The sequence below is a fragment of the Monodelphis domestica genome, chromosome 5 (assembly GCF_027887165.1).
Source record: "Monodelphis domestica isolate mMonDom1 chromosome 5, mMonDom1.pri, whole genome shotgun sequence".
Lineage (NCBI taxonomy): Eukaryota > Metazoa > Chordata > Mammalia > Didelphimorphia > Didelphidae > Monodelphis > Monodelphis domestica.
Window position 1 is genome coordinate 227523124 of NC_077231.1, and position 72089 is coordinate 227595212.

At 39.6% G+C, this 72089-nt stretch overlaps 1 protein-coding gene, 1 long non-coding RNA gene and 1 pseudogene across 2 annotated transcripts; 2 read left to right on the plus strand and 1 right to left on the minus strand.

The window, feature by feature from the left end:
- The first annotated feature begins 13825 nt into the window (after positions 1-13825).
- Positions 13826-23911, plus strand: GIMAP4 (GTPase, IMAP family member 4). The gene is made up of 3 exons (XM_007504599.3): positions 13826-13979; positions 18036-18108; positions 21631-23911. The coding sequence occupies exons 2-3, from the start codon at positions 18051-18053 to the stop codon at positions 22563-22565; spliced, it is 993 nt and encodes a 330-aa protein (XP_007504661.1). The 5' UTR covers positions 13826-13979; positions 18036-18050; the 3' UTR covers positions 22566-23911.
- A 10330-nt stretch (positions 23912-34241) lies between these two features.
- Positions 34242-38340, minus strand: LOC130454732 (GTPase IMAP family member 4-like; annotated as a pseudogene).
- A 17387-nt stretch (positions 38341-55727) lies between these two features.
- Positions 55728-61533, plus strand: LOC100017720 (uncharacterized). The gene is made up of 3 exons (XR_008911922.1): positions 55728-55884; positions 60335-60383; positions 61322-61533. It is a non-coding gene; the product is annotated as an uncharacterized LOC100017720 (long non-coding RNA).
- Positions 61534-72089: the final 10556 nt, after the last annotated feature.

Consider the following 72089-nt stretch of genomic DNA (forward strand, 5'->3'; position numbering starts at 1 on the left):
GTGTCTCACCTCCTCAGCCTGGCTAAGAACGCTATACTAGACCATAAGAAACAACTTGAGGAAAAAGAGTCACCGCAGAAAGAGACCAATCTTCCTTCCTCTCTCCAAGACGAGCCAATTAAACCAACTCACCCCCTCAGAGAACCCCTTGCACCTTCCTAACAGACAACACAGCCTTCTCCCCTCCTCTACCCCATCCTATACAAAGGCTCTGACCTTGAGGATACGCTTAACCCCACCTATCAAGCAGAGTTAAAAGAGGAGGCTGCCCGCTATCAGGATAATGATCTCCTTGAAGGCAAACCTCCTCCGTGTAACACCGCTCCTCTTGCATTTCCTGTGCTTCCTGGCTCGACTAACCTTAGAGAAGCCACGGCACAACTTAGTAAACAAGTTACTGATCTTAAACATTTTTTAGGTCTCTAAAAAGAAGTGCATGCCCTAACCAATCAATTACATGATTTACAAATAGACATCTTCCGGCCCCTAACCTCCAAGCACAAGCAATCCCAACCAAAAAACAAAACAGCCCTTGCCTTCCCGGTCATCACAAGGCAGCAGCAGGCCACAGAAGTTCCCCCCGAGGATGTCTCCCTCCCCCCTTCTTCTGATTCTGAAGGGGCGGAAGAAGACGCGGATGAGGATGAGGATAATGAGAGGTTTAGGGACGCCCACTCTACGCGCTCGGCCTCGTGCCCCAATCTATAAGAAACTCAAATTCAAACATATTAAAGACCTCCATTCGGCAGTTAAAAATTATGGCCTCAACGCCCCTTTTACGCTTTCTATTCTAGAGGGACTCAGAGGAGAGGGACATATACTCCCTTCAGAATGGGCCAAGGTAGTGCAATCCATCCTCTCCAGGGGACAATTCTTAATCTGGAAGGCAGAATTCCTTGAGAGGGCAGAGAATCAGGCTAAATTAAACTCAAAAAATGCCCAGACAGCCGCCTGGACGACTGACAAAATCGTCGGCCGCGGCCGCTTTGCGTTAGAAAACCAGCAAATGAGACTGCCCCCTGGCTTGCTCATGCAAACTGTGCATGCCGCTATGGCTGCTTGGCGGGCAGTTCCTGCCGCTGGGTCAGTCACGGCACCCTTCTCAAAAATTCTCCAGGGACCCAACGAGCCATATGCTCAATTTGTTGCGGAACTCCTGGAGACCGCCGAAAGAGTCTTGGGCCAGGATGGATCTGACAACCCGGTGGTGAGACATTTGGCAATTGAAAATGCTAATGCCGCCTGTAAGGCCACCCTAAGAGGAAAAGCAAGGGACCTTGATCTAGACGGGATGATCCGCCTATGCAATGATATTGATGCTTATGACCACAAAATAAACAAGTCCATCTCTTTAGCCATCAGGGCAGCCATTCAGGCCTCTCGCCCCAACACACCTTGAAATTGCTTTAAATGCGGGCAACCTGGCCATTTTGCACGTGAATGCCCTTCCGGGCTGAATCCTAGGCAGGCCCCCGTACCAATAGTAGCCCCCCCTAAACCACCACCTAGCATCTGCCTGAAGTGCTGGAAGGGCCGGCACTGGGCCCGGGATTGTCGATCCAGAACCACTTTTGACGGGCAAATTCTTCCCCTGGTACAGGGAAACAGGATGCGGGGCTCCTTCGGGAGCCCCTGTCCAGCTCCCTTACTCAAGCCACAACAGGCAGTGCAGGCCTGGACCTCTGTGCCGCCACCACCCGAATATTAACACCTGAGGAAGGCCCGATAATCCTCCCTACTGGCAAATTCGGACCATCGCCTCCTGGCATGTTTTTCTTGGTCATCGGTAGAGCGCTCACCACTTTGCAAGGTGTCGTAGTGCATCCCACCCTTGTCGATAATGATTACACAGGAGAAATAAAAATTATCATAGAATCCCCACATGGCCCTGTCACCATCCCTGCCGGCAGACGCTTAGCTCAAGCCCTCCCCCTCCCTATGATCGGTAATTTCCCTGTGATAGCCCACACACGGGGCCCTTCTTCTCCAGGCTCCTCCAATATTTATTGGGTGCAGCAACTTACTGAGTCCCGGCCCACTCTCCAGTTGAAGTTCGAGGAGAAAACTTTCACCAGGCTGCTGGACACAGGAGCGGACTCTACCATTATCTCTCAAACTCACTGGCCCTGCTCCTGGCCTCTTCAACCCTCATCCACCCATCTATCAGGAATAGGCCAAGTCCAAGACACCCTTCAGAGCTCTAAGGTCCTTAATTGGCAAGATACTGAGGGCAATAGTGGCACCACCCGCCCATATGTAGTCGCAGGGCTCCCTGTTAATCTCTGGGGCAGAGACATCCTAGCCCAGATGCGGCTTCTCATGGTTAGCCCTAGCGATCCTGTCACCACCATGATGCTGAAGTCTGGATACCTCCCAGGCAAAGGCCTTGGTAAGAACGAACAAGGCATTTTACACCCTATATCCCTCCCTGCCCACAAGGACAAGGAAGGTCTTGGATTACAAAATTTTTCATAAAGGCCGCTGGTCCCCCTGCACTCCAGGCTGATAAAATCACGTGGAAATCTGACTCCCCTGTCTGGATTGATCAGTGGCCTTTGACATCTGAGAAGGTTCAGGTTGCCATAACGCTGGTGCAGGAGCAACTTTCCTTGGGTCACCTCGAACCTTCTACCTCCCCTTGGAATACGCCCATTTTTGTCATTAAAAAGAAGTTGGGGAAATGGAGACTTTTGCAAGATCTACACGAGGTCAATAAGACCATGCTTCCCATGGGAGCCTTACAGCCAGGCCTCCCATCCCCGACCGCCATCCCAAGAAGGTTTAGCAAAATTGTCATTGACATCAAAGACTGTTTCTTCTCAATCCCTCTCGATCCCTCAGATAGCCCTCGCTTCGCATTTTCCATTCCCATAGTTAATCACATAGGGCCTAACCCTCGATTCCAATGGCGTGTACTTCCTCAAGGGATGGCCAACTCCCCTACATTATGTCAAAAATTCGTTGCCCAATCTATTGACCCTGTTAGGACTCGATACCCTTCAGCTTACATCATCCATTACATGGATGATCTTCTCATTGCTGCCCCCTCCCCCTCCTTAGTGCAGACCATAGCCCAGACTATCATCCGCGCACTCCAGGCCCGCGGCTTTACTATTGCCCCAGATAAAATTCAAACCCAGTACCCCTTCACCTTCCTGGGATTCCGCCTCGAGCTTGACTTCTTATTTTCGCATAAGGTTTCACTCACACGCTCCACTCTCAAAACCCTTAATGATTCCCAGGAACTCTTAGGGGACATTAATTGGCTCCGCCCTTATTTGCAACTCGCTAAGGTGGACCTTCGCCCTCTGGAAGATATCCTTCGAGGGGATGCTGACCCCTCCTCTCCTCGCTCCCTGACCCCAGCAGGCGAAGCTTCCCTTAAGAAAGTAGAGCAAGCTATAGCTGCACAGAACATTGGGTACTTTTCTCCCCACCTTCCTCTTTACCTTCTCATCTTTCCCACTGAATTTTCCCCCACGGGACTTCTATGGCAAGATCCCTCTCCCCTCATTTGGGTCCACCTCCCTATGTATAACCGGAAGATCCTCGCCCCTTATCCTGACCTGATTGCCCGAATAGCTATGATGGGTATCCGCCTCTCCACCCGGCATTTCGGCCACCCCCCTGACCATGTGGTCTCCCCCTATAACAGGGAGCAGCTTGACTGGCTCAGATCTCAAAATGACAATTGGGCTGTACTCATATCTACCTACCAGGGCATCTTGGACAACGACATGCCCAATAATAAATTATTGCAGTTTTTCACTCTTACCCCCTTCATACTCACACGCCAAACCCGATCTTCACCTATTCCGGGGGCACCCACGGTCTTCGTGGATGGCTCTAAAACCGGCCTTGCCGCCATAGTTATGGATAACCGCCCCCATTCTATCAAAACCCCCTATGAGTCCGCGCAGTTAGTGGAGCTTTATGCTGCTCTGTCTTCCACTCCCTGCCTGCCACCCCATTCAACCTCTACTCAGATAGCAGATACGTTGTTCAATCCCTGCTCCGACTCGAGATGGTTCCCGCTGTTCAGCCAACAACTGCTACCTTTTCCCTTTTCTCCCAGCTTCAACAAGCCATTAGACGGTGGTCCTGCCCCTTTTTCGCGGGTCACATACGTGCCCACTCCGGCCTCCAGGGCCCCTTATCTTTCGGGAACGATCTTGCGGACCAACACAGTCGCTTAGCTGCCTTAGTTACCACGACTACCCCCTCTCCCCATCCCTCAACCGACCCCGTTTCCCTCGCTACGGAGGCACACAGGCTTCACCACCTTAACTCTCAATCCCTTCGCCTGGCCTACAAAATTACCAGAGAACAGGCCAGGTCAATTGTTAAAAGTTGTAAGAACTGTGTTACTCTTTTGCCTGAACCCCATCTAGGGATCAACCCCCGCGGCCTTCTCCCCGGCCACCTATGGCAAATGGATGTCACCCACGTCCCTTCTTTCGCTAAACTCAAGTATATCCATGTTTCCATCGACACATATAGCGGTTTTCTTTTTGCATCTGCGCAGCCCGGTGAAGCCACCAGGCATGTTATCAAGCATATGTTCCTCGCTATGTCCATGATGGGAAAACCCCTTTCCCTCAAGACAGACAATGGTACCGGCTATACCAGCCAGGCCTTTAAACAATTCTGTTCTCAACTGGGCATAAAGCATGTTACAGGCATCCCCTACAATCCACAAGGACAAGGTATTGTTGAACGGGCAAATCAAACCCTTAAAAATACCCTTTTTAAACTCAAATCCCAGGAAACCCTTTACCCATTGTGTGGTAATCAGACCCTGCTCCTCGCACATGCCCTTTTTGTTCTCAACTTCCTAACACTGGATGCGGAAGGGCGTTCCGCTGCCGATCGCCACTGGCACCTGCACACCACATCCAATCTGGCAAAGGTCCTTTGGCGTGACCCCCTAACTGGCCGTTGGCATGGTCCTGACCCAGTCCTTACTTGGGGCAAAGGCTCCGCCTGTATTTTTGATTCCTCCGAGAACAACGCCCGCTGGGTCCCGTCTCGATTGGTCAAAACCGCAAATGTCCCCTGCGCGCTCAGCCCCTCCCTTTAACCACTTTCCAGGGCCCATCCCTGAGAAGTCTTCTGTTCTCTTTCAGCTACCTCACAACTGAACAGCAGATGGCGACTGTTCTGGCAGTATCCCTCATCTGCATCCTGCTACCAGCCCCGGGATAAGGAAGCCCACACCTCCTCGTTCATCAATATGGGAGATTGTCAATCCAGTTAATCAAGCCGTTCTTGCCTCTGTCTCCAGTTCCCAGTGGCCGCGCCTTACATGGTTCCCCCAACTGACCATCGACCTTTGTGTCCTCGGTATCCCGTACCAGTCATCAATGCACTACTGCGCCCCGAATGTGCCCGGCCTCCCGATTCAGGACCACTGGGCCCAATATACCCAGTTCCCTCCATACGGCTGCCCTGGCTTCGGCCAGCCAGACCACTGCGGGGGCCAGTCAGATGGATTCTGTGCCACCTGGGGCTGTGAGACCTTTGGTACTGCTTATTGGATCACCAACAAAGATTTGATTACCATTGCCCGGAATTCCTCCCGCCCTCAGACCTGCTCCTTGGATCCCCCCAATTGTAACCCCCTTATTATCGGGTTTACCAACAAAGGAAAAGCAGATACTCACTGGACAGACGGACTCACCTGGGGTTTGCGCCTCTATAAGACCGGCACTGACGACGTCCTTCTCTTTACTATCCGCTTACGGGTGGCCCCTATAACCACTCCCGTGGGTCCTAACCTTGTTCTCACCGACCAGCGTCTCCCCTCTGTCCAACGCCCTCAGCCGCTACCCCCCAGGCTTCCACCCCACCACATCCCTTCTCTACAAATTCCTATTCCCGTTTCCCTGTTACCCCACGTCCCCGAGGCCCCTGGCCCCACTGATAGACTCCTCGACCTTGTTGCCAGCTCCTATTTAGCTCTGAATGCTACCGCCCCGAACCTTACGATCAGCTGTTGGCTGTGTCTCCACCCGCAGCCCCCTGACTATGAAGGAATCGCCTTTACTGATTACCCTCACAACACTTCTGCCCCTTCCCCTCGCTGCGCCCTGTCCCCCCACCGCCTCACCCTTGCCGAAGTTTCCGGCAAAGGCCTCTGCCTAGGTCACCCCCCTTCCTCTCACTCCCATCTTTGTAATGTTACCTTTCCCATCTCCCAATCCCCTCATTATTTGGAAGCTCCCAATAATACCTTTTGGGCCTGCAACACCGGACTCACCCCCTGCATCTCCCTCCAGGTTTTCAATACTTCTTCTGAAATCTGTATTCTTGTACAACTGTGGCCCAGAATTACCTATCGCTCTGACGCCACCATAGTCCCCCTTTTTTCACAATCTCCCCGGCTTAGCCGAGAACCCTTCGCCACTCTTGCTATACTCTTGGGGGTTGGGGGACTCGCCGCTGGCATTGGTACTGGCACCACCGCTCTCCTACAGGCTCAACACCCGCAGCCCTGCACTCTGCTATGGCCTCTGACCTCGAAGCCCTAGAAAAATCTGCCCTTGAGCAATCCCTGACCTCCCTCTCCGAGGTAGTACTGCAGAATAGACGCAGCCTCGACTTGCTCTTTTTAAAGGAGGGAGGACTGTGCGCGGCCCTCAAAGAGGAATGCTGCTTTTACGCTGACCGTACTGGCATTGTAAGAGAATCCATGGCAAAACTTCGAGAACGCCTTGCACTGAGAAAAAGAGAGGCCGAGGCCAAGGAGGGATGGTTTAACCACCTCCTCAAAAATTCTCCTTGGCTTTCCACCCTGATTCCCACAATCTCAGCCCCTTTTATTGTCCTTCTTTTAATCCTCACGTTTGGCCCTTGGGCTTTCCAACGCCTGACTGGACTTATCAAATCAAATATTGACTCAGCCCTTATCAAGTTCCTTAAGGTCCAATACCATCGTATTGAAATAGCAGACTTTGAACAACCACACACCCCGTTTGATACCAATCGTCTCCAATTTAATAGCAGGGCGGTTACCCAATGACGGGAATAGCACAGGTCCTTGACCCCTGATGGTCGAGTAATTCCCCCTGTGTAGCCTAAGACAGGGGCCGTCACTGCAGTCCTGACTTAAGAATTGCCCTCTAAATAAAAAAGAAAGGGGGAATTGTCAGAGACCATATATGGAGAAAACTCATGACCCGGAACAAGATAAGGGTTTCTGAGAATCAGAATAAACAAGATACTATCTGGAGATAGGAATTTTCGGTCCCAGTGCCAGAAAATATTCTAAATTAACTAATTAATTTAAAAAAGAAATGGTTACCAATGAGTATTTCAACTCATTCTGAATGAATTGGGGAGGGAAATCTCAGAGAAAGAACAGATAGTACTGGAAAAGAAGGTGTTCTCCTGGGGAAGCCAGTTGTCAATGAGAGTAGAAAATGGAAGAAACATTTGAAAACTATGAGAAACTGTTAAATGAAGTAAATGATCAACAAATCCAAAGAGAAATGCTATTCTGCCTCACTAATAAGTAAGATAAGAAATAGATGGAGGGTATCAAAAGCCTTTCAATACATCTTCTATTTCATACCACCTCCTACCCAATCTAAATATTGTATTCCTACCTCCTTGACCCTGCATTCACCATATTTTGCCCATTTCTGTTATGCCATGCCACTCCTTGACCATGTCCTTGTGATGCCCCTTCAGCACAGCCCTATTTGACTATTCTTTATTCGTTTCTCTTGTAGGATCTTCATCTAGACACTCTGAGGCTTTGTCCTAGACTGTCTTTTCTATAATCTGAGGGCTATATAATCCTGAAATCACACAGTAAGAATGGTTGAAAATGGTTTTGTCAATGAAGAGGCGGTGTTGTAAGAATATCCAATTTCTCCATATTACATGTTATCATCAAGGCATGATGAACTATGTCCTTTTGATGTGTGTGTGTGTGTGTGTGTGTGTGTGTGTGTGTGTGTGAAGTTTACTACAAAGGCTGATAGAGAGGCTATACTGTTATAACTGAGCAAGGGCATGATATTCCTCCAAGAACGGAGGGTGCATTTAATTTGTATCGATTTAAATGGGGAAAAACTCATTTAGGAATAGTTGTTACAAATATACAAATATAAGAGGGTTTGAGAATGAATTAAGATCTGCAAAGAGCGATCCAACTTAGTAAAATATAATCTAAACTAGTTCCAAGACAGCTTCTTATACATAGGCCACGAGATACTTTTTCACTTAGTGATTTCATGACCTTCCATAGATGTAATGATCATCTCTATGTTGATAATTCTCAAATCTACTTAATTAGCCCTAACCTTTTTCCTAATCTAAGGATTCTTCTGTTGGACATCTTAAGCTGGCTGTCCTTAAGATAACTTAAACTCATCATATCCACAATTTTCCATCTTCCACTCAGCTATCAAATTATCTTCCTGAAGTACCTGTTACTTCTTTATTCAATGAACTCCAGTGGCTCCCTATTATCTCTAGGATCAAATATAAAATCCTATCTTTGATGTTTAAAGTCCTTCAAATACTGGCCTCTTCCAATTTTTCCTGCCTTCTTATTACTTTACGCCCTTCCACATGTTCTGTAATCTGGTCACATTGACTTCTTTTCTATTCCTTGCATAAGACACTTTATTGTATTGCCAGAGTCTGGGTATTTTTCGGGGCTGTTCTCTGTGCTTGGAATTCTCTTACTCCTCATCTTAAACTGCTAGCTTCTCTGGTTTCCTTCAAATCTCAGTTAAATTCTTAACTGCTCCAACATGCCTTTCATAGTCCTCCTTAATCTTAGTGACTTTCTCTGAGGTTATCTCCAATGCTCCTCTCTGTCTCTCTCTCAGAGAGCAACATAGATATATTTAGTGTATATGTACATGTATATGTAGTTTGTACATAGTAGTTCTCTGCCCCCCCCCCCCATTAGACTGTGAGCTTCTTAAAAACAGAGACTACAGACAGGTGGCACAGTGAAGCACTGAGCCTGGAGTCAGGAAGACCAGAGTTCAAATTTGACTACCGGAATTTACTAGATATGTTGACCCTGGGCAAGTTACATAATCTCTGCTGACCTCAGTTTCCTCAACAGTAGAATGAGAATGATAACATTACCTTCTACTTAAGACTGTTATGAGAATCAAAGCAGATAATACTGGTAAAGCACATAGCACACTAATTGACACATAGTAGGCATGCTATAGATGTAAATATTATTCTATATATATGCTTATCCCTTTCCTTTCTTTTGTCTTTCTTTGTTTCCCCAGTGCTTAGTATGGTGCTTGTCATGTTGTTTTTGGTCATATCCAACTCTTCTAAACCCCAATGAAGTTTTTTTGGCAAGGTTATGGGAGTTGTTTGCCATTTTCTTCTCTGGTGAATCCAATGGATCCTTTTGTCAGGCAATCAGAGGGTAAGTGACTTGCCCAGGATTACACAGCTAGGAAGTTTCTGAGACTGGATTTGAATTCAGGTCTTTATGACCTGTGCTCTATCCACTAAGACAACAGTTTTCTCTACCTGGCATATAGTCAATACATAATAAATAAATTGTTGGATTGATTTGACATACTCAATTTACTCATCTCTAAACTCACCACTGTACACACCTTCTAGCTCTAACTCTGAATAATCATTTCAACACTAACATTTCTGGAAAGGACATATCAGTCAATCAACCATCCTTGAAGTTAACCACCATTCCATTTTACTTCACTGTCCAAAACAATCCTCTTTGGCCACATTCCCCTAGATGTATTTTCTTTCCCTTACAAAGTAAAGTACTTAGGAGCTGTCTTGCTTATATTTCTATACTCAATATTTTCTTCTTTTTTTCCCAATACAGCACTCTTTTAGATTAATTCATCTTTATTATGCAAGGCAGATGACAACATGATGACTAGCTTTCTGCACTGAATTATCAGAGTTGTCCAATGTAGATGCCGGCCTTCACACTTTGTCTCCCTTTCAACTCCCCCACCATCCTGTTTTCATCTCTTGGTTCTCAGTTCATTCTTGTTTGTCCTCAGTTTGACTTTTCAGTTGCATGTTATCACACTAGCCCACAGTTAGTTTTACTTTCTATTCTCATATTCAATAGCTCTTATCGGAAGGAACTTGACTTCTGTGGTAAGTTTAGCTTAGTGAGAAAAATAAGCCTTACCCGATCACAAGGAGAACACTCAACAACATGTTTGTGGTCAGGGTTGAGGCTCATCTTAGGTGTTCACTGACATCTACCTCTCAAGTGTGACCTGAACTAGGATGCACAAACTTCCTGCCCAGCTCAAATGCATCTCCTCTACTTCATGACCACGAATCATTCTCTCATGCAGAAAATTTCCAGCATTATATTTTTAATGTGTACACAAAAAACAGCCCATTGTCACCAGCAGGTAATGGTAAAATATACTTTGCCCTATGCCTTTTCTCTCCTTATCCTCTCTCTCTTGGTGATCTGTCCAGATCTCCTAGGTTTATCTCTGCAGAAGACTCATCAGTCATAGCGAAACTCAAGCTCTCTCCTGAACAAATGTCCTCTGACTCACTACTGTACATCAATCTCCATTTATATATCCCATAGTCACTTTAAACCCAATAAAGGAACATAGATTTGGAGCTGCAATGGAGCTCATCATCTTCCCTCCAAAGTACATGACTCCTTCTTCCCAATGTCCAAATTCACATCAAGGACAGTAACAACCTTCTAATAACTGTGTAGATAGGATCCATTCCCAGACTCATCTGACCGCTTTTCCTACCCCACATCCCATTTTGCCAGTGTACATTGCAGGAGGTATTGGCATGGAGGATAAAAGATGTGGGGGCTCTCCCTTGCTGGAGGATTTTTTGCAGGCTTAAATGGCTTGGCAGGCTTCAGATTTTGGCTTCCTGATTAGGCTTAGGGTATTATTTTTTTTAGATAGGCTATATTTTCTGTCCCCTTCCTACATTTCCATTTTTTCCCCATATCTCCATTTTAATTAAAATTACATTGTTAAGAGCTACCAATAGACTCCTGACTTGAGAGTTAATTTTATAATGGTGGCCATAATTTTTAATTAATATTACATTTGATAATTTTACTTTCATTATTACATAACCAAAGATCATAACTTTGGAGAGAACTTCACATCTTCAAACTCATCTTCCCATAAGATTGCATTAACTCTGAAATTAATATCTCCTTAGTATCTACTGGATCTGGGTCTCCTGCCTCTCTCTAATTAGAAGATGTGGAAGGTAGATATCAGAGAGTTCTTCTCAGATCCTCCACATAAGGCGAGTGTTCAAGGTATTCATCTCATCATTTCCTACCCAGTTACAAGTTTTATCATGTTCCCCTCTCATGCCAAGTAACACCTCCATTTTTAACTTTTAAAATTATTTCACTTTATTAGATTGTGAGTTCTTTGAGGGAATAGATTGACTTTTGCTCTTCTTTGAATCCCTAGTGCTTAGCATAGTACCTGGCACAGAGCAGACATTTAGTAAATTTATTAACTGACTGACTATATTTTCCTTTACCACATGTACAATCAATAAACATTTATTAAGCCCCTATGATGTGCCCGGCAATGTGCTAAGTGCTAAGAACCAAAGAAGAAGTCAGAAAAACCCAACTGCTTCTCTTCAGGACCTCAAAATTTAATGGCCTAAGAAGCAAAGATATGCCAACAAGGTAAATATAGAGTAAAAAGGAAATATCAAAGGGAAAGCAGTAATATTCAAGGGATTGGGAAAGCCTTCCTGGAGAAGTTAAGAATTTTATTAGAACTTGAAGGAAACCAGGAAGACAGCATGTAGAGGTAAGGAAGAATATCATTCTAGGCATGGAGAACAATGAAAGAAAATGCTCAATCAAGAGACAGAGTATCTTGGTGTAACTGCAAGGGGACCATTGCCACTGAATTGAAGAGGATGTGGTAGAGAGGAATGTGTAAGAAGACTGGAAAGAAAGAATGGGAGCTAGATTAGGAAGGACTTTGAATGCCAAATACAGGATTTTGTATTTGATAACAGAGGAAATGGGAGGCTATTGGAGTTTATTACCTAATAAAGGGGATGACATGGTTGGACACATGCTTTAACCAAATCACTTTCATTACTTAATCAAGTCTTACTTCTATCACTACAATACCTCTGTCTCTTCTCTTATCTCCACTCACAAAGCATCCCCACCCCTATTCCATTCAGGCTCTACTTACTTCTAATCTGAACTTTTTCAACAGTCTTTTAACTAGAATCTCAGCTTTCACTCTCAATTTCCTGATATCATAAGCAAATACAATGAGTATGGAAATTTTTGCATGTCATGTCTATAGATAAAAGACTAGTTTATGACCAAGAGATGGAGAGCATCACAGGATCTAAACTGATAATTTTGATTATGTAAAAATGAAAAAGTTTGTACAAATAAGACCAAGTATAGACAAAATTATAAGGAAAGCAAAAAATGAGAGGGAAGGGGAATTAATAGCAATATGACAATTAAGGAAAATGAGAAATATTAAAGGAGACTGGAAAAATAGGGTCACTAATGCTAGATTATTTCCTATGGCAGTTGTTTTTCCAATGAGATATTTCACATTTTGTTCTATTTTTTATTTTTTAACATTGTTTTGTTTCTTGATGTCACATGGAATTATTCACTTCCATTTGCCCAAATCTAATTTTATTTTTTATTTTAATATATTTAGTCCTCCCTCAATTCCACGTTATAACATTTTTAATGTTTTCCAAAATTATTACATCCAAATTTTGACCCTCTCTTCCTCCCTCTACATTCTCTGAGATAGTAAGGAACATGATCTAGGTCATGCATGCATTACTATGCAAAACATATTTCCATATTGGTCACGTTGTGAGAAAATATTCACATAAAACCAAAACCCTCAAATAAAATAAATGAAAAATAATATGTTTTGATCTGTATTCAGACTCCATCAATTCTTTTTCTGGAGATGGATAGCATTTTTCATAAATCCTTCAGAATTATCTTGGATTATTGTATTGCTGAAAATAGCTACATCTTTCACTATCATGATACAATATTGCTATTACTGTGTATAATGTTCTCTTGGTTCTGCTCATTTTACTGTGCATCAGTTCATGTAGGTCTTTCCAGTTTTTTTTCTGAAATCATCCTTCTTATCATTTCTCATAGGACAATAGGGTAGGAAGGAAGCATATAAAGAAAGGGGGCTAGAGCTAATGGCCTTAGAGAAGAGAGATCCTAACCATCAGTGGGAATCCCTAGGGACGTGTAGCAGTCTAGCTCTAGGAAAGTACACCCAGAATTCCTGTTGAATAGATATTATAGGAGTTGTGCTTTTTATTTTCAAAAGTTCTTGTCCTACTCAGTTGAGGCATCTAAAAGTTGGTCTTACATCCCTCAAGAGTTGTTTTTAGTGTTTACACAAAAATCCCTTTTCTCACTTTTTCATCCCCAAATTGCTTCTTAGTGAAAAGGGCCTGAAAAAGACAGTATAGTTTATAAGACAAAACAAAGTGGACCTTGAAAAGAATGGCCAGGTAAGCAAGCAGGAAAATGGTCTAAAGGGACTTAGGTACCAAGAGAGGCAGAGAGTGGGCAAATGTCTAGTTCATCCCCAGATCTCATCATTAAGACTTGGTTGCATCTTAGTCCATAGGAGAGTTTTGTGCCCAATAAAAACTTTTTCCTGGTTCCTCATCTCAGAGACTCTTTGGCCTCAGAAGAGTTGGGCAAGTAGGAGCACACCCAGTCAGGTGACCTTAGACATCTCTTTCTCTTTCCAGTTTCAGGAAATGGGCAGTCCTTAGCCTAGACAACTTTCATATCTCTAGCAATTCTCTTCCTTTTCAATCTGCCTCTCACTGCTCATTTACAGCCAGGCTCCAGGCATAGTCTACACCAACCCCTGCACCAAAGTTCAGCTCTGTGAAGAGAAGGGAGAGGCTGCTCATTTTGGTAAAGCCACACTGCCCAGACTGGCCAGGTGAGGAGTTGGTGGACCAGGGGACAGACCTGTGCTTGCTAAAAAACCTTAGCTTTTGGCTCCTGCTGAGTCGGTGTGAAGTACATGTGTGGGAGCTGAAGTCTCACTCCCTCAAAGAGCCTCAGGATTAGAGGACAATCCCTTCTGGGGTGAATGATCCTCCTTTCACACTCTGTCAAACGTGGTGGGGAGGGTTGTGCTTTTTGGGAGGTGGGTGAGAGAAGATGAAACCAACACTTGATCACCTAATCTGAAGGCAGGAATGAAAGAATGAATGTCCTGCCTACAGAATCAGGTCAGAGTCATTACTGAGTTGAACTTTGGGCCTCTAGCAAGGGAACAGAGACCCAGAGACAAAGTTCTGACCCTAAAGTGGAAATCCAATCTTGCCCTTAATCAGTTTTGTGTGTTGTTGTGGGAAAGCCAGCCTCAGTTTCCCCAAAATTTCCCCCTTTTTCTTTTCCTGCCCCAAACATGGGTTTTGAATATTTGTCTCACTGTTATATATTTGTTTATTTGAGGTAGCATTGATTTCTCCAGATGTCCTCAGGGTACATTCTCTTCCTAGAGGAAGATGTACTTAGCCTTCCCCAAAGGAACAGGAGGAAGCCAGCTTGAGCTTCCTCTCTTTCTTCTGACCTACCTGCTGGGAGCCCCAGGCATTCTTTTCCATTCCCATCCCCACACACATTGGGCTGTCTGTTTTTTTTATATTTTGACTTTTTATTTTTTCAGTAAAAGGTGGAAACAATTTTTGACAATGGTTTTCTGACATTTTCAAATTCAGATTTTCTCCTTCCCCCTTCCTCCCCCCACCTCCCTGAGGCAGTGAATAGTCTGATAGGGTTGCACCCAGACCTGTAACTAGGCTGACTTCATGATTATGCTGAACTCTAGTGAGCTAGCTAATAGCAACCACAACCTGGCTGCTGGGATATTCCCAAAGAGGGCCTGAAATGAGAGGGGAGGGGTATGTCACGGTGCTCCAAGGGCCCCTAAGAAGCAGGAATATGGTGAAGGAGCCCCAAGCAGGGAGCTGCTTGGTCAGTACAGCACATATCACTATAGAACATCTGACCAACAGACCCCTGTCAGGGAACCTAAATGTGCTGACGCCCAAAACGTAGAGTCCAGGAGAAACTTGTACTGATGCCCAAAACATAGATTCCAGGAGAAACTTGTGGGCCACCTATCGTGGTTAGTGATATGCTGTCAGGCTTAAGGTATAAAAGACTCTGCACTCACAACTGCAGGCGGAACTCTTGTGCTAAGCTTCCCCTGGTGTATACCAGAATAAAGGACCCTCCTACTTGATTGCATTGTCTGGGGGTCTTCCATGGTGGTGGGCAACGCACTGGACCCTAACAGTGGGTCTCTAAACTAAGAAATGTGTGTATGGGAAGAGGGCTGGTGTAAACAAGAATGGCCAGGACAGCCACCAGGAAGGTCGGGGGAGGATGGAGAGCCAGAGAAGACCCTCTTCTTCTCACACTGAACTTGAGGGCCTCCTTTCTTACTCTCTCCTATCTCTTTTGCCATAAAGACTACTTATAGGTCTTTCTCTGGGAGTTCTGGGATATTCTTTGGTGTCACCTCCCCAGCAGAATGACCATCCCAGTAAAACTGACATCTGAGCATTTATCTTTAGTCACTTCAACCTTGTCTTTCTGTTCTTTTCTTCTTAAGCTTTGGTGGGGAAAGTATCCCTTCTTCACCAGGATCTCAACACTGCCCCATTTCTCCTGTCAAAGAGTAAAGTCATCTAAGAAAATTCAAGTGTAACACATGCAAAATTATTACTGTTTCACTGAATTATCATCCTGCCCATAAAACATTGGTCCCGTAAAGATCTGCTCAGGAAGAAGGCCATGCGTACTCCAAAAGAGTGATGCATCAAGGATAGAATTTCAGGAAGAGTCAAGGAGACACTTTAGGAGAAGAGGGTTGCTCTGGGGCCTTTTAGGCCCCAAGATGTAATGTGGCTAGATCATCTGCTGTTTTTAAGATTAAGGACTTCCCTAGATAGTATTGAAAATCAAGAAAAACCAAGCTTTCAGCAGGAGATGCCAGAGCAATCTCAGTTTTATTTTAAGATAATATAATCAGAAAAAAAGGGATTGGTCATCTCAGACCAGGCCAAAGGCCAGTGAGATTTCCCAGCAGAGGTGAGAACTTGTTATAGGAGCAAGATCTGCTCTGTGTAAACAGAATTCTTCCTTTATAGGAATCTACAGAGGCACCACATCTGCACTAGATATTTGGGTTGTCTCATTGACACATCAATACAAATGTTCAGACTGTTAAATAATCAAAGGGGATTCAGGTTAAGTTGCTGTTTAAAGGTGGGTGTCTCTTCACAGAATAATCAGGTCAAAGGAGGGTGTCTGAACTTTTGGTGATATCTTGAGGGAGCTGTAAGGGAAGCTCAGAGAATAAATGTAAATTTTCTTGAGTCTTGTCCTTTTCCCTTTCACAATAGATAGAGCCTTTCTAGTTTGGAAGATATTTAGGAGACAGTTTACATCACCTGCCCCTAACCTTCCCCCAGAGATGGGTGGGAGTCCTGGAAGTGGATAAACTCTCTTCTGCTTAAGGCCATTGGCATCACTGAAGGCATCTGCTCTGACTCCCCTGGAAAAACTAGGCTAGATTAATCCCGGCTTCAAGAAAGTCAATTCTTCCATTTCTGGTTCACTCGCCTACTTTTGGGGCACATTAAGGGTTAAACTGAGTGGTCACAAATGAAAATGAGGGCTCCACCTGTTTCTCCTAAGTTGTTTTGGTTTCTGTTTCCAGAAAGCGGCTGCATTTCCCAGTGAGTCCTTTTCTTCCCCTCCCAGACTAGGCTATGTAGGAGGGTGAGCCTATTGTTTTCTTTTCATCTCTCTTTTTGCATGTGTGAAGGAGCAGTCCTGCTGTCTCACCTCCCTTGTTCTCTGACTTTGGAACGAAAGCCAAAAGAGCAACAACGCCTTTCATGCCTGTGACTGTAATTCATTTGTCAGCAAGGGATTGAGTTAGACATCCTTTAAGATTGCATTCAGCCCAAAGGATATTGCTGCTGCTCTAGGTGAAACACCATCATCAATTTTCCCCTGTTGAAAAGTAATGGGTTTTTTTTATTCTCTATTATTGATAAAGAAGGAAATAACCTTTTCCCCAGAAGAATGAAGGGATTTTGTTAATTTCAAATTTTCATATAATGGTTTCTTAGCAACTGAGATTTTCTTTAGAAACCAGGATTTTAGTGGCTCCCCCTTGGGTTCAGATGTCCTCTAGCCAAAGGATGGCCAAGCCAATGGAAATATTTTTAATCTATACAGAAACACAACAGACTATTTGACACTTTAAAAATCATCCATGTACTTTATTTCAGAGAGGTGGAAACAGATTTTGGCAACGTCATTTTGCAGAGAGTATGTATCCAGATGCAGTAATGGCAACATGTAGTAATGCCCACATTATGACTAGGTGTCCATTTTAAACCTAAAGACCCTTTTATTTCTTGATTTTTCTCATGTTATCCCATTTGAACCTTGTGGAGAAGTAAAGAAGCTAAGGAGTGAGTTACCTTTATTAAATCACACCAGTAGTGAAGGAGGAGGTTGGGACTGGAAGCTAGGATTTCTGACTCAATTTCCCCAGATGGACTAGTAGGTAGATAAACTCCCATAGCCAGTAGTACCATGTGAGAATGTCAACTAAAAGAAAAATTTATATTTGTGCTTTCAGATAATTCTTTAGAACAATGTATTTCTTTGAACCCTTACCTTCCATCTTGGAATCAGTAAATTGATTCCAGGTCAGAAGAGTGGTAAGGCTAGGCAATGGGGGATTCAGTGACTCACCCAGGGTCATATAGCTAGGAAGTATATGAGACCAGACTCAAACCCAGGACCTCCCATCTCTAGGCCTGGTTCTCAATCCACTGAGCCACCTAACAAAGGGAAAGGCAAAGCTGTGGACCAGAACTGGGGTCTTCTGCCTGCAGTTCAGAATCTCTTTTTTACTTCACTGTGATTGTCAATGACTTCAGTCATCATTCTTTGTCCACAGAAGCTGCACCAGAAAATGGCAGAAGAAAACCTTGGAGAGTGTCCTGAAAGTATGAACCAGGAGACAAGCCATGGTGAGCAGACAGCCAGGACTCCCCTGGACAGGGTTGGAGTGGGAGGTGATTGAGATCAAGAGGTGGTTCTTATTTCCTTATGGCAGCTGGGATTGGGACCATTTTCTGCTCTGAGCAGCACCCTTCATTTTCTTAGCCTCCTCTTAGTTACTTTTCTTTCTTTTCCTCTTTCCTTTATATTCTCTCATTCTTCCCCCCTCCCCCCAATATGTTTAACTAATCTCCTAAATGTTACAACAAGGAAAGGAAAGGAAGAGGTAAAAATTTGTGTGCTTCTCCCATTGCTAAAAAGGGTTCTGCCATTGTCAAAGTTGATCATGACTAGGAAATCACCAAGTTGCTACTCCGCATTGAAATAGTTAATATACTACTTCTAAATGTTATCTGACTTAATTGTTAGGTTCAGGTATGATGTTTCAGGCCAGTAAGCTGGTTTGGGGAAGGGTAACTAAGCTCAAGGCTGGCAGAACCAGACCCTAAGCTAATAAACACAAACAAAATATATAAACACTGGGCAGGTGGATTTAATACATAAAGGAAAGGTGGAAAGGGAATTTGGGATTTTCTAATCAAATTTAATCTATCTACCCCCACCAGATCTAATAATCCCTGCAAAGGGATTTCTTCTTAGAAATTCCCTACTCTATTTCTCCCTAACCCAAATCTACAATTCCTAATCTTAGCTAATCCTCACTTATACCCTCTTGATAGAATTAAGGAAAAGGGTCTGTGTAAGGATTTGTTAAGGCCAGTGAAGGTCTTAGATCCAAAAGGATCCAGATTTGATCTCACAGTCTTGGAGCTGGATCAGGTTCACTAGGGATAGTCTCCATGTCAAACAGCAAACCAAGAACTCAGGAAACCAGGGAAAAGGATAGACTCCAAGAAAAACTACAGCTGGTACCTCCAGAGAGTTTTTTCCAGAGAGCCAACTGTCTTCCTCTTCCAGCCTAAACCTCTTCCAGAGTTCTAGAATGTTCCTGCTGGTCTCATGCCACTTCCCTGCAAAATCTCACTACTTTCCTTACAACAGCATCTAACCTATCCATTCGTGTTGATGGGACCCTATGCTTGTTTAGTGTGAGGTGAGAAGAAATGTGGAGGTGGTTGATGATGTGACTAATAAATCCTTTGTGGAAAAAGTTTCCTGGTCATCTGAGGGCAGAGTTATAGCTAAGCTGTGAGAGCTGCTGATAGTCAGGGGACAGCCTTTCTTCTTGGATGTAACTACCCCATGCCTCAGTGCTCCACTATTGTCCACCTGGAAGGGGAAAGAAAGACAGTGGAAATGTCAATAGTGCAATGTTTAGAGTCAGCAGAAGACCGGAGAGGAGAGCAAAGGGTTCAGCCACTTGATTGCCCTGTGTGCTACTACCTTCCAACTTTCATCTTCCACTCATTAACTGTTTTCGTACCAGGTGAAAAAATTCTGTATCATATCTTTTATGAGGACTTGACAATTTAAGTGCCAGAACTTCAAATGACCTACTTGCAGAGGTTACTAGTATGTGCAGACTCATAGACCTCCTGCAAACTGCAGACAGCTCTTCATCTCTGGCTCTATTCTTAGAGCATTTGCTGCTCACCAGCCTTGAACCTGTCTTCTCTCTTTTATCCAGTTTTCTTCTTGGCTTTTGCAATCAATCAAAGTTCTTATTAATTCCTTGCTATTTAACTAATGTTGGATACAGTATTCAAGCATTTGACTTTTGTTATGGTTCCTCAAGTATGTTTAGGCCCAGCTTCTTCTTTATCAGTCTTTATTTTTCACTTATGTATGCAATTATTCATGCATACACATATAACGTTTTATTTTTTATTCAAGTGCAACTCTTCCTGAACTCCCATTTGGAGATTCTTTGGCATAGACACTAGAGTGGTTTGTCCTTTTCTTCTCTAGCTCATTTTATAGATGAGAGCTGAGGCCAACACAGTGAAGGTTAAGTGGTTTACCCAAGGATACACAGCTAGTATGTGTCTGAATTCAGAGAGTCTTCCTGACTCCAGGAGTAGTCCTCTTTCCATTGTGCCACTTGATGAATAAGTTAGCATTTATATAAGGACTTCAGAGTTTATAAACACTTTTAACAGGTTATCTCCATTGGTCTTTACAACAATCCAATGAGGTAGATAATGTTACTATTCCCATTTGGCAGAGGAAACTGAGGCTGAAGGAGGTTAGATGACTTGCATAGGACCACCTAGTTAGTAAATATCTGAGGAAAGACTTAAATTCAGATCTTCCTAACTCTGGATCTAAAAAGACACCCATTTTGCCATCCATCTGCCTTTCTATACATAATACTTCTGGGTGTAGATCTGTTCCAGCTGACAAAGCAGTTTCTATGTACATAAACTCATACTTTTCAGTACAAGACAGGTAAAAGAATCATAGAGACAGTGAGTACTATATAAATTCTTAGGCTAAAAAAATCGCCATGGGCTGGGATCATTAGGGAGCCTTCAAGAAAGGGCTAAAAGGTCTAGGTTCTAGAGAAATAAGGAAATCTGACATTCCTTATGTGGAGAATGGAGTGAATATACGTTCAGTTTTGAGAATGCTGGCAGTGAGTCTATGGAACAGTGAAGAGAACCACCTGATTGGTATAGAGAGGGAGTGGGTTATAAAATTAAAACAGTAGATTGAGATTAGATTTTAGAAAGCCTAGAATATCAAGCTAACGGGTTGAGTATGTGTCCCTTATGATAAAGTAACATGAAAAGCCACTAAAGATGCTAGTGGCATGATGAATGTGTTGTTTTAGAAAGATGACTGATTCAAATGTATGGAAACAGATCAGAGGTGGAAGGGGTCTTAGTGATCTCATCCAACCTCCTCATTTCACATATAAGGAAAGCAGTGCTCACATAGCTGAGGTGACTTCACCAAGATCACACAGGTGATAAGAAACAAAGTTAGTCTTAGAACTCAGGTCCTTTGATTCTGGATTCAGGACTTTTCCCATAGCACCACTCTGCCTCTGTGGATTAGAGAGGAAATTAGACACCATTTATGGGAATACTAGATTAATTCAAGTCTGAAGTGGGGTCCTAGGAATGGGAATAAAAAGTAAAGATAGAAGAAACATATAAGTTCACTGACAATACAGTCTATTTTTTCCAGTCTGTATATTATTTATCTTTATAACTCTCTTTAAGCTCAGCGCAGTGTCTTGAACATAGTTGTCACTCAGAAAATGCTTTGTTAGATTGATTTAAAGGCAAGAGGGCTTGTGAAGATAAATAAAGTTAGTTCTAGAAACATTTGAGGAACACAAGATGGACAGACCAAGAAAAGAGTCAATACTAGGTCCCAACCCAACCAGAACACTATATATACCTATTCCTGAGCCAAAGAGTTTTTGTATACTTTTTGCTAGGGAAGAACCTAAAGCCAGTGCATGTGACTCCAAGACTACAACTAAGAGCAGAGACATGGTTATTCTGGGCTGGAAGGGGGACTGAAGGGACAGCAATTGAAGGTAGAGCTTAACCCTCTCACTTTCATTACCCACATCTCAGGTTATGGAAACCAAGACCCCAGGAAAAAGCAACTGAGACTTGTCCTGGTGGGTAAAACAGGAGCTGGGAAAAGTGCGACAGGGAACAGCATCCTTGGAAAACGAATATTTGAGTCAAGACTAGCAGCAAAGTCAGTGACCAAGATCTGTGAGAAAACAAGTAGATTATGGAATGAGAAAGAAATTGTAGTTGTTGATACTCCTGGTATTTTTGACACTGATGTGTCTGATGTGGACACATCAAAGGAGATCAGCCGCTGCCTCCTTATGTCCTCCCCTGGGCCTCATGCCATCATCCTGGTGGTTCCACTCAGTCGTTACACCAAAGAGGAGCAAGATGCAGTTAAGAAGATCCTGGGAATTTTCGGTCCCAGTGCCAGAAAATACATGATCCTTCTATTTACCCGGAAAGATGATTTGGAAGGTACTGATTTAAATAGATACTTGAGTGAAACTACAGATAAAGATTTAAAAGAACTGATAGACCAGTTTGGTGGAAAGTATTGTGGCTTCAACAACAGGGCCACTGGCAGTGAGCAGGAAGCCCAGCTAACAGAACTTCTGATCTTGGTTGAGCAGGTAGTGCAGATGAATGGGGGCTCTTGCTACACAAACAAGATGTATAAAGACACTGAGAAGAAGATTAAGGAAGAAACTGAAATCCTGCAAAGAGCTTACATGCAAGACCTGGAAAGATTTAAAAAGGAAATACGGCAGGAATTTGAAGAAGAAATCAGAAACTTAAAGAATGAACTGGAGCAGAGAAAAAGAAGAGAACAAATGGATAGGATGATTGCAGAAAAAGAAGTTTTCTATGAAACGAGGCAGAGAAATGCCAGAGATGAGGTTGTGAACAGTAATGGGTTCTTTGAAAGCTTCCTGAAAGTGATGACCTTATTAGCTTCTGACCTGATTAAATTTTTATTTAAGGATTAAGGAACTTGGCAAAACCATCTTTTGCTTTCTGATACTTTCCCTGCTTCTTTCTTTCTCTTTTGGTTATTGATGAATAATCTGCCATCTCAAGTTCATCCTATCACTCTTACTTCAAGGATGAAGACATTTGCAAAACTTTAGTCATCAGAAATCCCCTAATATTGAAGCCAATATTTTAGTCTGAAAAAAAAGGGAAGAGATTCATTTCCTGTGAAAATCTGCAAAAGTCTCCCTGAACTAGAAAGTTTCCCTCTATGATCCAGAGGAGGAGAAAAGGAACCAAAGTAAAGCTAGTTTCAATTCTCCACACCCTCCTTTCTAGAAAGGGAACATATCTGCATGGCATCTCTTACTTGAATTTCAATTGTTACCATTATCAATATGACCAATAGCTGACATCTGTGAAAGGCTTTGGGCTTGCAGAGCACTTTACATAGTGTTTATATACAAACGTGTGGTTACATTCAAATAATAGTTACATATGATCATTTGATTTGATCCTCAGAACAATTCAATAAAAGAGATACCATGATCCATATTTCATCAATAAGAAAACTAAGCCTGGAAATCTAAATGACTCATTCATTATCACAGGGTTAGTAAGTGACTGAGGTGGGATTTGAATTTAAGACTTTCTGTCTCTTAGTAGGGCATTCCTATGCACTATATCACCTACTTTCTAGTTTCACATTGACTATCACATCACATCCTTGCTACTCATCTTAACAAGTGGCATTTATGAAGGGAAGAAATGAAATCCTGTTGTATTCATGTTTCTTCATCCTAAACTGGAATCACCCTTGTTTTCTGCTTTGTAATGATCCCTTCTCTCTCACTGCCTGTTCAGTAAGATTATCAAAATTCTGTATCATTGACTATCATGTTACTAGTAATTATGATGCCAGTTCATTTATGTAGCTCTTTAAGATTGACAAGCCTTTCCTCACAGCAACCCTGTGAAATAATATTGCAGGTATTAGAGGTGAGAAAACTAGCTCAAAAAAGAAAAGAACTGGTTTTTCCCATTGTCATGAAAGTTCTTAGTGGAAGGGTTAGAATACAAGCCTGGGTCTCTTCTGATTTCAAGGTCTGCTTCTTTCTGCTATGCCACGTCATCTCTTCCATTAAATAGCTCCACCAGATGTCTCAGAATTCAATTGTCTTGTGCCAGTTTTATTCAGAGAATAACACTGGGGCAAGTTAGAATGACAAATCATTATTAACTCATAGACAACGAATGACTCTGACTCAACAATTGAGGAGGCAATGTGATTTAATATGTTCATTTCACTGTTAGGTGAATGTCGTGATCTTAATAAAATTTGAACTTTCTGGCTTTGCCAAGCATTACTTCTGTCGTGTATTGACATGGGGAAAGGAAAGGGAAGTGACACCACCGTAATCTCTGGGAAAATGAAGATATGATATGTCTCTCTCATTTTTTTTAAAATTCAGGTTGTACTGGGAGTGTAAACTAGCTTCTCCCCTACTGCATAGTTCTTCAGTTTGTTCCCAGTTCTTCTTTGGACCCATTCTCAACTGATCATCCCTCACCCCAAGTATTGTATGCTCTCATATGAGGATAAACTAAGTAGCTACCAAATGAACCGAATATACGTCAAGTAGAGCAAAAGATGTCACCTTTGCACTTCCCTACCATATTTCACACACATGCTGACACTCCATTTCTTGTCCTTAGATCAGCAAGATACACCAAATGACTAGAGAATGGACAGGTTTGGTTGGTGAATGGTTTCTATCACTTTCTTAAAATCACTCTGGGTGACTCCTTGCCTCCCAGAAGAGCTTTGTTTGTCTGCAAAAGTCCCTCTAAATTACATACTTATATGTATATTTCTTAATCCCAAACTGGAATTACCCCTATGTTTTTTGTTCCATAATTATTCATTCTCCCTCATTATCTGTTCAAATTGAAATGATCAAAATTCTGTATCATTGACTATCTTGTTCCTAGTAATTATGACAGTTCATCTATGTTGAGAGAGAGAAAATCTTTAATATCAGATAGAATGTTCTGTAAAGTTTTCTCAATTCTCTCAAGTCACCTCAAATTCTCCCCTCCCAGGGATATTTCCACCTTCTACTGATGACCATAAGACTTAGAGCTCTGATGATGCCCCCCCACTTACAACTCCTAAAAATGTCTCTCTGCCATTGGTATGACAGTCTGCACTTAGACTATGCTACTCAAGGTATAACTGCAGACGATCCAGTTTTTTGTGACCTATAACCCTTGGCTCAGAGTAGCCACAGTATATGTGCCTGCCAACTATAACTTACTGCAGGTCTGGAGCTCATGTCCCTCAAAAACACTCTCAGTCCTTTAAGAGTGCCCTCTTGCTCTTGGACCCTCGCCTGTCAGTGCCAGTAGGAGATTAAAACTTCCCGTCCCGCAAGAAGTTTTAAGGTAGGAAGATAGAGACAGGATAGAAGTTTTAGATACCACGAGGGGGATGACGGAGTCAAATTAGAGATATAAGGTGTCAGGAATGAGTCTATTAATTTTCCATGAGCCACAGTTAAGCTCTGATCAAAGGACCCTTCCAAAGGCTTTTACCAGTCCAGAGATCCACATTTAATACCACACAGGTCGGAGAGATGAAAGAGAGATAGAGAAGGTTTAAAGATGGAGCTTGGCCAGAGGCCAAGCTCCTGCCAGGACAGCCATCAGCTAGCCTGAAAGAGAGAGAGAGAGAGAGAGAGAGAGAGAGAGAGAGAGAGAGAGAGAGAGAGAGAGAGAGAGAGAGAGAGAGAGGCAGAGCTTGCTGGGCTATATATAATCTCTGATATGCAAATATACACAGTACATAGGGATGATTCTCATTGGTTAATGACAAGGTATAGGTGTGGTTTCTCTTAACCAGGTGAGCACAAAGAAACCTGTGTTCCCACCTAACCTGGGAGAAGCTGGGGTCAAGGGTCAGAGGCTTTCCCAGCCATGTGCAATACTGAGCATGCTCAAGACTGAGCATGCTCTCTTCTAAGACAATCTGTACATACCAACTATTCCCCTTGCCCATAGCTAGGGGTGGACTGCTACAGAGACTGAGAGTAGCTCTAGAGTCTATTTGTGCTCCATGCTTTTCTAAAACATGGGACCCTTTGACTTTGTGGGGACCAACTAAAGGGACTCTCTGCCTAGGACTTTTGTTTTTTTAGACTCTAGTTTTCAGATTTTTTTTTCCTCTTCCGTTTTAGAACACAATTGTACAAGTCATTATTCTAGAGTGTTTTGGTATATAAGACCAATCCCTTTGTCATAACTTACTTGTATGAATGCTTATCATTGATATCCATATATGACTGTATCAAGGATAAGTATTACAGCTAAAATAAGCAGAATGAATTTTATACTTCTAAAATGTGAGTACCCAGAAGTTCACCTAAAGCATACTATGATAGCTCATTATGCTCCTATTTTTCTTTTGATTTTTTTTTAAACCCTTACCTTCCATCTTGGAACCAATACATAGTTCCAAGGGAGAAGAGTGGTAAAGGCTAGGCAATGAGGGTCAAGTGACTTTCCCAGGGTCACACACCTGAGAAGTGTCTGAGGCCAGATTTGAACCCATCTCTGGACCTGGCTCTCAATCCACTGAGCTACCCAGCTGCCCCCTCCTTTGATTTTTAAAGAGGACCTAAACACCTTCCTTATTATGACAGGAGTCCACACTACTTGTCTGAGTTCTCAGACTGCATATTTATCAAATAAGGGATGCTTGCTAACCTAGAAAACTTGAATAGTTAAGTCAAAGGGCTCAATTCCTTTTTAGGAGCCCCACACTTTGGGGAGAGATTTTTCAAGTATGTTTTCTTTAAGATAACCTGCTTGTCCTGCCAAGGGGAGAATTAGAAATTCCATCTGTTTGTCCAAAGGCGGGGGTATATTAGGAAAAATTTTGACATAAGAACTTAGATAAATTAGCCTGCACCTACAAGAGGATCACATATATAGTATAGTGTTGTGAACTGGGAATTGGAGAGGTATGAGCTAACCCCCAAATCCCACAATATGAGGCAGTACTCTTGCAAGGAAAAAGGTTGTGGTGCAGAGCAGGGACAATTAGGGTTAACAGCCTCATAGGCATTGATATGGGTCACAGCTTTGGGCCCTTGGGACAAGAGTAGTTTTTGAGACTTTGGGTAGGAATCTCTTGAAAACCACCCAGCACCAGTGCATTATGTCTGCACTTTGTCCCTCTTCTCTTACCTTCTCACAGACCCCAGTGGCAGGTTCCCATCTTTTCTTTCCTTTTAAACTTTTCTTCATGATCCACCCTCCATAGAAAAAGACTTTGTATTAAATCTAGTCTCTGAATACTTCTGGAGGAAATTCTTTCTCCTATTTTGTATACTCAGGTTCTTCTGCTCTTTTCTTAGGGATGCTATTCAAGATCCATTCAGTCACTATAAATCATTTTGCATATAGCAATTCTTTCCCTTTGCCTCTGATCTCTTTAGAGTATAAGAATTGTAGAGATATTATTGGGTCAATGGGTATATAGAGTTTAGTGATTTGGGGGGTATAATTTCTAATCATTCTGCAGGATGTTTAGATTATTTAAAAACTCCATCAACAACAGTACATCAGGATACCTGACCTCCCAAATCCCCTTCAACAATTGTTATTTTCATTTTTTGTTTTTCTTGCCACATGGATGGATATGAGATAGAACCTAAAATTTCTTTAATTTGCATTTCCCTTATTAGTTACCGGAACATTTTTATATGATTATGGATAGCTTGGGTTTCTTCCCTTGAGACCAACTTATTCATATCCTTTGATCTTTATCCAGTGGGAAATGGCACTTGTCTCTATGCATATGAATCACTTCTCTCTATTTCTTAGATATCAGAGTTTATCAGAGAAACTTGCTTCAAAGATTTCCCCACAGTTAAGCATTTCCATCCCATTTTAACTTCATTTGATTTTTTTTTTGTACAGAATCTTCAATTGTGTTGTTAAAATTGTCCACTCTATCCTCTGGGATCCTCTCTATCTCTTGTTTGGTCAAGAATTCTTCCCCTTTCCAAAGTTGTGAATGATATCTCTTTCCTGTTCTTCTAATTTTTTTATGGTGCTACTTTTTACATCTAAGGCATATACCCATTTGGAGTTTATAAAGTATATAGTGTGAAGTGTTCTAAAAATGGGGTTTTAACCTAATTTCTTTCAGATAGCAATGATATCTTTCATTATTTTAAGGTGTCCATTATTCTACTTGTTAATTTGGCAAATATAGTGGGATTGTTTGTGACCTTTCACTTTCTCTTTCTAGTAAAGAAAGATATTGTCCCTCTATTCAGATCACTATAGAAATACCCTTATTTTCCATATGTGCTTGAACTTAAATCCTCAGTGTTCTATCACTCTTGCCGCTGGCTCATATGTATAACCCACCAAGCTAACTCTTGCAGAAACTACTTATTGTTACTCAGGCTCAATTGCTGGTCTCCTGAGCAAGGCCTTAGCTACAGTGATCTTTGCTGCAATTTTTCAGATTTCCCTCACCTTTTCTCATAATATGCTGCAGAAGTTTCTCAGCTCCATTTAATCACAAGGAGCATATTTCTGTTGGTGCCACCTTAATGCAAACAGAAGCTGCCCTCAGTTCTTATTTGCCAGGTCTTAAGGAGAAAACCAGCTTCTCAATGCTTCTCCCCCTCTTTTTCTGTCTCCACTGATCAGATTGAAGAAACCTTCTTAACACCCCCCCCAACAAAATCCCATCTTGCATTTGCATAGAATCAGAGATTTTGAGTTGAAAGAGATCAAATAGTTCAATCTTCTTGCTTCAAAAAGAATCGATCTTGAGAGGCACCATGGAGTGATGGGGAGGGAGCCACCCTGGGAGTCAGAAAAGCTTAGGTTCAGATCTCGTGCTAGACAACTCCTTTAAGATCTCCGTGTTTCAGTTTCTCCTGTATTTCTATAAATGTGTGATGGATGCTCTCCCAAGGCCCTTCCAGCTCTAAATTTATGGATCCTTGTGATGTCATCATATCCAGGACTGAGAAATTATATTGAAAAATCTTCTGAAGTCCTTTAGGAATCTATATTTTGTGGTCTGGCAGGCAGCCTGCCTCATTAAGCAAGACATAGTTGAAGGAAGGCAAAACAAACAAGCATTTATTATCTACTATGATCCAGTCACTATGCTAGTATTAGATTATTTGACACTCACAACAACCCTGGGAGGTAGATGCTATTATTGTCCCCACTTTACAAAGGCAAGCAGAGGTTATGTGACTTGTCCTGAGTCACCTAGCAAATAAGTGTCTGGGGATGGATTCGAACTCACGTCATTCTGACCCCAGGCCCAGTTTTATCCATTGTGCCACATAAAGCAAAGACCAAAGGTTGTGAGGATCAAAGCTTGAGCACGGATCAGAGGCTGGGTCATGACAGGTATAAAGAAATCTTAGAACACAAAGTTCTAATGGCTGAGATGGGAATGAGAAGTCAATAGTAGAGAAGAGATTTAAAAGACTTGCTAGAAAATCCAGAAGCAGGCAGATTGCTGAAGGTGTAAATTAAACAGTGTCTGAGGCAATCTGCCTCCCCCAAATTGTACCTTTTTGTCATAGCATGAATATTATCCAGCCCTTTATCCATCATGCTTGTTAGCACAAATTCCCAGATTTCTGCCTGGACTTCTCCTTGCCCTGCTGCCACATTAATTCAACAAGCATTGATTAAGTGCCTATTGTATGCCAGACATTGTAGGTACAAAGAAAAATATTGGGAAGTCTCTACCCTCAGGGAGTTTACATTCTATTGAAGGGGAACAAAAGAAATGCATGCATACACGAGTAAATGCATATCTAGAGATAGACATCCCCAGAGACTTATCTACTTCCATACATATATCATATGTACCGACATATATGTAAATTACTTCCTGTGACTGACCCCATTTTCATGTAAGTTATGCCACCAGTTCCTAATTCCTTCTTTAGTAAGTACCCAGATTTATCTATTGGGGGATAGATAACTTTATCCTGTGTAGCAATAAAATGGCTCAAAGATGCAACTATCTTCCCCAGAGTCAACTTCAATCCTTCCTCCCACAGGGATTTTTATTAATGCTCTATTATGCCTGTGTTTCTTTTGAAAGCCTTTCTCTGGGAAGTCATAAAATATAAATCAACAAAATCTCTTTTCAGTTTAGCTCTGAGTCCCATGCTGGGAATTTATTTCTAGAAGTGTTGATAAAATCTCTGTCTGTCTGCCCCCCCCCTTTGTCTCTGTCTCTGTCTCTGTCTGTCTCTGTTTCTCTCTGTCTCTGTCTCTATGTCTCTCTCTCTCTCCCCCCACTGTCTCTGACTCTTTCTCTCCTGTCTCTGTCTCTCTGTCTCTGTCTCTCTCTGTTTCTCTCCATCTCTCTTTGTCTCTCTGCCTCTCTCTCTGTCTCTGTCTCTCTGTCTCTGTCTCTCTGTCTCTCTCTGTCTCTATCTCTCTGTCTCTCTGTCTCTCTTTCTCTCTCTCTCTCCCCCCAATCCTCTGTACTGCCTTAAGATCTCAAACAAGGACACATAAAAATCTATTAAACGTTTATAATAGCCTCTTAATCTTTAAAAACTGGTACCTTTACAGCAAGTGGCAAAATACCAAATAAACTCTTGATGAACAAGGATTGGTAAAGTAGATTCAAAGAGAAAAAGAGCAAAAGAGAAAGGGAGAGAGATAGACAGAGACAGAGAGACAAAAGAGATAAAGCGTGGACGTGTAGTGTCAACCTCCTAACCAAAAGTCACAATTGTTAACTCTTAATTTACAAAAGAGAAGAAAATGGTTTTCCTACAGTAAAGATGTTTATCATCCATATACAGGAAGAATACGTAGAAAACCCCTTGTGAGGGCGTAGATAGACCCAAGCCCCAGAGAGGCCCGAAGGTACAGACCTTTTTATAGTATTTCATGAATGAGGGGTGGGAGTCTCTGTGGTTGCACAAAGTGGAAAACTTCTTCCCAGAAATCCCTGTTGTCAATAGCTTGGATTGAATTGTGATCACATGAGTTATTTATATGAACTCCCTGACTTTTTCTTGTGGTCAGCAACATTGCAAAGTCATTTGCCTTATCAGCCTGATCCTAATGTTCCAAAACACTTATAAACACCACAAAAGCCATTAGAACCCTGTTAATCCTTGTCAGAAGGATCCACTGGCATCTGCCTTTATAGCTCAAAGGGAGGAGTACCCAACATCTCCATCTGACTGACTTAAGGCATCAAATAAACCACAGCTCTTGTCCCCACTGTCATGGCTGCATTATCTACTCTTTTTCCACCTCTATACCTCTCCAAAGCAGTAACACCAAACCTTCTCAAGTCAATGCTGCTGGAACTTCTCACACCACCCCCCTTCATGAATATTTGCTCACTTCTTGCCTCTACTGAGGTTTCTGGTCTCCCCTCATTTTAGACAAAGGTGAAGGAGACTGCCCCATCAGACACAGCCACAGCTTCCAGGGACTTCACTGGACAGAGACTGGGTAACAAATCCACTAGTAAACATCAATTTCTAACATCCGGATATACAAACAATTGTCATAAATAATCCTCCATTAAGTGATTCCTAAGTCTTTTTCTCCCCCTCCTCCCCCCAAACTTTCTAATTCTCAACCAGTCTGCTCTGGATGAAAGCCTCCTCCTCTAGAGTGATTGAAGGCCAACAACATTCTGGTTTGCATGGGGGACTTCACTTGAATATTGAGCAATGCAATAAAAAAAGAAAGGGAGAATTGATAGAAATCCTTCTGAGACTTTATACTCATGTAGGAGATAAATCACATATTATTCTCTATTCTAAGGTATATATATTTCAGGTTAAATAATTTTTCCTTTTTACCCAACCAAAAATAGTAACAAAGGGAATTTCTATTCAGTTCAACAAATGTCTAGCTATTAGACTGCTGTGGGCAAGATGTAGTGTTACTAAGGATAGGAAGACAAGAACAAAATTATCCTTGTTCTCAAGGAGCTTAAAATTATCAGGAAAACTTTTTTTTTATGCAAAGCCAGTAGTCACAGATAAGCTATAACATGCAAGGATGCCAAAAAGCCTTTGTTCTTGATCAGTCATGTCTGACTTTTTGTGACCTCTGGACTGACTGTCTATGGAGTTTTCTAGGCAAAGATACTGGAGTGGTTGGCCATTTCCTTCTCTAGTGAATCACCATTTGTCTTCTGGTTCTGATTACTACCACAATAAGGCAGGGATCCATGAGGCAAATAGAGGTTAAATGACTGGCCCAGGGTCACACAGCTAGGAAGTGTCTGAGTTTGGAGCTAAGGTCTTCCTGGTTGTCTGGCCTCCAGGCCCAGTGTTCTATCCACTGACCCATCTAGGTGCCCCACCGAAATCTCCTCTCTGATTACAAATATTCCTCATGCCTACAATCCTTCTTAAGGTTTCATGCTTTTAGATTAAATTTCTAGGAAGTCTCTTTCAAAAGTAAATGTGGCTCAAACTAGATTCTTTAAGCTTCATTTCTCATTATTGTCTCAGTCAACATTAGCTGATGGGTGCCTTTATAATTTAAGAAGGACCAGAAATGGGCCAAGTGAGGTGTGAGAAAGAGTACTCAACTTATACTAAGAAATCATTAATCAAAAACCCAGACCGGCCATTCTCAGGCTATGGCACCTCAGACAAATCAAGTCCACTCTCTTTGATCTCAGGCTCCTTGTCTATAAGGTAGAGTTGCATAAGGTATTCTCTAATATCCCTTCTAGATTAAAAACTTTTAAACTTCTATGAGAAAAAAATACAGATAAATTTTGATAAGCATGTGAACGAGAGATAGAAAGATTCAGATTCTGAGTCCTGATTTAGAATAATTGATAGAAAACAGGAGGAAGTGTGAATTTCTAATATTCCTAAGTTACCCTGATGGTAAGCTAATGAATAATCATGCCAGGGCAATAAAAAGGATACAGCTAGATTGGCAAGAAAGAGATGAAATCTGAGGAAGTAAACCAAGGAACCAGGCAAGTGTCCCAGGTTTGAATAGGCAAAGGTCAGCTTCTATGACACTGAGAAAAATTCTGTGAAGTCAGCAAATCAAGAGAAGAGGAAATCCTGGGTAGAAAAATATAGAAATTGAACTCTGGTCTTGGCCACAAAATGCATGCTTTTATTATATTTTTAAGGCAATATTATCAGTCAATAATTCTTCTCAGGGAATGGGGGAGTAGTGGGAGGGAGTAGAGACTGAGACACAGGTTTTTAGATATGGCTAATGTGAGAATTTATTTTTATTGGTTAAGCATATTTATAGGAAATCATATGTATTATGTTATTGTTGTGTAACATATTATCTTATATTTAAAAATAAAAATATCTCTGCTTCAAAAAAATAATCCATCTTTGCAAAATTTAAAAAAAATTTCTCCAATAGGTCAACATAGTAACTCAGAAAATCGTCTGAATATCATTCTTGTCGGGAAAAGTGGAGTTGGAAAGAGTGCAACAGGCAACAGTATCCTCAAGAAAGCCATATTTCCTTCCAAACTGTCACCACAACCTGTAACTGAGGCAATACAGGAAAGTAGTCGGAAGTGGCAAAAATGGACGCTGGTTGTCATAGATACTCCTCCCGTCTTGAAGAAAGAGGATGTGACAAACAAGTGGGGAAAAGAGCTCTGCATTGTAATTATGGTGATTCAGTTGGGCCGCTACACAAAAGAGGACAGGAATGTCTACAAGCATGTGAAAAAGATTTTTAAAAAGCCCCGTAAAAAAATGGTTCTTCTTTTTACAAGGAAAGAAGACTTAGGGGGTGGGAGTCTGAGTGAATACCTAAATGAATCAGACAATAAGCATCTTAAGAAGCTTATTAAAAAACACAAGATCCCATACTGTGCTTTCAATAACAAAACTGATGAAGAGAAAGAGAAGGAATGTCAAATTAATGACCTGATGACAAATATTATGAAACTCAAATGTTTTCGAGAATATCAAAGAACATAGTGTGATCAATATCTGCTTTTTGTATTTCTGCATCCTCCTCTCAGTAATCTCCTCCTCCTATTCCTGCTTCCAGTTCTTTACTGTCTCTCCCCACCCCCCAGATAGCTCAGGCATGAGAGAATATTGTACATAATAGCAACAATATGAGGTGATGATTATCTGTGAAAACTTACCTATCTTCAGCAATACCATGATCTGGGACAATACTGAAGGACTTATGAAAGACAGGGAATGCTAGACACCCCCCAAAAAAGAATTGTTGGAGTCATCTTTCACATCAGTGTATTTATGGTTTTTAGTTTGGTAGTTTGGGTTATATATGAGTTTGCTCTTATAAAAATGACCAATATGGAAATGTGTTTTGCATACAAATAGAAATAAATTTCTTAAAAAAGAAAAAAGATCCTATTGCTGTACTTTCAGATCAATCTGGGCATTTCTCATGATCAGTCTTTGGTAATTATCTCTATCTTTGAGACCTGAATTGTACAACTGATTAAGGATAGCTGAATATTCATTAAGGATCAATAGAAGAAACTATAAGATAAAATATTTACTAAGTTCCTTAATCCTCAAATATATTTCAAAAGGCAGAAAAAGTGGGTTTCAAGACATTCAAGATTCTCTCAAAGATCTGATTATGGCTCACAACTTTGTCTGTCAACCTTTTGCTTATTTTTATAGAAAGCTTCTTTTTCTGAAAGATCCCCATGCAGTTCTTTTCCTTTTTCTCTGCTCCAGTTCATCCTTTACGTTTCTGATTTCTTCTTCAAATTCCTGTCTTATTTCCTTTTAAAATATTTGCAGGTCTTGCATGTAGGCTTTTAGTAGCACTTCAGTTTCTTCCTGAATCTTCTCAGCTCATTCATACATCTAGTTTGTGTAGAAAGAATCTCCATTCTTCTGTACTACTTGCTCAACCAAGGTCAGAATCTCTGTTAGCTGGGCCTCCTGCTCACTTCCAGTGGTCCAGTTGTTGAAGCCACAATAACTTCCACCAAACTGGCCTATGAGGTCTTTAAATCCTTTATTGATGGTTTTACTTAAGTACCGACCTTCCAAATCATCTTTTGAGGTGAATAAAAGGACCATATATTTCTTGGTTTGGAACCAAAATTCCCAACGTCTTCTTGATGGCATTGTGCTCTTCCTTGGTGTAATGACTGAGTGGAGCCCTCAAGACCATAGCATGAGGCCCAGTGGAAGACATAAGGAGGCAGTAACTTATCTCCTTTGAAGTGTCCAAATCCCACATATTAGTGCCAAAAGTTCCAGGAGAATTCACAATTGCAATTTCATTCCCATTCCACAATCTGATCTCACTCAGTCTTTCGCCACTGACTTTGCTGCTAGTCTTGACTCAAATACTCATTTTCCAAGGATGCTGTTCCCTGATGCACCTTTCCTAGTTCCTTTTTTACCCACCAGGACAAGTCTCAGTTGCTTTTTCCTGGGGTCTTGGTTTCCATAACCTGAGATGTGAGTAATGAAAGTGAGTGGGTCAAGCACTGTCTTCAACTGCTGTCCCTTCAGTCCCCCCTTCCAGTCCAGTATAACTATGTCTCTGCTCTTAGATGGAGTCTCAGAATCACATGCACTCTGGCATTAGGTCCTTCTTTAGCAAGAAGAATGCTCAAATTCTCTAGCTCAAAATTAGGTAATCTTATTGAGAAGATTCCTAGCTTATGTCCATTACAGCTAATGCTTGCCAATGGTATATAGAAACTATTCATCATCTGAGGAAACCTCCATTTATTCCTATGCTTTTAAATGTTTTTAATCAGAATGTGTGTGTTTGTCAAAACCTTTTTCTGCATCTATTGATATAATTATTTAATTTTTGTTGATTGTGTTATTGATATGGTCAATTATACCGATAGTTTTCCTGATGCTAAGTCAGCACTGCATTCCTGGTATAAATTACACGAGGTCATATTGTATGATTCTTCTGCTATTTTGCAATAATCTCTTTGCAAGTATTTTATTTTACATTTTCCTGCTAATATTTATTAAGAATATTAATCTATGATAATTTTCTCTTTTTTTGCTCTTCTTGGTTTTGATATCAGTATCATATTTATGCTATGAAAAGAATTTGGTAAAACTCTTTCTTTGCCAATTTTACCAAATAATGTATATAGTATTGTAATTAATTGTTGTCTAAATGTTTGGTAAAATTCACTTGTGAATTCATCTCGTCCTGGAAATTTTTTCCTAGGGAGCTTATTGATGGCTTGTTCAATTTCTTTTTCAAAGATGGTGTTATTAAAGAATTCTATTTCCTTTTTGTTTAATCCAGACAGTTTATAGTTTCATAAATATTCATCCATTTCACTTAGGTTTTAAGAAACATTGACATATAATTGGGCAAAATAACTACTAATAATTGCTTTAATTTCATCTTCATTAGTGATGAATTCACCCTTTCTTTTTTGATATTGATAATTTGGATTTCCTCTTTCTTTTTAAAAAATAAAATTAATAGTTTGTATATTTTTCATAAAAGTAACTCCTAACTTTATATTCATTCAATAGGCTTCTTTTTAAAAATTTATTTATCTTTCTTTTGATTTTCGGAATTTCCAATATGGTATCAGAGATTTTTAATTTGTTCTTTTTTCTAGCCTTTTAATTGCATGCCCAATTCATTGATATGCTCTTTCTCCATTTTATTGATGTAATCATTTGGAGAAAGAAATTTTCACCTAAGTACTATTTTGACTGCATCTCATAAATTTTGGTATGCAGATTCATTGTTGTCATTCTTTTTAATGAAATTGGTTCCATAATTTATTTCTTGACCCACTTATTCTTTAGAACTAGATTAATTACTTTCAATTAATTTTTATATATGTTTTCATGACATTTTATTGAATGTAATTGTTACTGTATAATGATCTGAATAGGATGCATTTAATATTTCAGCTTTCATGTATTTGGTTTTGAGGTTTTTATACCCTAATAAATGGTCATTTTGGAAAATGGCATATTCCTTTCTATTTCGATTTGTTTTGCTCCAGAAGTCAATCTTATCTAACTTTTCTAAAGTTTTATTCATCTCCTTACTTTTTTCTTGTTTATTTTTCATTTAGATTTATCATTCTGAGAGTAGAAGGCTTCACTCTCCTTTTAGTTAGTTTTTAGATAGTTTTACTATCTATTTCTTCCTATAAGTCATTTAAGTTTTCCTTTCATAATTTCAATGCCATAAAATTTGGGGAAATGTATCCAATATTAATATTATCTTACAAATGACAACTTTTAGCAAAATTTTATTTCTCTGCTTATTATAATTTTTGCTTTTGCTTTGTCTGATATAATTTTTTACATCATCTCAGATATAATGGATTTTACTCTAACTCTTTATCTTTTAGTCTGTATGTATCTCTTGGCTTCAAGTACTTTTCTTGTAAACAACATAAAGTCAGATTCTCATTTTTAATCTCTGTAATATGAACCAGTCTGATAGGCATAAGGTGTTACCTCAGAGTTGCTTTAATTTGCATTTCTCAAATTGATGATGATCTGGGGCATTTTTCTTAAGACTAAAATACTTTCAATTTCTTCATCTGAGAACTGCTGTTCATATTTTTGACCATTTGTCAATTGGGGAATGCTTTGTATTCCTACAAATCTGATTCAGTTTCCTATATATTTGAAGAAATGAGACCATTGTTAAAGATACTGTAAATTTTTTTTCTTATAATGTTACATTAAAGTTATTTTCTGCTTTTGAGGTGGATGTGGACACTGTTACAAGCTTCATGCCTTTCCTGTCGCCATTTTCAGTTAGCATGTTTCTACTCCATACATTTTTGCTATTATCTTTATTATGGTGGTTATTATTCCAACTTACATACACTCAATTACCTTGTGAAAGCATCTAGAACTAAGCCATGTTTTGTGTTTGGGGATATTAAGAAATAATATTTTAATAGTATTTTAGTTTTAAATTCTTGGTTTCACTTTTTAAAAAACCCAACCTCTTTCTTTTTATAATAATTAAAGAAATCAGTGAAATTTTGAAAGATATTTGAATTTTTTTTATGGTGTTCAAACTAAGAATGCTTTAATTTCATTTGGAGGAAAATCTGGAGTTTACTTTTGACTATAAATTGTTAAGCTAAGGCAAACTAAAGCCCATGACTTGTTCTTGTTTGGTCACCAAGACAAAAATTATTTTGAAATTTGTAAATACTATTAAGTTAAAATATGGTTGACTTGTTAATTAATTCATGGAATTATATTGTGAGTGTTTGCCAGGAAAGATAATACTGGTAGTAGGAAATGAATTAATTCAGCTTAGGCATTTAGCTAGGTGAAATTTTTTGTCCCTTTCCTACATTTTCCTTTTTTTCTATATCTCCATTTTTATTAAAAATTTATTTCTTAAGAGCTACTAACAGACTCCTAATTTGAGAGTTAATTTTATAATTGGTGACCATATGTTTTTCAATTAATATTACAGTTAATAATTTTACTTTCATTTTTTACAGTATAGGGGTATTCATACCACTCTAAGAAAGAAGGATAATCCTCAATGCCAGCTTCTAGGAGAAAGTCCTGACTGCTTCAGAGGGACAGGGGGAAATGTGAAACTGAGGGAAGGACAGAGAAATGGAGTACTCAAAGCAGTTTTTGTTTAACCAGAAAAGGGACAAAAATCCAAGTTGCCAAAAGAAAATGGGAATTCAATCACACTTCAATCACCTTCCATTCTAATGCTTTCCTGGAGAGTCCTGGGCTGCTGCTTACCGTGGCTTATCTCCTGGTTCATGCTGTCAAGAATCTCTCCACAATACCCCTTTCGTTGCAACTTCTGTAAACAAAAAAATGACAACTGAAGTCATTACAGATAAATGTGGTGAAGTGAAAAAGAGACTCCAACTCAGGATCTGAGTTCTCATCCCAATCTTGCCTTTTACTGGCTTCATGACCCTGGCCAAATCATTTCCTCTTCCTCAGTCTATTTCCCTATCTATCAAATGGGGAATTTAGAGTAGATGAACTCCAAAGTTCCTACCTGGGCAGTGAAACATCATCTGCTTCTAGAATTTCATAAATAAATAGAAGCATGGTCCATCTATATGTTTCTCTGGGGGTATGTCTATAGCCATCTTTGGATGATTTGTGGAGATAGGAAGAGGTAAGAAAGATCCAGAAAGATCTCAACTCACTAAAGTTTGCCAAAGCACTTCCATCATTCTTAAAATCTCAGATTTAAATTCTTTAAGAGCTTGTGACCAATTTCTATTTTTTGAAAGGTTTGGATGTATTTACTTGTTTGTTGTCCTCTGCTGTTTTCTCTGTAGTCTGGATTTTTTCTCCATAAAAATTATCCAGGATCAATGCCTCCTTCTTATTCTTCATGGTGGTTGGAAGTTGCATTTTCTGGGCATTGCTTGCCATCACTATGCTGGTTTTTCCTTCCCTTTCCAGTCAGAAGTCTGAGTGAGGAGGGCAGGCTCTCTGTGTATGGAGCTAAGGAGCATGGGTTTTGCCTAAGGCTACCTCTCAAGTCTCTGTGGCTTCTGTGTGCTACCCCTTTCTGCACTATCTTCATGCCCAAGGTCCATGCTCTTCAGCCTACTGGAGTTTCAAGTCTAGCTGCTCTCAGGTGGTCTTAGTCAGTTGCCAAGGACCTAGATGTGCCCCTTGCTCCCTTGCTGATTATAGCACACTGGCTCTGGCTCTGGCGGTGGCATAGGCAAGGGTTGATCAGCTTGTGTTTTGGTGGTAGCTATTTCACTCCCTTATAGTGTGGAAATGCCTAAATCCCATGTACATTCAATTCTATGTCCTAATGTGGAGTCCCTTCATTCATCTGAATTTTTTTTTGGCCTTTTGAGGCAGTCTATATCAGTAGGTGGTGAGAAGAGAAAGAGTCCTGCTTCTAAACTGCAGCAATGTTAACCCAGAAGTCTTTCAACTCACTGAAGTTTGGAGGAAGCTCTCACATTGTACAAGAGCCAATGGTTCCCTTTTTCATGAAAAATTAACTCAATGTTTAGAATGTAGGGCCAATGTCATGGGATCATTCCTAGTGGAATGAGAATAGAAGGAAGGAAGAAGCAATAATTTTTGCATCTTTCTGGAGTCACAGATTAAATCACTCTATCTAAACCAGATATTGCAATTTTGTTTGTTTTTAACATTTATTTTAATATTTTGAGTTCCAAATTCCCTCTATCTCCAGTCTCTCCTCTATTCACTGATAAAGCAAGCAATATGATACTCATTATACAAAAATTTATCTCTTTTTGCCCCTTGTATTCATCACCTTTCTGTTAAGAGGTAGGTAAAGTGTTTCCTCATGGATCCTCTAACAACTTATTTAATAATTGTTTTTGACAGAATTCTTGTTTTTCAGGTTGTGTTTCTTTATAATGTTGTTTTTCTTACACAAACTGGTTTCTAGTCATCCATTCTGTGAATTCTCTGAAATAACTTTTATTATTTCTTATCCTACAATAAGATTTTATTACATGCACAATACCATCCCTCAACTGATGAACTCCTCTCTAGATTTTAGTCCATTTCTTATTTGTCCTCTTTTAATTATCTCTTTAGAATCTGGAAGTCTCCTTTATTTGTATTGCTGTTCTCTCTCAAGTATTATCCCTCTTAATATGCCATCCTTCCACCTTGTCTCCCTGTTGTTGTGAGTTTGGCATGTTTTTCTTTTCTATATTAGTGTTTTTTTTTACTTGCCTTCTCTTCATTCTCTTCAAACAGAATTAATCCATGCCTGGTACTCAGTTTTTCTTATTTAACTCCGTCAATATCCTTTGAAAACATTGAGATTCTGAGGGGATATTTGGCTTTTCCCCCCTTTAGAATGTTAGCTTTCCAACACCATGTAGCTATCCAATTTGTTCAAATAAGTTTATCTTTTTAGATCTCTTGACTCTCTTTGAAAATGGATTTAATAGGACATTAATTATATATGTCATCATACGAAGCATATTTCTGTATTAACCATGTTGCAGAAAAGAAAGAAAAATAAAAATAAATATTCTACATTCTATACTTTAAGTTAATCAGTCCTCACTCTAGAAGCATATAGCATTTTTCCTTAGAATTGTCTTGGATCATTGTATAGACTAGAGTAGCTAAGTCTTTCACAGTTGGTTGTTACAATATTGCTGTTACCATATACAATGTTCTCCTGGTTCTGCTCACTTCACTTTCCACCAGTTCTTATTAGTCTTCCCAGTTTTTTCTGAAGCCATTCTGCTTGTTATTTCTTATGGCATAATAGTATTGCATCACAATCATATATCACAACTTGTTCCCCAATTGTTATTCCCCAATTTATAAGCATTCTCTAAATTTCTAATTCTTTGCTACAACAAAAAATGCTACTAGAAATATTTTTGTACAAAGAAGTCTTTTTCCTTTTTAAAAAAATATCTCTTTGAGATATGGACCTAGGATTGGTATTTTTGGATAAGAGTACACGACTTTATAGCTTTTCGGGCATAATTCCAAATAGTTCTCTAGAAAGGTTCAACCAGCTCACAACTCTACCAAGAATATTAGTCCCAATTTTTCCACATTCCCACTACCATTTTCCATTTTCCTTTTCTGTCATGGTAGTCAACCTGATAGGTGTGAGGTGGTTCTTTGAATCTGCATTTCTCTTCTTATATGGCTATTGATAGTCATCGATTTCCTCTTTTGAAAGTGTTGTTCATGTCCTTTAACCTTGAACCAATTGGAAAATGGTTCTTAATTTTATAAATTTGGCTCCATTTTCTAGATATGTAAGGATTGACATCTTTTTTTTTATTCATTGGAAACAAAGATCATTTTCTTTTCCTTCCCCCACCCCCTTCCCACCACCTCTCCCATAGCTGATGCACGATTCCACTGGGTATCACATGTGTTCTTGGTTCGAACCCATTTCCATGTTGTTGGTATTTGCATTAGAGTGTTCATTTAGAGTCTCTCCTCAGTCATATCCCCTTCCTCCTTGTAGTCAAGCAGTTGCTTTTCTTTGGTGTTTTTACTCCCATAGTTTATCCTCTGCGTGTGGATAGTGTTTTTTTAAATCCCTGCAGATTGTTCAGGGACACTGCATTGACACTGATGGCGAAGTCCATTACCTTCTATTGTACCACAGTGTATCAGTCTCTGTGTATAATGTTTTCCTGGTTCTGCTTCTTTCGTTCTGCATCGCTTCTTGGAGGTCCTTCCAGTCTCCATGGAATTCCTCTACTTTATTATTCCTTTTAGCACAATAGTATTCCATCACCAACATATACCACAGTTTGTTCAGCCATTCTCCAATCGAAGGGCATCCCCTCATTTTCCAATTTTTGGCCACCACAAAGAGCACAGCTATGAATATTCTTGAATAAGTCTTTTTACTTATTGTCTCTTTTGGGGTACAAACCCAGCAGTGCTATAGCTGGGTCAAAGGGCAGACAGTCTTTTATCACCCTTTGGGCATAGTTCCAAATTGCTCTCCAGAATGGTTGGATCAATTCACAACTCCATCAGCAATGAATTAATGTCCCTACTTTGCCACATCCCCTCCAGCATTCATTACTTTTCATAGCTGTCATGTTAGCCAATCTGCTAGGTGTGAGGTGATACCTCAGAGTTGTTTTGATTTGCATCTCTCTGATTATAAGAGATGTAGAATGCTTTTTCGTGTGCTTATTAATAGTTTTGATTTCTTTGGCTGAGAACTTCCTGTTCATGTCCCTTGCCCATTTATCAATTGGAGAATGGCTTGATTTCTTGTACAATTGATGTAGGTAGCTCTTTGTAAATTTGAGTAATTAAACCTTTGTCAGAGGTTTTTATGAAGATTGTTTCCCAACTTGTTGCTTCCCTTCTGATTTTAGTTACATTGGTTTTGTTTGTACAAAAGCTTTTTAATTTGATGTATTCCAGATTATTTATTTTGCATTTTGTGACTCTTTCTAAGTCTTGCTTGGTTTTAAAGCCTCTCCTTTCCCAAAGGTCTGACATGTATACTATTCTGTGTTCTCCTAATTTTCTTATAGTTTCCTTCTTTATGTTCAAGTCATTCACCCATTTTGAATTTATTTTGGTGTAGGGTGTGAGGTGTTGATCTAAACCTAATCTTTCCCACACTGTTCTCCAATTTTCCCAGCAGTTTTTATGAAATAGTGGATTTTTGTCCCAAAAGCTGGGATCTTTGGGTTTGTCATATACTGTCTTGCTGAGGTCACTTACCCCGAGTCTATTCCACTGATCCTCCTTTCTGTCTCTTAGCCAGTACCAAATTGTTTTGATGACCGCTGCTTTATAATATAGTGTGAGATCTGGGACTGCAAGGCCTCCTTCCTTTGTATTTTTTTTTCATTATTTCCCTGGATATCCTTGATCCTTTCTTCTTCCAAATGAACTTTGTTATGATTTTTTCTAGATCAGTAAAAAATTTTTTGGAAGTTCCATGGGTATGGCAATAAATAGATGAGTTTGGGTAGGATGGTCATTTTTATTATATTGGCTCATCCTACCCATGAGCAGTTAATGTTTTTCCAATTGTTCAAATCTAGTTTTAGTTGTGTGGAGAGTGTTTTGTAGTTGTGTTCATAAAGTTCCTGTGTTTGTCTCGGGAGAGAGATTCCTAAGTATTTTATTTTGTGTAAGGTAATTTTGAATGGGATTTCTCTTTCTAGTTTTTGCTGCTGAGCTGGGTTGGAAATATATAGATATGCCCACTTATGTGGGTTTATTTTGTATCCCGCAACTTTGCTAAAGTTGTTGATTATTTTGATTAGCTTTTTGGTTGAATCTCTAGGATTCTTTAAGAAGACCATCATGTCATCCACAAAGAGTGATAACTTGGTCTCCTCATTGCCAATTTTAATGCCTTCAATTTCTTTTTCTTCTCTAATTGCTACTGCTAGTGTTTCTAGTACAATGTCAAATAGTAGAGGTGATAATGGGCATCTAGTTTATCCCCATTGCAGATGATATTAGTTGATGGTTTTAGATATATACTGTTTATTATTTTTAGGAACAACCCTTCTATTCCTAGGCTTTCTAGTGTTTTTAATAGGAATGGGTGTTGTATTTTATCAAAGGCTTTTTCTGCGTCTATTGAAATAATCATGTGGTTTTTGTTGGTTTGCTTGTTAATGTGGTCCTTTTCTTGGGAGCTCTTGAATTTGGCAATTACATTCCTGGGGGTTGTCTTTTGGGGATTTAGTATAGAGGGTGTTCTATGAACCCTTTCTATTTCTACTTTTCCCCCTTGCTCCAGAACATGTGGGCAATTTTCTTCTATAATCTCCTGTAGAATAGCATTAAGGTTTTTGTTTATCTCTGGTTTTTCGGGGAGACCAAGAATTCTGAGGTTGTCTCTTCTTCCTCTGTTTTCCAAGTTTGCGACCTTTTCAGTGAGATACTTCATGTTTTCTCCCAATTCATTAATTTTTTGGCTTTGCTTTATTGATACTTACTGTTTTGTAATCTCGCTTTCTTCCAGCTGCTTAATTCTGGTCGTTAGGGACTGGTTTTGCTTTTCAGCTTTGTCTGCCCTTCTATTAGATGCTTCCAGCTCTTTCTCCAATTGTGAAGTCTTGTCTGTCAGACTGCTGATCTCTTTCTCCCATTTTTCTTTCCAAAAGGTTTCCATCTTTTGGGCATGCTTGCTGTCATCCAGCTGCTTAATTCTGGTCATTAGAGACTGGTTTTGCTTTTCAGCTTTGTCTGCCCTTCTAGTAGATGCTTCCAGCTCCTTCTCCAATTGTGAAGTCTTGTCTATCAGACTGCTGATCTCTTTATCCCATTTTTTTCCCAAAAGGTTTCCATCTTTTGGGTAAGCTCCAGTTTGAGATCTTCCAGAGCTTGTGGATAATTTCCATTTTGGGAGGCATGTGCTGATTTTGTTTGGATTTCATCCTCATTCTCTTCTTTTCCTTGGGTACTCCCTCCATAAAAGTTTTCAATAGTCAGTCCCCCCCCCCTCCCCTTTCTTCTTGGAGGCTTGATTTTGGGACATGTGAGCCATCCCTTTGGTGGTTTTATTCTACTTTCTTTTTTTGGTCTAAGGTCTGGGTGATGTGGGCGGATTTTCTGTGAATTTAGGTTGCCTCAGACTAGTTCTTCCCAGCCTCTGAGGTTTCTTAGAGCGCAGGCCCCTGTGCTCAGCATGGCAGCCCCTTTGCTCAGTGCAGCCTCTCAGTGTGGTCGCCCCTTTGCTCAGCACCACCTCTCAGCACCCCTTTGCTAAGAGCAGCCTCTCAGCATGGTCTGCCCTTTGCTCAGTGCAGCCTCTCAGCTCGGTCGCCCCTTTGCTCAGCACAGCCTCTCAGTGCCCCTTTGCTCAGCACAGCCTTTCAGTGCCCCTTTGCTCAGCGCAGCCTCTCAGCACCACCGCCCCTTTGTTCAGCGCAGCCTCTCAACGAGTTCGCCCATTTGCTCAGCTCAGTCTCTCAGCGCTCCTTTTCTTAGCGCAGCCTCTCAGCATGGCCGCCCCTTTGCTGAGAGCAGGATTTTCCCATGAAACCACCCTGAGAAGTCGTTTCCTTGCAGTCTTTAGATCCCAAGGACCCTGGTGTGCCCCCCCCCAGACAGAGACGCTCCTTACTCACTCACTGTCCCAGTGAGGGCTCTGATAGCTTACTCTGGTTTTGTGGGGGGGTGGGGGGAGGGGAGGCTCAGTTCAAGTTTTTGTGTGAGCTTTTCCTCTTCCTTATAGTGTGGAAACATTCAAACCCCACGTACCTTCATTTCTATGGGGTACTGGGGAGTCCCTCTGTTCTTCCAAAGGTGATTTTTATGCTCTTTTGAGGTAGTCTATTTTGTTTGGTGCCAGGGAGGGGAAGTGAGTTGCATCTAGATTGCAGCCAAGTTTACCCGGAAGTCTCCTGTAAGGATTGACATCTTAAGCAGAGAAAGTAAATTAAAATTTCCTTTCAGTTTCTTCTAATTTTGACTGCATTGGTTTCATTTATGCAAAAATATTCAATTTCATATAATCAAAATTATCCATTTCATGTTCCTTGCGGTATTCTCCATCTCTTGTTTGTTCATAATCTCTTACCTTAACCAGAGACCTGAGAGGTACTTTTGCCATACTCCTCTTATTTGCTTATGATATCAGAAAAGTGAAATACTGGAAACTGGGATTCAAAGTAGGAGGTTATTGCAAAAGCTCAGGTCAGAGATGAGTTGAGCCTCAATGAGTTTGGGGGTGGGGATCATGTGCAAATTGGGTGAAGATTCAGAGCTATTGTAGAGATGAAATTGTCAAGACTTGATTTAGGATTTTTCTAAAACACTAGTCTACCCATAATACCCCTTTCATTATATTTTTCCCCGGATTCAAAATAAAAAATCTTTACTTGATATTCAAAGTTCTTTCCTAATTTAGCTCCTTTCCTTTATTCTTATACCTTCCTCTCCACCATGTCCTTTCACTCCAGTGATAATGGTCTTCTTGCAGTTACATGAACAAGACACTCCATCTCTTGACTGAGCATTTCCTCTGATTCTAGCTGTCATCCATCTCTGGAATGCTCTCCTTCCTTATCTCACCCTGCCTTCTCTAGCTTCCTTTAATTCCCACTAAATTCCTAACTTTTATAGGAAGTCATTTCAATTCCTTTCCAATCCCTTATAATTCTATTGTTTTCCCTTTATTGATTATTTCTTATTTAACCTGTATATAGCAATTTATTTGCTCATTGCTTCTCCCATTAAATCGAGGTCCTTAAGAAAGAGACTGTCTCTACCTTTCTTTTATTCCCAGCACTTAGTACACTGTCTGAAACATAGAATTTGCTTAATAAATATTTATTGACTGACTGGTCACATGTATATGGGAGTAAGGGAAAGTATAGTCAGCCAGTCAATAAATATTTTTAAAAATGTCTTCTACATGCCAAGCATTATGCTAAGCACTGGGGGGTTGGGAGGGTGTAAAAAAAGTAAAAAAAGCAATCCTTGCCCTCAAAGAGCTCATAATCTAATGGAAAGAGAAAACACATTTAAAAAGTGGAAAGGAGATGAGAGCTATGTGACACAGGAGGGAGGACATAATGAAGATCTTCCCCTGGATGGGAAATGATGAGGTGACTGACCTAAGCCCTTTTCCTCTCAGAAGGAGCTCTCTGATATCCTCAATCTACACCATCCACATGGAGAGAGGGAGAAGTCCAGCAGATGGCAAGGAGATATAAATGTTAGCATTGATGAAATCTTGCAGGAAGATGAGTCACTGAAGATTTGAAATTCACTCCAAGGTTGTGAACTCAGGTGACTAGGAAGTGGTTGTTGCCCTTGATGTAAATAGAGGAGTTAGGAAGAGGAAGCATGAACTTTAGATGGAAAAGGATTTCCATTGAAGCTCTAAATTCATATTCCTTTCTTGGGTTTAAAGTGTCTAGAGAACATAAAAATGAAGATAGATGTGCAGTGGTTGGCCAGAGGAGAAGGACAGTTACTCAGGACAGAGATGGAAGTTGAGTATTAGATTACTCAGTCATATGGATGGAGGAAAACCTAGGAGATCCTGAGGATCACCAAGAGAAAGAGAGGGTAAGAAGAGAAAATGGCACAGGAAAGAGTACATTTTGCCATAATGTGCTGGACACATGGACCTGCTTTTGGGGTACACATTAAAACCTAATTCTGGAAATTTTCCATGTGAAAGGAAAATGATTCATGGCCATGAAGTGGGGAAGATGCATTTAAGAATAGAAAGAAGTTTGTTCTGGTTCAGATTATATTGCTGAGAAAGATGTGAATGTACCCCAACTGAAGTGAACCCAGCCCTGTTGCAAACTTGCTTTTGTTTTTTCCCCTCACTGTGAACAGGAAAGGATTTTTTATCTCACTAAGTTCAGCTTAACCGCAAAGGCTAAGTTACTTCTGATAAGAGATAATGAATGTAAAAATAGAAAGAAAAACTGAGCATGGGTTAGGGTGGTGGCATGCATACAGGAAATTATTGAACTAACTGAGAACTAAGAGATATGAACAGAATCTCTTGGGGAGAGTAAGGGGGAAACAAAGGAAAGACAAAAATGAGAGGGGAAGAGGGCCATCATCTGTTTTGAATAGCCCTGACAATTCCAGTGCAAACAAGGTAGAGTTGTGAAATTGTCAACTACCTTGAATGATAAGAATGAAGAGAGAGAGAGAGAGAGAGAGAGAGAGAGAGAGAGAGAGAGAGAGAGAGAGAGAGAGAGAGAGAAAGAGAGAGAGAGAAAGAAAGAAAGAGAGAGAGAGAGAGAGAGAGAGAGAGAGAGAGAGAAAGAAAGAAAGAAAGAAAGAAAGAAAGAAAGAAAGAAAGAAAGAAAGAAAGAAAGAAAGAAAGAAAGAAAGAAAGAAAGAAAGAAAGAAAGAAAGAAAGAAAGAAAGAAAGAAAGAAAGAAAGAAAGAAAGAAAGAAAGAAAGAAAGAAAGAAAGAAAGAGAAAGAAAGGAAGGAAGCAAGGAAGGAAGGAAGCAAGGAAAGGAGGAAGCAAGGAAGGAAGCAAAGAAGAAAGAAAGAAAATATTATGTATTGGGAAGAAAAATACAAGCAAGCCAGTCTCTGTCCTCAAGGAGCTTACATTGTAAAGGGAATAAAGCACACATGGGGGAATGGTGGCCAAGGAGGAGTACTGTGGACAATGAAGTCAGAAGGAATAGTGGTTAGTGTCACAGGCTGGTTGATTGACTGATATGTCCTTTCCAGGAATGGTAGTGTTGAAGTGATTACTCAGAGTTAGAGCTAGAAAGTGTGTAGGGTGGTGGGGATGGGAAAAGTAAAAGGACATATGTTGTCAATTCAATAAGCATTTATTAAGTACAGTGATCCCTCATCTATCATAAGAGTCATGTTCCAGAGATCCCCACAATAGGTGAAAATCTACAAAGTAGAGGTATTATATTTATTTTATTATATATATATATATATATATATTAAGGCTTTATGAACCCTTCCCACTCTCCTATAAACCTTTTCCACACTTTTATTAACCTACAGTCACTGTGCTGCGATAAGTGTAATTCCACGATACAGAATTAGATTTTTTTAAAACCCATGATACAGTGAAGCTGTGATAAGTGAACTGCAATATAGCAAGGGACGACTGTATTTATAATACATCCGACACTGCTAGTCACTAGTGATATAGAGAAAAGCAAAAAATGGGAAAGGGGTAAACATTTCTATAGTGCCTGCCATACATCTCAAGCACTGAGCTAAGTGCTTTACAGCATTATCTGCTTTGATCCTAATACCAACCTTAAGAGGTAGGTGATGCTATTATCCCCATTTTACTATTGAGGAAACTGAGGAAAAAAGAGATTATGTGACCCAATATCACATATATAGTCTGAGGATAGCCAATAGGAAACCTGCTCAACACAGTTAGCAGCTAAAACCCTGAGCAGCTAAGACCCTGAGCTATTCAAGGAGCTAGCTCAGCTAAACAAGGGATCCTTCGGCTCTGTCATATCCCAAACTGAACTTGATGAGGAACGTTTGGAAGGAGAACAGGACTTTCAGAACTAGGAAGCACCCTTGGCCACAGGTGTTCCTTACATAGATGCCTTTGTGTCTAGGCTTCAAGTCTGAACCAACTATCCCCAAGGACTAAGTGTGTGCAGTGGGGGCTATGTTCCTCAGTTTAGGGAGGGTGAGGGAGATTTTTGTCATTTCAGCCCTTGTTATATCTTCTTGTAAAAGTCCTTTGGTAAAACCTTGTAGATTTCATGTGATTAGCTAATATAGAAGTGGGGAAAGCACATCAAGTGGGAGCTCAAATGTGATAGATTAGAAAGCCCAATTCCTCAAGATTTCTCCTGGAATCCTGAAATGAGAGGAGTAGTCAACCCCCCCCCCACCCCCACCCCCACCCCCAGGTCTCAGCCCGTTAGTTTCAGCAAAGATTGGGAGAGAGAAAACCCAGATAACAAACTGTTATTTGATTCCAACTTGTGGCTTCTCTCACATGCTCACCTTCCTTTTTTTGCTAACAGAAATAAGTTTCAGTTTTGTATTCAGCTAAACTAAGAGGATGTGGTTCCTGAGGATAACAGTTCAAGCTACAGTTTGGTGTCAAATATTTACAATTCTGCCTCTGCTCAGTTCAGCTTGCTCAAGTTTTTTTCAGCCATTCACAGTAAGAGTAATATAACAAATAACTATCATTTAAGGAATCCTCTATGCATTTCAAAGTACAGTCAAATCCATTTTCATTTGATCCTCACAGATTCCTACAGTGTACATGTTATCCTCCTCTTGACAGATGAGAAAGCTGAGGACCAAAACAGACAAGTAATTGTCAAAGATGATACAGAGAGAAAGAGTGGTAGCAGCTGGAATCAGAATCCAGGTTTCTAATTCAGGTATTGATTTCCTTTGGCAAATAAATCCAGGAACAGCTTGCCTCTTTAGCTGACAGTTTGAGTTCTGAGCTTGCCTTCTAAGGAGCCTCTCTCTGCCATGCTGTTTAGCAGAACAAGTCAGCACTGAGAACAGACCAACGCTGATAAGGTTCAGTGACACATGGCATCTGAAGGCAAGGGAAGATAGGCTGAAATTTTAACAAGAAAAGATTTTGTCATACCAGCACCTCAACTAGACTGTCAAGGAGAAGCAGTCCCCTGAGTTGAGTCCCCTAGTTTTATTTATTAATTAATGATTTTCTTACATTCACATTTATTAATTTCACCTTTAATTTTTAGGATCTCCAACTTAGTGTTTAACTTCAGATACCAGTATAATCTTAGACTAGAGAAATATGATAGCTATCTAGAGATAATTGAATGGGAATAGAAAGGAGTTTATCTTGTTTTCAGAGGCACATGGTACCTTGACAAAAAACTGATAATTTTCTAGGGCACAAAAATTTTGTAGTTAAATGCAGAAAAGCAGAAATATTAAATTCATACTTTTCAGTTCATAATGCAATAAAATTATTCTTAATAAAGGATCATGGAAACACAGTAAAAATTAATTAGATACTAAGTAACAATCTTAAAGAATTAGTGGGTAAATATACAAGTTATAGAAAAAATTATTAAAGAAAATAACAATGAGACAGTAAAGCAAATCTATGTGATAGACCAAAAGTAATAATAAGGGGAAAATTTTTCTCTCTAAATGCTTATATCAATAAAATAGAAAAAGAATATAGATCAATGAATTGGGAATATAATTTTAGAAGTAAACTAGAAAAAATTAAATCCTCAGTTAAACACTAAGTTGGAGATCCTAAAAATTAAAGGTGAAATTAATAAATGTGAATGTAAGAAAATCATTGAATTAATAAATAAAACCAGGAGTTGGTTCAATGGAGGGGAAAAAATAAAAATAGAAAAACCTTTCATTAATGTGATGTTAAGAGAGAGAAGAAAACCAAATCACTAGCATTAAAAATGAAAAAGGTGAATATCTCACTGATGAAGATGAAATCAAGGGAGCTATTAGGAGCTATTTTATCCAATTAGATGCCAATAAATATTAATAGTGTAGGTAAAATGGAAGAATACTGTTAACGAGAGTTTTCTTAATCTCTCCCTCTATCTCTTTAAGAGGCAGGGGAACAAAAACATTTCTCAGTAAGAATCAGTTAATAGACTCTTCTGGGGTTAGTGCTGAAGATTCTATTACCTAGGAGGCAAAGTGGAAACATAGGAGAAAGTGACAGTTAGAAGGGGCTTTTGTCTCTGGGTTCCCTGGGGAGAGTGGTCTGTCTCACTTTCTCTGGGACTGGCAGTTTTTACTAACTGACAGTTGGAGATAGAGAAAACAGATTTAAGGCCTTAGCAGCCTATAAAGATTAATGCTTATTGATAAGCTTGGGTAGATAGGTAGTTAGATAGTGAATAAATTATCAGATAGTCAGTGTAGAGAAGCTACCTCTGGGCTTGGCCCTGGCAGAAGAAACTGCCCTTAAAGGTAGATCGATTTAAGATTTTTAATAAAATTTTAGTTAGTATTGGAATCTTAGATATAGTTATAAGATATTAGGAGATTACTCTCACTTTCCTCCTATTTCCTTTCCAAACTTTCCTAAAAATAAACTAAGTATTTTGCATGACTCAAACTGCTCTCCTGATCTTTGTTCAAACTCCTACCAAAATTTTGACCCTTCACAATACTTACAAAAATATAAATTGCCTGGTCTATGAGAGAAGGAAAAAAATATTTAAATTTGCCTATTTTTAAAAAGAAATTGAACAGGGTGTAAATGAACTTCCTAAAAATAAAGCATCAAGACCTGGTGGATTTATAAGTGAATTCTATCAAATATTTAGAGATTAATTAATTCCAACATTAAACAAATTATTTTAAATGGTAGGCAAGGAAGGAGTCCTATCAAATTCCTTTTATGAGACAAATATGATGTTAATACTTAAATAAGGAAGAGCAAAAACAGAGAAAGAATAGTATAAACCAATTGCATTAATTAATAAGGATGCAAAAATTCTAAATAAACTGATAAGAGACTACAACAATATAGCACAAAGATTATATATTATGACTCTAATTTTCATAAAATACAAGATTTAAAAAAATTTTTGAGAGAAATTTCAGGAAAAGAAGCTTGCTAACACCTCAAATCAAGAAAGTAAACTGTTTGGAGAAAGTGTCATAAAGAAACCTACACTGCATCAGGAGATCCAGAATGAACTTTGGGATGTAATTGATTGAACTGAAGGGGGTTAAATGACATTTATTCTGAATGTAAATTCTTATGTCAAAGGGGACTGCCCCCTAATTGACTTTTTGTCAATGTGCCTAGCAAACAGGTGGTTTTACTCTCTCTCTCTCTTATTTCCCTCTTACCTCCAACTTCTTAGAAAGTGCAATATTGTGTGCACCTTTAGCTAGAAGATCTTTAGAGGTATAAGCCGGTTATGTTATATGATTCATTGGGGAGACTAGTCTCCCAAAGAATCACAGGGGGGATTTGTGAAGATAGAATTAACTCTTCCCTTGCCTATTTTTAGCTGAACAAATCAAGAACTCAAAGCACCCCTACTTAACACTAAGTAAGAGAGTTCACAAGTCACTTACTAGAGTAAGCTCACACCTCCAAAGGCTACTGCCCCCCTCCCATTGGGCAATGCTAGGCAAATTGGAAGACTGTGATTGGTTCCCTTAAAGTAGGGAAGGAACAGAAAGTGACATGGGAAAAGGACTATAAAAATTCCTGAACTTCTTATACAAGAGACTTCTCCTTCGGACTTTTTCTTTGGAAGTTTGTCTTTGGGCACTCTGTCTCTGTGAGATGGACTAAAGGAGGAGACTCTTTTCCTGGATCCTGCATTGGCTTGCTGGATGAGTAGCTGTCCTTCCTTTCCTGGCTTTTGGAGAGATTGATTCCAGAGATTCCTGCCATGGCTTTGGAAGAGGTTGTGTTGGTGGAACTCTGGTTAAAGATTATTGAACCCTGTCAGGGCTGAGCCAGCCACCGGAGCAGCACTTAGGGTGGTAGGCTAAACAGCTATCTACCTTCTTACATTTTTACATTTTCACTCTTTCCACCTCTTCACCTAGATTTCCTCATGCCCAGCCTTTCTCTTTTCTCCTACCAGAGAGTAACCCTTACAGCAAATACTTTTTTAAAAAAGGAAAAGAGGAAGAAAAAGAAAAGAAAATTCCTTAAAACCAATTGACACATTGGAAAAATTCTTGTTATCTCTTGTTTTGCACACCTGTGAATCATGACCTCTCTTTTCTCTTTTATTAAGTCAAACTTGCTATTTGTTATTTCCTATCATTCAGTGTTGATTGCTTCATGGTAACTGTTATTCCCGTTTATTTTTATGTAGTTATTATATACATTGTTTCCCTGTTACTGCTCATTTGCGATTTGCTTCAGCTTATATATTTTCATGCCACTATGGATTCATTATCATTGTTTATTATAGCACAGTAATATTCCTTTATATTCATGTACCACAATTTTTTTAGCTATTCCCCAATTAATAGGAATCTTTCTACTTCTGTGTTACTACAAACAGCAGTAAAATGTTCACTAGGAATATTTTCCTCTTTGATTGCTATAGGAATTTCTTTTTTTTGCTCTATGGATATTTCTGTCCAGTGATTAATATTAGTTATTAGAATCTTAAAATTATAGAATTTAGAGCTGAAGTTGACATTAGAGATCATCAACTTGAACTATCTCATTTTATAGATTGAAAAGTAAGTTTAAGTTATTTGCTCAGGGTCATAAAACTAGTAAGTAAATATATCTTGGTTGAATTCAGGTGCCTTGATTTCAAATTCAGCACTTTTCCCATTCTAGCACCCTTTCTCTATGGAACAATGATGAAGAAATATTAATACATTCTTATTTTTGAGTCTTCTTTCTTTTTTTAAGATTCCTTGTAAACCATCACGCTTTTCTGTATTTGTTATTTGCAAGTTGCAGTTCCTTTTGTTCATGTAGTAATAGCCTTCAGGACCTGCCAATCTCAATAAAATTTCAAGCAAAGTTATTGCTATCTCCCCATTATTGATAGACATTACACTTTATGAGAATTATATGGCCATTTCTGTGGCTCTAGTGGGTCCTCCACATAACATTCCCTTTTAGTCTGCCCAACATTTATGAAGTTCCTGTTATTTGCTAGGTATTGTGCTAATTATTGAGGATACCAAAAGGGGCCAAAGATAGCCCTTACTCTTAAAGAGCTTACAATCTAATAGGGGAGATAAGAAACAAACAAATATATACAAACAAACTCTATACAGGATAAATAAACACTCAAAAGAAGGAAGGCACTAGAATTAACAGGGTTTGGGAAGAGCTTCTTGTAGATGATGGGATTTTAGTGAGATTTAAAGGATACTAGGGAAACCAGCAGGCAAAGATGGAGAAAAAGAGTATTTCAGGCATGGGGGACAATAAGACAAGCCAATTCCCCTAGTGAGAAGCTAGTTATCTAAACCTCCCCCCCTTCAAGGCTCTAAGAGTGACTACCTGTGAGTGGTTAGGAATGTCTTTAAAATGCTCTTCATTTGAGGCACCTCCTTTCCAGGGCATTTTCCCTAGTTTCAGTCTTACAATTACTGTTAACATCTTCCCTATACCACTGATTAGTGCCCCCCATATCATTTAACCAAGTAACATCAACTGGTTTTTACAAAGGGATAGTTTATTGTGAAGTTACAACATGAAGTAAAGTACTAAAACCTATCCCCACAACCCTGAGGGCATGCTCTTCTCTGTACCACCATGGTCCCTGGAAAGAGTTGGCTAAAACTTTAAGTGGCTATTGCAACGTATTTGTCCTCCTATGTTCTCTTCTGAATGAAATATAGCTGAAAGAGCCAATTGTATTCTTGCCTTCTAAATACCACACAGACTTTTATCTAATTCTGGGCTGGATCATTTGGGTCATTCCTCAAGGCTTTGACCAGTTCCCCTTGGCATGAACTCCAGTTCTGGGATCTCTGGTGTTCTTCCAATCTTTCAAAGTCTACACTATCTCAGTCCATTCTTTTCTCTCTCTCCAATTCCCCTCACCCCTCAGTAAGGCCATGTACTTGAAAGTATCATCTAGGGGGTAACTGGGTGGCTCAGTGGATTGAGAGTCAGGCCCAGAGATGGGAGATCCTGGGTTCAAATCTGGCCTCAGACACTTCCTAGCTGTGTGACCCTGGGCAAATCACTTGACCCCCATTGCCTAGCCCTTACTACTCTTCTGCCTTGAAACCAATACACAGTATTGGTTCCAAAATGGAAGGTAAGGGTTTAAAACAAAACAAAAACATAAAAAAGAAAGTATCATCTAGGTACCTAGTAGGAAAGGATCCAAGGCTCCTCACTGCCTAGAAGCCTATAGCAGTTTATCCTTTGAAAGGAATACAAGGAAGAAAAGAAGAAAAGAGACCAAATTGTCACCATGGGAACATGTCACCATGCCGTGTTCTGGTAAAATAACCAATCAAAAAGACACAGCCTATGAATTAGAAACATTAATAGAATACCTTTTAATGCATACTCTGATTTCATTAGACTGAGTATACCATACATGCTCATAGGGGTAGGGATCTTGTTGGTTAATCCACTGTTACAATCACAAGACCTATCTGGCAGATCATTTCTTGCTCCTTTCCCTTAAGCAGCTTTCTCCTTTACTATGACATTGCCATTATGAGCAGCTTATGAACTGGTAAACAAGACATTGTGACTTGTCAGTGTCAACTGCTATTCCAACAGGTCTGGAAAAGTAGAGGACGTTTTACCTCTTTAGATTCCTGTCCTAAGCCTCTTCCTTGGGCTCACTCAAAAAAGAGAACAAGAAGAAGAGGGGTCCAGAGCCTATCAATGGTTAATTGGTATCAGCTTGATCAATGATGACATGGAAACTAGCTAATAGGTAACAACCATCTTGCAAAGTATAAAGTATTTTTTTAATATAGTAGGTAAAGAAGTTCAGTAGAAAGAGACCTGAATTTGAATTTGGTATACCTATAATAGTTTTAAATCCTAATGCATAGCCATGAACAACTTTTAGAGACTCAGTTTTCTCATGTGTCTATTGGAGGTAATGATTCCTATACCATGTACCTCACAACATTGTTGAAAAGAAAGAAATTTTTAAGTTTTTAACTATTATCAAAACATGATATGTTAGGTCTGAATTTTAATAAAAATCCAAGATTTTTGTTTTTTTGTTTGAGAAAGATCTTCAAGGAAGAAGCTTGATAACTCCTAAATCCGGAGAATATCCAGAGAATGAACTGTTGCAGAAAGATGCCAGAAAACCCACACTACATCAAGAAGATCAAGAATGAACTTTGGGTGTGGTTGATTGAACTGAAGTTTGATTGAACATTTATTGTAAATGCACACTTTTATGCCAAGGGGACTGCCCCTAATTTGGCTTTCTGTCAATGCGCCTAGCAAAACATTGGTTTTGCTTACTTTCTTTTCTATTCCTTCCTAACCACTGTAGTTTCTTCTTAGAAAATTGAATATTGTATACATCTGTAGTTTGAAGTGCTTTTAGGACTACAAGATGATGATGTTAAATGATCAATGGAGAGACTGGTCTCCCAATGATCATCAGGGGGATTGTGAGTCTTAAAATTCCTCAGACTATACCTTAGATGATTTGGTTAAGCAAATTCCCCTATTGTAACAATATAGGTACTTGGTCAGGAATTTATTGAGAATTTTAAAATTACTCCACCCTGCTCAGACAGTGCCTTAGGGGAAGATAAAGTTGTAAAATTCCTTACTGAACAATGACAAGTCCCCAATTCATACTTATAGTGAAGCTAGAACCTTAAGCTAGGTCTATTTTTAGATCTAACACAAAAGGGTACTAAGTACCTATAAAGGTTAAATTAATCACTAAAAAGATCAAGCAACTTACAAAGGGCAAGCTTAGCAAAGAGATGTGAAATACTCAGAAGATATAATCTAATCAGAGAAGGTGATAACAAAAGAAGATGTGAACTAAGAATGGATAGTCCTCAGGAAAATGTCTACTGTGATTGTTAGATGTGAAAATTTAGGGGAGGTGACATAAGAGAAATTTCTCTTTAAAAAGAGCTGGCTCTCTGAACTTAGGGGGAGTTTGGAGTTAATTTGGAGGAGCTGGCTCTCTGAACTTAGTTGGAGTTTGGAATTAGTTGGAGGAGCTGGCTCTCTGAACTCAGTTCAGAAGTTGAGGATTTCAGTGAAGGACTGGAGTTTTGCTTTAAGACGATCTTGTGGTGAGTGATTAAAGAATGACTAGTCTCTCTTAAGGCTCAGGCCTAGGCCATTTGGCCTAGGCCCTTCATACTATTTACTCTCTCTCTCTCTCTTGCTCTCCCTTTCCTTAATTCCTTCATTTGTATTAATTAAAACCTCCATAAAATCCAGCTGACTTGGGTATTTTCATATTTGGGAATTTTTCCCATGGTGACCACTTATTTTTTATTTAAATCAAGACACTAAAAATTATCTTTACAGTTTTGGCAATTCACAGTCTTGAAACCCACATTTTTGTGGCTACAGGTCTCAGATATTTCAGAAGGCCCTATTATTGGAAATTTCTTCTGCATGTTCCTGTATCTCCTTGATGAGATTTGGGAGATACTCTGATGAAAAAAAAGTTTTTAGAGGGCATTTCATGGGGAGACCCTGGAGTCCTCCATCACCCTTAGAGTATTAGTAGGGAACTACTGGTTCCCAGTCTCCTTTCTTCAGTCTAGGATAATTTTGCCTCACTTTAAAATCCATGTCAAATTGCTTGCTATTTATAAAGCTTTAATGACTATAGTTTTTGAGCAAGAAACTATATTAGATTCTATGGAAGAGTGTGGAAGTCAGAGACTGCGGCACAAAGGTATGGTCCCTGTCCTCCAGGAGTTTAGAATGTAGTAGTGGGAATATGACACATAAATAACTACAATTTAAAATAAATGAATAAGGATTTTGTGAGTTGCACAGTTAAAAAAATACAAGAGTTCAGAGGGGGAGATCATGCCCAATTAGGATGAGGTATGTCACTACTATTCAAGTTCAAATCCAGTTGAAATAAATCTGCCAGCTCAATAAGTTTCATTTTCCTCAGTTCCTCATACTCCAGTGAGTAAAAATCGTAGTCTCCACAGAAACATAGAATGCATAGGCCAGTAGAGATGACTCAAAGTCAATTTGTTTTTTGTTTTCTACATGTCCCAAACAGATGAAGATGAGATTTTAAAGCTCCATTATGACAATGGAGTAGTTTTATTTCTCAGTCTTCCTCTCCATAGCATGGCAAAAGAATATTTCCATGAAAGAAATTTGATCAATACTACTTCACTGGGTAGAATTTTCCCCGAATCCAATATTTAATAGTCTAATAACAGCTTTCTTTCTTTCTTAAATTTATTTGTTCTCAATTTCAGGTAAACAAAATTTTGAACAATCTTTTAAAATTTTGAATTCTAGTTCTTCCCATCCTTTCCTCCCCCCTTCTGGAGGAGGCAAGTAACTTGAAATAGATTATAAATGTTTAGAAGAATTCACTAGTGAATCCATCTGGCCATGGGGATTTTTTCTTGTGAAGCTCATTGATGGTGTAGTGGTGGGTTAGACAGAGAGAGGGGTTTTAAAATGCTAGGAACAGGAAACTAGCTGCTGGAGGGGTCTGATTAATGTGTGGCCACTTCCTCCTTCCTCCACTAAGCTGGTCAATCTTAATGGAGTCTGGACTTGACCAAACTGAGTCAACCCCTCCAAACTTCTTTTTCTTTGAAATCTTCCCTTATTATTATAAACTTAGAAACAATGTTCTATATAATTAATGGCTACGTTGTTTCTTTGAAAGAAGGGTAGAGGGAAGAGATGGGAAACCCCTAATGACTTTTTCCCTATCAACTGTTGAAGGCTTTTTGTCACAAAGTCACTTCAGAGAAAGAGTTTGATTTTCCCCTAAGGGAAAGTGAGTTTAAATCAGCTGAGGTCTTCAGTGGGCAAGAACTTCTTTTGCTCAGTCAAGATAGAAAGGTATTGGAAAGGCAGTTCTCCCTCCCTGGCTCTTGTCACAGTCTCTGGTGAGAGAGTGAGAAGCACGTGAGAGAGAGTGACCAGACCTAGTTCTGGCCAAAAGTGTTTTCTCCTTTGAATCTTCTTTTGAATTCCATGGAATTCCCATCCACCGCTGGCTCATGACTGTTCTATCTGCTTCTTCTTGGATCCATTTTCATTACATTTCAGATTTTACTTTGCTTTTTGCCATTCTTCCTTGATTACAATGGTTTGTTCAGTTGAAGGAGTTATACCAGGAAAATTCTGGCTGGTGTTTTTTTCTCTTCAATAATAAAAACAGAATTGTGTGTATATAATTTTAAATGTAGAAATATAAATATAAATGCAAGCAAAGAGAGTAACCTGAATTAATAAGGACTAACAGCATTGATTTTACTTAAATTTATCTTTTGTAATTTATTGTTCACAAGAGCCATATACCCAAATATACTTTTCAGTATAGTTACTATACTCAAATTGTCAAAAAAGAAAAAAGAGAGACAGCATTCCTGGGGGCAGCTAGGTGGCTCAGTGGATTGAGAGTTAGGCTTGGAGACAATTGGTCTTTCATTCAAACCAGGCCCTGGACACTTCCTAACTGTGTGACCCTGGGCAAGTCAACCCATTATGCACTGTAAGGGTTGAAATTAATGGTTAGACTAAATATATAAAAATGTGGATGCCAAAAATATATTACTCAAGTCAGGATGACTTTTTATGTTAGTTGATTTACAAAAGGAGAAAGAGCAAAGGTAAGAGAAATTGAAAGAGAGTAGATAATTACTCCAGCCTGGTCCGAACCAGACAGGGCTTTAGAGGCCCCAAAAAAGGGGCCTTGTGTCACATAGCTAATAAGTACTGGCTCTAGTATTCAAACATCCATCTCCATTTAATAAGGTATAATTCATTAGAATTCATTAGTGGGTTAGCCATAATGAGAAGTTTTATTTTAAAAAATGATCGTTCTTATCCAGGAGAATTTAACATTGTATTTGAACTTTAGGTACCCATTGATAGAACAAAGGCTCACTGAGCTAGAAGGATTCTAGAGGATATTTAGTCCAAGTTATAGATGAGAAAACTGAGTTTTAGGTGGAAAAATTAATTTGTTCAAGTTCTTTTAGAACAAGAGAAAAGGTTTCCTAACTCCAATTTCTGTCTACTTCCTATTACACATCATTTCCTCAGTTTATAAAATACCATAGTTGATTGCCAGCAATACTGTCTCTAATCTGCACCTACTCTGTCCATATTCATAATGACTCCATTTAAATATTCTACTATTTATTAAAATCTCATTGTCTCCATGACTGTTCCAGGTAAACATGAGAGGAAGAAAAGTGGCAGAAAATGAAGAAAATCCTTCTGGTAAGGAATGTTTTTGAAAGGGCACAAATGTACACTTTTTGCTAGAATTTTAGGTGGCAGGAACATTCGAGGCTGGGTTGATCTCTTCCCCCACACAGATGTCAGAAACAACTCCTACTTGTTAGAGGAAGAGGAGTTCTCTTGAGCATTCTCTCCTTTAGCACAGATATTTGAGTTATTCAAGATTAGTAATGTTATCACTATATAAACTAGTATTAGCAGTAACTAGCAAGGTAACCTTTTAAGGTTTGCAAAACACTACCCACATTCTCATTTGATCTTCATGACAGTCTTAAAATAGAGTTGCTATTATTGTCCCCCTTTTGACAAGTGATGAACCTCCTGAGATTGTGATCTTTTAAGGGACTGGCCACTGGCCATAGACATATTCAGTCCCTGAGATGGGATTCTAACTAGGGTCTTCCTAATTCCGCAAAGAGCATATTATGTCACTCAGCTGCCTCTGTCATGTAGTATGACTTTTTATTGACTAGAGGAAAATCCTATTAAATGTAAGTTTGTAATGAAGTTAATGATCCATGGACTCAAGGAATCTAAGACCCTGAGGAGACCCAAGAGATAAGTTAGGGGTGGTAAATTAATTTGTCATGTAAGGAAACCAAAGCTCAAAGAAGGAAAGGGATTTAATAATCAATGTCATACAGGATGTTAGTGTTAAAACTAAAAGTTTAGACTAGGGCCACATCATGAAGTTTTGCTGAAGAAGACAAGACTTAATGGTAATGGCAATACTAGATCTCTGGTTAAGGACACTGAGAATGGGGTAGAGGAGTTAATTCTGAGGGATAGCTCTCACAATGAGTGTTCTACTGTAAAATTGGAGGTTTTCTTGGCAGTTTGAGAAACTGAACCCCAGAGAGAATCCAGATCATCTTGAAAGAATAGATTTGAGTTCCTAATAATGTTTCTTTCTGCAGACTCAGGAGAGGAGAGTCAGCCCCTACAAGAGCCCGGGTTGAGCTTAATCCTGGTGGGAAAAACAGGAACTAGGAAAAGTGCAACTGGAAACAGAATCCTTGGAAAGAATGTCTTTGTGTCCAAGCTTGGGGGAATGCCAATGACCAGGTTCTGCCACAAAGAAGAGCCAGAGCTTGGGTAGAGAAATAATTGAAATCATTGATACTGCTAATATTTTCAGCCCAGAGTGTGTTTACTGAAGGTCTAAATCTTTAAGAAATCACTCAATGTTATTGCCTCTCCTCCCCTGGGTCCCATGTGCCCCCTGGCCACTGTTCCTTGTGATCCAGCTGGGTTGATACACTAAGGAGGACCAGGATGCCATGAAGAGAGTGAAGGAGATCTTTGGGAATAATGTCATGAAGCACACGATCATCATCTTCACCTGCAAGGAAGATCTTGGCAGTGGCTCCCTGTAGGATTACATCCAGTTCACAGAAAGCAAGGCCCTGAAAGAGCTGGTTGCACAAAGTGGAGTTAGGGTCTGTGTCTTTAACAACCCAGCCACAGGGAAGGAGCAGAAAGAGCAAATGAAGGAGCTGATGGGCATGGTAACGAGGGTGATACAGAAGAATAGGGGCATGCACTACACCAATGAGGTGTACAGCTTAGAGGGAGAGCTCCAGTGGGCCAGCCAGGAGGTCAGGCTCAGAAAAATTGGGGAGAAACTGGCTGAGTACATGGAGCAGAATAAGAGGTCTCAGGCATCATGGGAAAGAATCTTCCTGAGACTCAGGTCTGTGTGAATTAAGAAAAGACTTCCCAAAACTATTGGGATTCAGCTTTGCCATCCTTAGTATCTTCCTCCTATGGCCACGCATGACCAGCAGTATTTAGAATGACAGCTTTGTGCATGACCAGTCTTAAATAGCTGCTGGTTTCTACCATCTTTATTAGTCACCATGGGAAATTGATCATGAACAAAGCCATCTGAACTTGATAGCCCTATCTCCCTCTGTAGGACTTTCTTTTTTAAAACCTTGCCTTCCATTCTAGAATCAGTACTGTATATTGGTTTCAAAACAAAAGAGTAGTAAGGGTTAGACAATAGAGGTTAAGTGACTTGCTCAGGATCACACATCTAGGAAAGTGTCTGATGTCATATTTTCACCCAGGACCTCTCATCTCCAGGCCTGACTCTCCATCTAGCTGCCTACAGTCTCATTCAAAACTCAATGAAATGTTTTAAAGGAAAAATTTAATTATTTTAGCACATCACTTCCTTTAATAAAGTTTGGTGTTTTCTTATTTTTAAATAAAAAAAGCTTAATCACTACTGGAATAAAATCACTATTTTGGAATTCAATAAAAGTGTGCTAGAATTCATTTTATTTGAAGTCCCAAATCAACTTCTCTTTGCCTTGGATAAATCTAACACAATGGGTAGATATATTTGTCTACAGATGGACAAAAACATTTACCAAGTGGTCTGTTTTACTTGTGTATTCTACTTATTTTTTACAACTATTATTTTAAAGACAATTTCTGGGCAATGTGCAACAAATAATACCTGGATTTTAGATGTTCGGTCAAATGGTCCAGTCCAGAAATACTTTTGATGCAATGCAATCTTCTCATCCTTGTGTTCTCCAACAGTTCAAATAGTAAGTCAAATACTTCCTTTAAGTTAAGTTGAGAATAGAAGATAGTGCATCTCTAGATTCCAGAGACACATCAGCAGAATTTTCTCTTTCTTCACTACCCCCCAAGTCTTACTCTACATATATACCTAGGCAACAGGCATCTCTATTCTCATTCAAAACTGGAGATCTAGGGAGAAATGTTCCAATCTTATAATCATGTTATCCTGCTGGGGCAGGTTCTTTTAAAAAAAGAAAATCCTTCCTAGTTCTCAAGTCCTTGAAGAATGCATAGCCTATTGTGGCCATGAGAAACTGATGATATAGGAGATAAGCCCAAAACCAGGTCCTCCAACTCTTCATTTCTAAGAGACCAGTGCTAACTATAGGATTATATGTTCGATCCAATCTTTGCCACTCAATCCTTCTCAAGAATATATTCCAGCTCTTCTTCCCAGAATAATGGGTCTAGGAACTGAGGTGGAACTCTTCTCTCTGAGAGACTGAGTCTAGAGGTCTTCACCACTTGATTACTTTCAACTCTGGCCAATTTCCTGGAGGAGGACTATTTGAATAAAATATTTTCCTGTCCTGGGGATGTAATGAGGTTTATGGTAGAGACAGTTGTAACTGGGAACATGGTTGTTAAATGTATAGCACAAACATCTATACCTTAGAAATCAACAGATCCTACAAAGCAGAGTCTGATTTAATACTTTGTTGATTGTCAAGGTCTTAGAAAAATTATGGAGATAATGTTAATAATGCAGATTAAATTAGAAAGTCTGTTGTGGCTGCATTTTCCCCTAGAAATCAGGTTATTAAACATTTGTTAACATAGCACTGGTTAACCCACTCTCTAGTCTCTGACCATGCCCATATCTGATCTCCCAGCCAGAAGTCTGTTCCCTTTTAAATCCCCAAGTCCAAGTGTCCTAGGACTATCTATGATGTTCTTGACCCAATCAATCATCTCCCCCTTCCCTAATACCATTTGTTGTTATTATCCACAGAGTTGTGAGTCAGTGAGTCAGTGGTCACTTAGACCAAGGATTCTGTCCAGTAGTTGGATGAATTTTATTAGTATCCTGTTTTGATATGCCTAAATCCTATTATGAATTTTGTTTTTTCCTCTATGTAATAGACTCATACTATATGTCTTTAGCTGTGCTTTTCTGCTTTCCTACCAGAAATAAGAAAAACATATATTACTTGTGACTCATCTCTAACTGTAAAATGCCAGCAAGAGATGATTTCATTGCATTTATTTTTTAATTTTGAGTTCCAAATTGTCCCTCCCTCCTGCCCCTATCCAACACATTGAGAAAGCAAGTAATATGCCTATTACACATATGAAGTCATGCAAACCATATCTAAAAATAAAACAATGCTTACTTATTTTTAAATACTTATTTTTGAATATTCATTTTTAAATTTGGAATTGTCAGAGATTATTTCATCTTGCAACAGTGAGAAGTCACCAGTTCAGATAAAGAGTCTATACCACTTCCTGTGAGTATTTTAAAGAAGACTATACACGAACTTCCGGTCAAGATGGTGGCATAGAAGCAGCGAAAGTTCAGACCTCGGAAACCCTTCCTTACTGATCGCAAACCGAGTGCTCCTAAGACACCGAAATTCAAGCTGAACAACAGGATAGACCAGGGGAACCCTCCTCCTGGACCTGGATCAAAAGGTACTGCACCCCAAAAGCCAGAACCCTAGATCACGCGGATCTAAGGGATAGGCAGAAGGAAGGTCCCAGGACCCATCCCCCCCAACCCAGAGTGCCGAGTCCGAGGCAGCAGAGGCAACCTCAGAGCCTCATGGCCGGCTATTCTAAAGGCCTCTTCCTGAAAACAACCTTACCCAGTCGAGGGGGCACGCAGACAGCAGGGAAACAGAGAGAGAGGGGGCTGGATCCTTCCATCCGAGTCTCACAGAAAGTCCCTGCCTCAAGGCATACTCAGTTCAACCCAGGGAAAGCTAATCTTATCAGGAGCCCTCAGAGCTCCCAGAAGCCACGGCCCCTCCCCCTCAGAGAGCAGGGTCCTCTGAAACAACAGTAACCCTCAGGGCTGGAGGGCTGGCAAAAGGGCCTTGGGAGTCGGCTATTCTGAAGGCCGCTTCCTGAAAACTACCTGACCCAGTCGCAGGGGCACCCAGACAGCAGGGAAACAGAGAGAGACGGGGGTGCTTGTAACCCCCTGGCTGGATCCTTCCATCCCAGTCTCACAGAAGGTCCTTGCCTCAAGGCATACTCAGTTCAACCCAGGGAAAGCCAATCTTATCAGGAGCCTTCAGAGCTCCAGGAAGCTGCGGCCCCTCCCCCCTCAGAGTGCTGGCGCTTCTGGCCCACTAAGGCACAGAAACAAGGGCCAAGTCAGGCTTAGAGTGTGGAAGTAAGGCAACAGAGAAACATCGGGAGGGGACCGAGGATGGCAGTAACAGGGAAACACCAGCAATTCCTGGCTTCCCTGGGAAGACAGAACAACAACTGCATAGAACGGACAATCTGCCTAGGTCTAAAACCTCTGAACACCAGACAGAGATAAGAAAAGCTAGTCCTCCCCATTCAGATAGAGATGGCAAACTCCACAGAAGCACAAAAGCCCCAAAATTAAAAAAAAAGAAGAAGGGGGTGACTTTGGACACATTTTATTGAGCAAAAATACAAAATACAGAGGAGATAGAAGAGGAAACACAAGAAAATGCTCCAAAACGTTCCAAAGGAAATGGAAACTCTCCACAAACCCATGAAGAATTTGAATCAGAAATTGTCAAAAAGATGGAAGCCTTCTGGGAGGAAAAGTGGGAAATAATGCAAAAGAAATTCACGCATCTACAAAACCAGTTTGACCAAACTGAAAAGGAAAACCAGGCCTTAAAGCAAGAGATAATAAAGCAAAGCCAAAAGACCAAGAAATTAGAAGAGAACATAAAATATCTCACTGACAAGGTGACAGATCTGTAAAATAGAGGGAGAAGAGATAATCTAAGAATAATTGGACTTCCAGAAAAGCCAGAAATAAACAGTAAATTCGACAACGTAATACAAGATATAATCAAAGAAAATTGCCCAGAGATTCTAGAACAAGGGGGCAATACAGCCACTGACAGAGCTCACAGAACACCCTCTACTCTAAACCCCCAAAAGACAACTCCCAGGAATGTAATTGCCAAATTCCAAAGCTCTCAAACAAAAGAAAAAATCCTACAAGAAGCCAGAAAAAGACAATTTAGATATAAAGGAATGCCAATCAGGATCACACAAGACCCTGCAAGTTCTACTCTGAATGATCATAAGGCATGGAACATGATCTTCATAAAGGCAAGAGAGCTGGGCCTTCAACCAAGAATCAGTTAGCCAACAAAACTGACTATATACTTCCAAGGGAAAGTATGAGCATTCAACAAAATAGAAGATTTCCATCTTTTTGCAAAGAAAAGACCAGAGCTCTGTGGAAAGTTTGATACCGAAAATCAAAGAGCAAGGAATACCTGAAAAGGTAAATATTAAGGAAAGGGAAAAGGAGAAAAATATTATCTTCTTCTTTTACTCAAACTCTCTTCTATAAGGACTACATTTATATCAATCTATGTATACTAACATGTGGGGGAAATGTAATGTGTAAACAGGGGGAAAAGAAAGACCAAATAGAATAATCTTTCTCACACAAAGATTCACATGGCAAGGGGAGGGGAAGAAAACTCCTATAATAAGGAGAGGAAGAGAGTTTTTACTTAAACCTTACTCTCAGGGAAATCAACTCTGAGAGGGGAAAACATCCAGATCCATTGGGATCTTGAATTCTATCTTACCCAACAAGGATAGGGAGAAGGGAAAACCAAGGAGGGGAGGGGGAGAGGGAAAACAAAAGGGGAGGGAAAGAGAGGGGGAGGGGAGGGAACAAAAAGGGAGGGACTAAAAAGGGAAACATATCAACAGAGGGGACAAGGGGGATCAATTTAAAGTAAATCACTGGACTAAAAGGTAGAGCCGAAGAAGAAAAGGTTAGAACCAGGAAAGGATATCAAGATGCCAGAGAGTCCACAAATGACAGTCATAACTTTGAACATGAATGGGATGAACTCACCCATAAAATGTAGACAAATAGCAGAATGGAATAGAATCCAAAACCCTACCATATGCTGTCTTCAAGAAACACACATGAGGTGGGTTGACACCCACAAGGTCAGAATTAAAGATGGAGTAAGAGCTTCTGGGCCTCAACTGACAGAAAGAAGGCAGGAGTGGTAATCATGATATCTGATAAAGCCAAAGCAAAAATAGACCTGATCAAAAGGGATAGGGAAGATAATTATATTTTGTTAAAAGGGACTTTAGATAATGAGGAAATATCACTAATCAACATGTATGCACCAAATAATATAGCACCCAAATTTCTAATGGAGAAACTAGGAGAATTGAAGGAAGAAATAAACAGTAAAACCATATTAGTAGGAAACTTAAACCAACCATTATCAAATTTAGATAAATCAAATCAAAAAATAAATAAGAAAGAGATAAAAGAAGTGAATGAAATCTTAGAAAAATTAGAATTAATAGACATATGGAGAAAAATAAATAGGGATAAAAAGGAATACACCTTCTTCTCAGCATGGCACATTCACAAAAATTGACCATACATTAGGTCACAGAAACATAGCACACAAATGCAGAAAAGCAGAAATAATGAATGTAGCCTTCTCAGATCACAAGGCAATAAAAATAATGATCAGTAATGGTACATGGAAAACCAAATCAAAAACCAATTGGAAATTAAACAATATGATACTCCAAAATCATTTAGTTAGAGAAGAAATCATAGAAACAATTAATAATTTCATCGAGGAAAATGACAATGGCGAGACATCCTTTCAAACCTTTTGGGATGCAGCCAAAGCAGTAATTAGAGGTAAATTCATATCCCCGAGTGCATATATTAACAAACTCGGGAGAGCAGAGATCAATCAATTGGAAATGCAAATAAAAAAACTCAAAAGCGATCAAATTAAAAAACCCCAGCAGAAAACCAAACTAGAAATCCTAAAAATTAAGGGAGAAATTAATAAAATCGAAAGTGATAGAACTATTGATTTAATAAATAAGACAAAAAGCTGGTACTTTGAAAAAACAAACAAAATAGACAAAGTACTGGTCAATCAAATTTAAAAAAGGAAGGAAGAAAAGCAAATTAACAGCATCAAAGATGAAAAGGGGGACAGCACCTCCGATGAAGAGGAAATTAAGGCAATCATTAAAAATTACTTTGCCCAATTATATGGCAATAAAATATACCAATTTAGGTGATATGGATGAATATATACAAAAATACAAACTGCCTAGACAAACAGAAGAAGAAATAGAATTCTTAAATAATCCCATATCATAAAATGAAATCCAGCAAACCATCAAAGAACTTCCTAAGAAAAAATCCCCAGGGCCTGATGGATTCACCAGTGAATTCTATCAAACATTCAGAGCACAGTTAATCCCAATACTATACAAACTATTTGACATAATAAGCAAAGAGGGAGTTCTACCAAACTCCTTTTATGACACAAACATGGTACTGATTCCAAAACCAGGCAGGTCAAAAACAGAGAAAGAAAACTATAGACCAATCTCCCTAATGAATATAGATGCAAAAATCTTAAATAGGATACTAGCAAAAAGACTCCAGCAAGTGATCAGAAGGGTCATCCACCATGACCAAGTAGGATTTATACCAGGGATGCAGGGCTGGTCCAATATTAGGAAAACCATCCACATAATTGACCACATCAACAAGCAAACCAACAAGAACCACATGATTATTTCAATAGATGCAGAAAAAGCCTTTGATAAAATACAACACCCATTCCTATTAAAAACACTGCAAAGTATAGGAATAGAAGGGTCGTTCCTAAAAATAATAAACAGTATATATCTAAAACTATCAGCTAATATCATCTGCAATGGGGATAAACTAGATGCATTCCCAATAAGATCAGGAGTGAAACAAGGATGCCCATTATCACCTCTACTATTTGACATTGTACTAGAAACACTAGCAGTAGCAACTAGAGAAGAAAAAGAAATTGAAGGCATCAAAATAGGCAAGGAGGAGACCAAGTTATCACTCTTTGCAGATGACATGATGGTCTACTTAAAGAATCCTAGAGATTCATCCAAAAAGCTAATTGAAATAATCAACAACTTTAGCAAAGTTGCAGGATACAAAATAAACCCACAAAAGTCATCAGCTTTTCTATATATCTCTAACACAGCTCAGCAGCAAAAACTAGAAAGAGAAATCCCATTCAAAATCACCTTAGACAAAATAAAATACCTAGGAATCTATCTCCCAAGAGAAACACAGGAACTATATGAACACAACTACAAAACACTCGCCACACAACTAAAACTAGACTTGAGCAATTGGAAAAACATTAACTGCTCATGGATAGGATGAGCCAATATAATAAAAATGACCATCCTACCCAAACTTATTTATCTATTTAGTGCCATACTCATTGAACTCCCAAAATATTTCTTTACTGATTTAGAAAAAACCATAACAAAATTCATTTGGAATAACAAAAGATCAAGGATATCCAGAGAAATATTGGAAAAAAAAAACACATATGATGGGGGCCTTGCAGTCCCAGACCTTTAACTATATTACAAAGCAGCAGTCATCAAAACAATTTGGTACTGACAAAGAGACAGAAAGGAAGATCAGTGGAATAGATTGGGGGCAAGTGACCTCAGCAAGACAGTATACAATAAACACAAAGATCCCAGCTTTTGGGACAAAAATCCACTATTCGATAGAAACTGCTGGGAAAATTGGAAGACAGTATGGGAGAGATTAGGAATAGATCCATACCTCACACCCTACACCAAGATAAATTCAAAATGGGTGAATGACTTAAACATAAAGTAGGAAACCATAAGTAAATTAGGTAAACACAGAATAGTATACATGTCAGACCTTTGGGAGGGGAAAAACTTTAAAACCAAGCAAGACATAGACAGAATCACAAAATATAAAATAAATAGGTTTGACTACATCAAATTAAAAAGCTTTTGTACAAACAAAACCAATGTAACTAAAATCAGAAGGGAAACAACAAATTGGGAAAAAATCTTCATAGAAACCTCTGACAAAGGTTTAATTACTCAAATTTATAAAGAGCTGAATCAGTTGTACAAAAAAATCAAGCCATTCTCCAATTGATAAATGGGCAAGGGACATGGATAGGCAGTTCTTAGATGAAGAAATCAAAACTATTAATAAACACATGAAGAAGTGTTCTAAATCTCTTATAATCAGAGAGATGCAAATCAAAACAACTCTGACGTATCACCTCACATCAAGCAGATTGGCTAACATGATAGGAAAAGAAAGTAATGAATGCTGGAGGGGATGTGGCAAAGTAGGGACATTAATTCATTGCTGGTGGAGTTGTGAACTGATCCAACCATTCTGGAGGGCAATTAGGAACTATGCCCAAAGGGAGACAAAAGAATGTCTACCCTTTGATCCAGCCATAGCACTGCTGGGTCTGTACCCCAAAGAGATAATGGACAAAAAGACTTGTACAAAAATATTCATAGCTGCGCTCTTTGTGGTAGCCAAAAACTGGAAAACGAGGGGATGCCCATCAATTGGGGAATGGCTGAACAAATTGTGGTATATGTTGGTGATGGAATACTATTGTGCTAAAAGGAATAACAAGTGTAGGAATTACATGGAGACTGGAACGACCTCCAGGAAGTGATGCAGAGCGAGAGGAGCAGAATCAGGAGAACATTGTACAGAGACTAATACACTGTGGTATAATCGAATGTAATGGACTTCTCCATTAGTGGCAGTGTAATGTCCCTGAACAATCTGCAGGGATCTAGGAGAAATACACTATCCATAAGCAGAGGAAAAACTGTGGGAGTAGAAACACCGAGGAAAAGCAACTGCCTGACTACAGCGATTGAGGGAACATGACAGAGGAGAGACTCTAAACGAACATTCTAATGCAAATATTAACAACATGGCAATGGGTTCGAATCAAGAACACATGTGACACCCAGTGGAATCACGCATTGGCTAGGGGGATGGGGGGGGAGGAAAAGAAAATGATCTTTGTCTTTAATGAATAATGCTTGGAAATGATCAAATAAAAAATTATAAATCAAAAAAAAAGAAGAAGAAGAAGAAGAAGACTATAGCCTCCGTGAAAAAGCAGTTATATCTCATTTCGTCACATTTCTAACATACAAAAAAATCATCTCCCTTACAGTTGAAATCTTTGAGTCATTCAGTTCTTTGTAGAAGTTCTGAGTACTGAAATATATTCCTTACTGCTTTGATTTATATAACTTATTGTGATTCATAGCCGCCCCAATAAATAGGATGTGGGATGAAGCATCACTGTTTATGTTAACTATCCAGTGATTGCATGAACTACTCTCAATGACATGGGGATTCTGGCTGATAGCTTTTCTTGTTTATGTCTATACAATAGACTTTCATTTATTCCATAACTGAAGTTTCTCCTACAATCACTTTCTTTTAATTCATACCTGAGCTGTAGTGGCTAATCCATTCCATATCATATCAAGATGGCATTGATTATCTCACTGTAGTTCAGTGAGGATGTCTAATCCTTTTATGGGAAAATATACAAATGTATTTTAAGCCCAGACAAAAATGCCATCCTTTAAAACCATCCATCCTAACCAAACACTTCCCTTATCTCCTGCATCCCTTTCACCATGACATCATCTACAGCTGGAGTCAGGAAGGCCTCAATTCAAATCCAGATTAAGATATTTATTAGTTTGTTATTATGGTCAAGTCAATTAACTTCTGCCTGCCTCAGTTTTCTCATCTATAAAATGGGGATTATAATAGCAATTACATTCCAGGCATCATCCATTGGGAAAGCAATATGAGATAATATTTATAAAATGCCCCAAAAGGGGGGAAACAACACATATTAGAGAGTGATGGCTAGGAAAGGGCGTTTTTTGAATTAATGTATATAATAGACATGTGACACACTATGAAACATCAGTGGTACTATTGGGTGATCATCACACTAAAAGCAAGAAATGTAAGTACAGAATCAGGATGCTATTATACTCAAGAGAAGACAGATA

Bases quoted from the DNA above. Each gene is read 5' to 3' on its own strand.
- GIMAP4 (XM_007504599.3), top strand. From the start codon at position 18,051: ATGGCAGAAGAAAACCTTGGAGAGTGTCCTGAAAGTATGAACCAGGAG. The intron at 18,109-21,630 runs GTGAGCAGACAG...CCCACATCTCAG, and splicing joins GAACCAGGAGACAAGCCATG to GTTATGGAAACCAAGACCCC.